A 71398-nucleotide genomic window follows, 5' to 3' on the forward strand; every position below is an offset into this window, starting at 1 on the left:
TTCTAATTTTTAAAAGACCTGTGCCACCTGATGAAACTGAAAATTGCAGTGGAACATCCTTTGCAGAGGAGATACGGGAGCAACGTGCCTATGAATTACGGAAGGCAAAATTTTTTAGATTTGCGCGACAATTTTTGGCTTTTCTGGCCTTCTATCTCTTTTCGATGGTTGTAGCTTATGGAGAAAAGGAGGTACCTGATGACTAAAGCCACGTGTGACGGTTTAGCATATTTCTACAAGTTTTGTGCAAAAATATGTCTTGATGATAGGGAATTTTCGGAAAACTACTATACATTCATCTTTCACTTTGCCACAACAAAAAATTATGCAGTGATGCCTCAACCCATTGGCAGTGCCGATGGTAGTCCGAACTGAATTGATCTACAGACACTAGGTTTACAATTTTGCGGCATGTCAATCTCTGTATGAACAAACCAGGATGACAGTAAGAAAGCGCCAAAAAGAGTAGGTCAGTTTGAATGCCTGAGGGTATGATTTCATAATAACATAGTGTGGAATTTTTGGGCAACATGAATTTAAATATCGTTCCAAAGGACTTCATTTTCAATGTCAGCCATTTAATTTCAGTTTTACCCACTGTTTAACCCAATGTGAACTGAATTTAAAATCTACGGACTCTCTCACTTTTCCTCCTTCTTAAGCCACAATTTAATTATACATGCTGTCAATACAGGTGAAGTTTAAATGAGGATGTCTCAAAATGATGAAAGTCAACAACTTTATTCTATTCCTGGTTTACCAAACATCATTGCATTTTTTTGTCTTTTGTAGGTAAACACCGGTGAAAAAATGTGGGATTACATGTTGGGAAAGTTCATCCATGACTCTTTTGCCGGTGAGTGGTGCAATAGACAGTTTGAGCCGACGATAGAGTACATTGGTAACAAAGCTTCCATGCTTATTGGAATGCCTCGTCTTCGACAATTGAGGATAAATGAAGGTATTTGTCGTTTTCACGCTTTTCATCATGTTTGTAACGAGAGAAGTCGAATGATTTCTCACTGACACTTAAAGTGACAAATTTGCGTATGTCGAAAGTACAAAGTGGTTGTGTAATAAAATGACGATAAATTTTGGAAGTACCTCGTTAATCTCTTAAGGTTTGAGTTCTCTGCTCGATTTGTTTCAAAAATAGAATCATGCACCGTTGTGAAGGAGCTTAAGGATATGATTGACAAATGCTACGACTTTAACTCGATGTGAGAGGAAGACCCACAGCTTAGTTGGAACAATCTATCACGACTTTGTCCTAGGCCTTGGCGTTATTCAACAGCAGAGGAGCTCAATAACTTTCCATCGTGGGCACATCACATATATGGCGGTGGAGGGTACGTTCTCGATTTGGGATACGATAAACCGACTGCTATCCGTATGATGGAGGCCGTTAAAGACAAAGAATGGATTGACAGAAGAACAAAGGCAATTCTGCTTGAATTTCAAGTCCTAAACCTGAGCACTGACTTAATGAGCATTATCACTTACCATTACGAGGTTCTTCCTTTGGGATTTGGGCTCACTTACGAAAGGATTGACACCATAAAACTGTTTAATTTTCAAACTATGGCCTACAGCTTTTACCTAGCGAATTTACCTAGCGAATATGGAACTGGATAAATATTGGTCAAATTGTGAGTGCCTCGCTTGCAGTTGTGTTTTACGTTATGAAAGTGAAGTTTTTGCATGACAGTATCCAAGAAGTGCGAAGGAACCATTTGTAACAATAAGCTTTCAGTTCGCAATTTTTTGGACTGAAATGGAACATGCTGCTCTTTCATTTGCTTTATTCTTTGCCACGTTTAAAAATCTCCACTCCATTCGACTTAATCCACAGTTACAAATACTAGCGTGGTCGTTAGCCATTGCGAAAAATGACATTTTTTCAATAAGTGTTCTCTTCGGATTACTATTTATTGCACATGGGCATTTTGCTTACATGGTTTTTGGTGGCTCTGTGTTTTCATTTTCATCGTTCATCCGCTTGTTCGCTTTTGAATTTTAATTAGCACTTGGAAACACCTTTCACGTTGTCCAACTCGATGATGTCAATAGAATCTTTGGTAATCTTTTCACTGCCAGTTTTATGGTCACACTTGCAATTCTTCTGATCAACATTTTTGTCTCTATTCTTGATATCAATTTACACGATATAAAGGACGACGAAGAGAAACTTGAGGAAGCATATAGTATGGAAGAATTTATCACAACACTTCTATTTGGACTAGATCGCCAGAAAGAGGAAGATACTAAACTGTAAAATTCCACCAGAATTCAGGGAAGGACGCTTTTTTGAGGAGACAAGAAGGGTAAATTTTTCAAGAAAAACCTGCAAACTATTCTTACCCAGCGGCATCTTTCTGTAAAAATCTCACTAGAGGATCTTTAATTTGACTTCTCTTAAAAACACTAGGATCTGCTTTTTCCGAGTATGCCTGTGTAAAAAACTAAAATAAATGATAGAAAGTTCCTTTATGCGTGTACAAAGGAATTATTTAGGCTTTTATGCTGTAGCAAACAGTGTTTTTTTAATGTTTTATCATTCCCTATCTTTTAGAATTATCTCCCAGCATTTAAGGACCAACGCTAACACTATATGTAAAAAACTAAAATAAATGATAGAAAGTTCCTTTATGCATGTACAAAGGAATTTATTTAGGCTTTTATGCTGTAGCAAGCAGTGTTTTTTTAATGCTTTATCATTTCCTATCTTTTAGAATTATCTCCCAGCATTGAAGGACCAACGCTAACACTATATTTAGTGATTTTAGAGTCTTCTGTTACATTATCAAGATGACCTTAAGACGTCATGTACCAGTCGATTTTGCCATTTACGGCCAATGCGGTTCCGTCTTTTTTCAAACTATGTTGGATTTGACAGTCAATTGACCGAAAAAAATGTTAGAACGCTCTTGATGGATTTCATGAGGAAAGTGTCGAGGTAAAATGATCTGCTTAGCGTCTTTTGTTTACTGATATTGACAATAATATTAAGACACAGTGCCATTTCAACGTTATCATTTCACCAGAAATCGCTTCTAATTCTTAATCGGTTACATTGTAACCTAGGAGTTGATTTATTGTAATAAAACATAGTCATGTTGTACAAAAGCAATATTTAAATCCATGTTTTTCAATTGGGCACAGAGGTGCCATATTTCTTGGAAATTATATCGATGAAAGCAAAACTCGACATCAAATAAGCTCCCACCGGAAGCAAGACGATGGCAATTGTCATTAGTCTCATAACTGTCTATATTTCTAGCCTCATTTTTCCTCGCGATGCCCTCTCTCGAGATATTTACTTCAAGTGAACTATATTTCATCTACAAGTAGCCCTATTGACAGCAGAGAAACATTACAGATTCTTAAGATTTTTCGATCAATGTAAAATCAGTTTTCAAAGTAAGTTGGACTCGTGAATTTCTAACTTCACAACTGCTGACGATTGCATGTAGCAGGAAAGAAATCATTTCGGTCACAGTACCTATTAGAGAGCCCAACGGGCCTAGGTTATGGAGAAACTATCGCCAGATTTTAGATCCGCAATAAAACTGAATACGTTTGAAAACAAGATTCGTAAGTGCGTTATAGTTTATAGCTCATCACAATTAACAGAATTGTATCTTTATAAGAATAAGGAGGAGGACTTTTTATTTCAGGGATCAACCTCTGATTGTCTGTCTTAAACGTGTTCAAAAGAATTTACTATTGTGTGCAGGAGATTCATAAAGTCGTTTTCCTCCTGTAAGAGATCAACTTCCATGCTTTCTGTTCGTTTAGTGAGAGCAGACAGTCTTTTCTCCACGTTTTCCATTCGTAGCTCTGTGCTCTGGATAATAGTTTCAGAATTCAAACAGAAGGGCTCTACTTCAGAAAGGCACATATTAACAAAAGTTGTCTCATCACAAAATAACCTAAATTCCGTCCGACTGCTCCCTTCATGAAACATTTCCTTTACTCGTTCTTCAATGAAGCGCGCCATTTCAAGCTCTTCTGCGCTTTCCTCGGCGTTTTCTTTGGCGTCACCATAGGACTCATTGAGTACAGAAACTAACATATTCATTAGAAAAATAGTAGTGGACAGACAGAACAAAAATGCAAAGGCAGGACCAATAAAGGGTTTGTCGCTACGCAGAGCTTGTAACGGAACCGCTTTTCCTAACAGGAATTCGAATTGTGACATTACGGCATTAAGATAACTAGAATACTCAAGGACTATACCACCAAATAACTGCATACCTGCTATGACAAATGCATTAAACACGATCAGAAAGAAGAACACATACGAGAGTTGATAGCCTACAGACTGCCGAAAAGATGAAAACAAGTATATTACGTGTGGGTTAAAACGAATTAGATTCAGAAGCTTGACTGTTACCAAGAAAACAGCAACAGCAATAGACGCATTTTCAAGGTTAAGCCAATCTAAGGCTGCGTGGAAATGCATGACTTCATATGGATTGGCTTGAATAGATTTGATAGTGTTCAAAACGCTTTTGGCTCTGATCATGTAGAATGCTACAGATGCTACAGAGAAAATTATCAATAAGAAATCCACTATGTTCCAAACAGACTTGAAGAACCCGACGCGTTGTCGATAAAGGTGAACTAACATAACCACGAGGTAAAAGAGGACCATTGCCATGAACAGAAACTGGCCAATTAAGAAAAACATCAGAGCTCCTGACTCAGTGCTGTACAACTCGACTGTTTCAATTCTCTTTGTAGTGTAGGCTGCACCAGTAGCTATGGCCTCGTAAAAGTATGTGGCGACGCTAATCAAGTTTGTATTGACATTGAAAACAGCAAACTCTAGAATAACAACTCGAGTCTGGCGATCAAGCCAACCGTAGCCAATAGTTTCGTCGAGGACGCCTTGGGCAGTGGCTTCGTCATATCCCATGACAGCTGCATAACCACCCCCTTCATATGAATTGTATGCCGCCTGGATAGGATGGTTGCGGAGTTCTGCTGCTGATTGGTATCGCCAAGGTTTCGGGCACATTTCTAAAGCATTTGGCCACGATGTGTTGAAGGGAAGAGGCTTCCAGCCGGGAAGACTTAAGGGAGTAGTGTCCTCACTGTCTGAGGAATAGTCGTAGTAGCAAGTTGAGATGATTTTAGGAGGGGACTCGCAAAAACCTTGAAGGAAAATACAGTGAAAGAAATTTAAAACCTTAAGCTTCTAGTAATGACGATACGAAGAGAGAAAATAAACAACTGATTCTTTACGATTTATATCTCAAAATCAATGTCCTGTCTAAAAATCCAGTATTTTCTAAGGTGCGGTGTACTGTTACACACCAGGAAGTGAGCAACATTGTGATCATCAAAGGTGAAAACTGACTTTAATAAGAAGCAAATACGCTTAGTAGAAGTGAATATGCCACATCATTTCAAAATAGGGCTCTCTATATATTTCCTATGATTTATGAGTTTCACTGTTCTATGCACTTTGCAACAAGAGCCTTCTTGAAAATATATTTTGTGCATTAAAAAAAGTAAATAGATCAATCTCATTTGTGTATACCTTTTTTAATTCTGAGCTGCCGCAACCAAGGCATTCCTACCAGTATTGACATTTTGTTCTCGATGTACACGTCGTTTTTCTCTTCAAGTCCGTTATACCACACCTGATTATAAATGTTTGATAGGAATTCGTTCCTTAACCACGCTTCAAATCTTTGTGCATCAGATACCTACAATAAAAAATATGACTCTGACTGCTGTTGACATTGTAATTTTAAATCTGAAGTGTTCAGATTCCTCACCGGGAGTGAAAAACTAACTATATTTGGCCTTTTTCCAACATATGGCTTCGTAGATCAGTTGGGATGTAGAAGGCACAGATTTGAATCCTGTCGAAGCCTGAGCATTTACAGGCCTCTTTTCTGCGATTTTTCTTACTGTAGCTCACCAGCAGGGATCAATGCTTTAACCCTTTAACTCCCATGAGTGACCAACACAGAATTTCTCCTTACAATATCAACGCAATACCAACCAGATAAGTGATGAGAATAAGGAAAAATATCAATTTGGGGATAATTAGTTGATCCAAAACTAAATTCTCTGAACTAACATTACAAAAATAGTATGGTTGATAGTAAGGAGAATTACAAATTTGATCTGGGAGTTAAAGGGTTCACCTTGGTTCTAATTTTTCTTTTAAAGGTCGTTTCAATTCTTTAACGGTTTTCAGAGTGTCTTGCAAAGGGCAATAACTACAGAAATGCCTTCTAACTATAGACTTGAAAGTGTGTTTTGGCTAAAACGATCATCTTACCACATCGAATTTAGTGAACCGATTTCTCATCTCATTTGTCATCAGGAAACGATTTCCATTCTTGTTGCCATAAGAAACGATAGCCAGAAGAAACATAAATATCAGATGAAGGATAATGTCTCTTGTCATGCTTGTTAACTGAGCTTCTTTTTTTGATCTCTCTCTCATCTTTTCCCGCTGATATTTCTTAAATCGCTGTTTGGGATCATCACCTACAAAGTCTACTTCAATTGCGAGTGGATCGATTGCGATTTCCTCTTTTTCTTCTTCACATTGGTTTTTATTCTTTCTGATCAGGAGAAAGGAGATAACGATGACTGCTATCATAACTTTCGTGGGCTGCATAACGAAAATATCTTGTCCATTGGAAATCAAGATGGAAGCAAGCCACTGCTCAGAGGTTTCCTTTCCCCACATTAGACTGTAAAACAGCGTAAACGTTGCTGCTGCAATAGTCGTACAGAAGCAGAGTAACCAGCCTACGTAGACAAAGAAGTGAGGAAGCATACAACCAGTGTCCGTTATTTCATCCAAAAATCGTTGGGCCTCGTCTGTCACTTTGTGTTTTTCACTCCTTTTCTTCCTCGGTCTACTAGACTTAAAGAGGAAGGCAATTATTACGTTTATAGGTGCAATGATAATGCCACTTTGTATTCCGATGACTATCTGTCTCCAAGAAAACTTAAATGGCCCAACCTGTATAGCACCATCGGATTCACCACCAATGTTATAGAACATGGCATTAGCTATCATTGCACTAAACAAAACTGAAAGACAACATGAAGCTCTTTGCACACGTGTGAAGGTGCTGCTACATGCTTTTCCAAACACTGACATCCACAGGTGACTGTCGGCAATTTTTCGAGCAAAGCGCGAACGAACCTGCGCCGAGAAGGCAGAGTAAGTAGCGCTGTCCACGGTAACCTCTATTTGACCGTCGTCTTTCTCCAACGCAAGCCATCTATTAATGGGGAACACCCACCTTTCTTCCGTCTGCCGGTCTTTGATAACCACAGTCTCCACAAACCAAGACGGGTTATCACCCAAATTATCGTGTTCCAAAGTAATTTCTTTTAATGTGCCAATGGTTTCAGCCATCACCAGAACAAAGCCATTGATACTCCCTCGTCCGAAAAACTGGCTCGTGTCCCCTTTCTCTCGCAAAGGAATTTGACTCTGCTCGTTATTGTCGCCCTTGATACTGATGGTTATGTTGGCTGTTGTTGCTGAATGTTTCCAAACACCAGTGCTTATAACCATATCGTAGTAATATGTTCCTCCCTCATCAACTGATATCAATTTAGGAGGGCAAATCTGAAAAGGAGGATACATTCTAGTGTTAAAAATAATCCAAAATACTCACCTGAAGGTTGGCATCTACCGGTAAGAACGCAGCAGGTTTTATTCATATTTCAATAGTACCTTAAAAAAGAAAGAAAAATCAATCTATTTAGGAATAAAAATATTGAATTAGATGTAGTAGGAGCCATAACCATACTTTGTCTTCATCTCCCTTGTCGGCCCTCCTTGCAAAGATCAACACGACGAAGTACAGAAGGAAACAACAAGCAATTGTCACAAGTACTGAAATATTGCCACTTTCAGCAAGGTTTAAAAACTCAGTAAAAACTTTGTCGAAGTCAATTGGATTCGGTGCTTGGATGAAGTTTCCACCAAAAGATGTCAAATGATTGCACAGGCATACCAGATGCGTGGTGTTTGAATCATGGCTGACCTGTGGATATAAATGTCCTGAAATATATCATCTAAATTCAACGAAAAGATTTTTGGTAATCTGATGTCGGATATGGCTAAGTTTTGACATAATCTCTAAAAGCCGTACCTTTAGAGGAGTATCTTCTCCTCGACTACAGAATCCCGAAATTTTGGAATCAAAAACTTGTTTCCAGTTGATATACTTTTAATACTGAGCTAATAGGTTTCCTCATTGTGGACAAAAATGAGACACGAAGGACTTCACCCAATAGGTTTATCAGAAGTTGAAAAATTTGCATTATTTACTTTACCTTGCAACCTTCCGCAGTCCACTTTTCTTTTTCCTCTGACCAATACAAACAGCTTGACTGGCTGATGATTAAAGTGTAGTTAACGTCTGTATTTGGATCATATTGCGGAACCATAGTTTTAAGGACTCCTTTTGGTGGCGGATCTTTAACGCCGACACATGACCGTCTTTCGCGACGATGATTGAAACATGATCTTCTTTGCCTAAAATGTTGACTTTCATTCTTAGAACCTTTGACCAACAAGCCCACGTAGAGAAAACCTGGCTTAGAAGGCGTCACTTTAACAGACCCATCCTTGGTAAAGCAGGTTGTATTAAAAACTGTTCGGTTGTCACATTTAGACTTAAACGCAAAACTAAAATTGTGGTCAAAGTCCACCATCGTTGGTCGTTGTCCAAATTTAATCCGCATTTCAATTTGCACTCCTGTTATGGCCAAACCCAATCTTAAAGAGACAGGGACGTCGGCCAGGTTTGCGTAATAACTTCGGAATGATATGCGGTCAGGCTTGAGGAAATAATGTTGTGTTGTGTTGCTGGAGTTCTTTGGTGGATTAGAAATCGGAATTACGATCTCGATGTCATTATCAAGATTTGACACATTAAGCTTTTCTGCACTGTTACTCTTAAGCTCGAGACTCGTGACGCTTGATTTAATTTTCTTGCTGCTATTGTCCCATGTAAAAGGATTAAAATCAATAGCTTGCATCTGAAATAGAGCAGAGTCTATTAGAGTCTAACTCTCTAACTCTGAAAACTGACTCTTGTGATGACTTCAACTATGGTCGTTGAGACGTCGGTTGCTATTACTGGGAATCTATACATTCAAACATTCAGACTACACGATGATAAGTTTTACGACAGGTTACGCTGTTTGGTAGTATGGCAAATGAAACCATCGCATTACTGGATTCATTTTTCGGTCAATTGAATAAGACACAGTAAAAGAATCATGCATATTCATTTTGTTGACAAAATTGTCTTCAGATTTCACAGAATATCAGTGCAGATTGCTTTAACATTTTATCACGCGAATAAAGTGCAAGCAGTTGAATTTCTTAAACGACAACCAAACGTCATTATCAGCGATTATTAATGTCCTTTGTCATATTCGTTAAAAGATGAAAATTAAGATAAGAATGGCGTCATACCTTTGCATTTATCTCCCCATCACCTATATTTCCAAGGTTACTCGGGAGCTTGAATTTACTTGGTCCATCTCCCATGGTGAGTCCTTTTGCATCATTAGCCGTGACCTTTTTCAGCGATATTACCAAGTTCTGAGTTTTTAGGACCAGATCTTCTGATAGCACCAAACGGCCAAAAAATGCATCACTTATGCTGCTCAGTTTTTCGGAGGCCTTCTTTACAAACTGGAAGGAGAGAAAGATGTAAGTCATAACGTGTTTGTATAGTGACTGTTAAATTTCCTGAGACTCTTAATTTTCCTTCGTAGCCCCATAAAACGAGTTATCAAAAATTGTTGTCAAAAAACTAATTCCAGCAAGGCAATACGTAGGAGAGTACATTTTTATTTTGGACGCTGTGTTTGCGATGCGTACCTCTCGAGATGGCGTGGTAGCGGCCAAATCTGCTCTATCTTGACTCGAGCCTGCAGCAGACTTCAGAACATTTGCAAGACAGCCTGTAACACTTGTAGCTACAAGTTCCAACGTTGGTGTAAAAGGCTCCTCTGGATCGTTAACGGTAGAGATCATCATATTTGAAGTACTGTCTGTCAATCGTATCGTCAAATCCTGATAAAAGAAAAAAAAAAGTATAATATCAACAAATCACCTTACTCTTCGGAATATCAATTGGAAAAAAACAGACCACAATGCTCGAAAAAAAAACGCAAACTCAAACGCAAGTCCCTTCATTACGTTTACCAGTGAGTTTAACTTCGTTACTTGTTTTGTTATTACTTTCAAGTCAAAATTATTCATTTATTTGTAATCAGAATCCTTTAGGGGCAAGAAAGAGCCTCTTTTTGTCAATGGCACCGAGCATTGCTCAGTTAGCAGTCGAATTAGGGGGGCACCAGCTTAAACTCCGTCATTCCTTGAAATTTTAAAGCTGTAACCTTCCAATATTCGTTCAATATCATTTTAATGGACTTGCAAAAGAGATCAGTTCGTTTCCCATTACTATGTATGAACCAAAATTGATTTATCGTATATGTTTACATCAAAAAGTATAGAAAAAGGAAAAATTCAATATATTTATAGGGCGCACCAGGTTGTCATTGTTGCTGTTATCGCTGACGTCAACCTCAGCTTCCATAGCTAAGCTCACCACCGACATAACCAGGCGAGACATTTCAAGATTCTCTGGTGTTATTGCTGTAAACTTCGTAATTAATGCGTTGAAGATCTACAAACAAAAAGAAGTGCGTCAAACATATTCAACGCTTACCTACCACTCAAGATAAATAGAAATCGCCATAAATTTGTGTAGTAATACAAATAATGAAAACGAAATTACTAGAGAAATGTTTAAGTCTCGCTGATTACATTTAAACAGTTCTTTTTACGTACCAAAGCTTTGTCTTGAGGGTCCAGTTCTATTCCACATTCGCTTTTTTCATTTGTAGACTTGATGACAGATAAACCGAGTTGAACAGCTTGGCTAATTTTACCTCTGTTGAGAAATCCATCAAGCTTATTACCTTCCATGACTACAAAACTTTTTAACTTGTTTGCAACTTGCTCGGGTGACGAAACACATGGATCGAGGCTCGATGATGGCTTTACCTGCGGAGAAAAAGTTTTATTTTAGGCTTTTGTGAGGAAATCGAAAATTTAGTCCGGGGGGTAAGAGGTCTTGGGCGTTTTAGTCAATATTACAGATTTTAAATGGATCCTAGCAAGAATGCCGTAATATTGGAGGATTTTAAGCTGGAAAAACTCCAGCGGTTAGTAAGTACAGAAAAAACATAAAACATAATGTTTCTATAAATCAGAATTTTAAAACATGAAAATCTTTCTTGCTTTGTAATATCAATCACTGCACCTTGACAAATAATTTCTGTTCAACAGCTACCCCAACTGCATTTCTGATAACAATAGTGACTTCTAGCAAGAAATCTTTGTCTGGTAATCCAGCCGGTAACACTGTCGATACAGACGAGGTCGATGTGCCATAAGATATAGGCTCCTCTCCATGGGCGAATTCATAGGTGAGCGGTAAGCTCGCATCCTGCCAATCGAAGCACTTGAAAGTAAACTCAGTCTCCAGTGAAACGCCTTCAGAGATTGACGGCGCGCAGTAACCACTGTGCGGCTCCCCTGCAGTTTCGAAGAGGAGCATAGAAAACCCGTATGTCCCATCCAAAGATTTTACAAATAATGTTAGATTGTATTTTGATTTAGATTGCAATGAATTCTTCTTGATGATCATATTAGTAGCATTAACAGCAGTTGAAGTCATATTGGGTAAAATAGATATGTTTACCCATTTTGAACCATTTAATTTGGACAAGCGCCATTCATAAGTGGATCCATTACAAGGAGAGTTAAGACACTCTGATGTCAGCCGGAGCTTGTTTGACGCAGACACTATTGCGCCGCAATCCACAAAGCATCTAAGAAAAAAAGAAAATAAACTGTAAACAAGCCAAAACAAAAACAAAAACAAAAAAGAACATACACAAACATAAAAAAAGCAAAAATCAATGAGGAGAACTATCAAAACAGTTGCAGCCTCAATGGCACTTTACTGACTTTACGTAAATGGTTCAATTCAAATATGCCCACGCACTAGAAAAATGTGTTTCAGTTGCATGGCGATATGACTCTTTGAAATCAGTACCTGCCCGTCACTAGTGGAGTAGGTCTTCAATAGCTCCGCAGCACGTTGGCCAAACCTTAAAATACCCAATGAAGCTCTTAATTTTTTCCCAAGTTATTTAGAATCGGCCTGTGAACACTGGTCTGTCATAATTCGAAATTATTACCTGAGAGTAACCTGAGGTACCTCTCCAGCAGCTATGGCAAAGGACATTTCAGCAAACGAACTTCTCATATCCTTGGAAACCGTAAGTCGAAGGGAGTACGTTTTATTGATTTCAAGTCCACTAGGATCAATTGTAATGTCTCTAGAGCTTACGTTTCCTTCACCATGGAAGGAACCGAAACAAGTGTCGCTCACATTAGTGTCATTCCGGCAGGTCCACGTGAAATTGAGCCCAGTATGTTCTCCAGGACCAATATCAGCATCGTAACTCAAGGAACCATCCACAGTCACAATGTTTTTGGATCCCCATCGAATACTGCTCCCCCCATCAATGATTGCTCGCACTGGAGCTACAATAACCTCAATGAAGCCATAATCAAAAGCATTCAGCATCCGTGGGGATTCTTGATCTCTAACTGTAATTGTAGCATTGAATTTGACTTGATAAATACCTGCTGGTATGGATCGTCTGTTTATTGTCCACTCCGTTGTTCCTTGACTAACTATAGTTCCTAATGCTGACTCGGAAGCAGCTAGTTCCATTTCACTAACAACGCTCCATTCGAAAGTGCTTTTCAGTATAGTCAAATCTTCATTTAGACCCTGTATCACGGCTTCCTGGACGCTTTTGACAGAACGATTTACAAGTGTGGCATGGTACTTGTCTTTTGAAATATTTCTGATGGTCACCGAGAAATCTCCTGAGAATATATCGGAAAAACATCTGCATGAAGCTTTCAACCTCAAAGAAACAAGCTTTCTGTAACATGCTTTTAACAACAAACTGAATTATCTTCTGGTGTTTCACACCGGGGTTCTGTTATAAAGTATTCTAAGGTTTGGTTCACTTTTTATCTAACCTTGAAATAAATATGATAGTTTTTCTCACACTACCTTGCTCGATTATAGAAATGTATAGAACTTAACGAACTGATTAATTTTCAGCCCGGTTCTCTTTCACTGCAATATGAATTGAATCTTACCGTTCGGCTCACATGCTATTCCATCTCCAATGTAGTCTTTGTGGCACTCACAGCTAAAGGATCCCGGATTGTTAAAGCAGTGAGCAACTCCATGACAGTTATGAGTTGAGGTTGCACATTCATCGACATCTACATAATTCCATAAATGTGTTTTAAGTCTTGTGACAAGGATAAGTGTCTCAGTAAACAACAAAGAAAGAATTGATCTTGCAAATATTTCCTACCAACACAGCTTGTACCATTTCCTTCATATCCTTTGAAGCATGTGCAATTAAAAGATCCGATTGTGTTATTACAGACTGCCCATGGGTCGCAGTTGTGCGCATTTGTGGTGCATTCGTTAATATCTATACAGAAAAAAATACGTATTTAAGACTATAAAGCTGTCAAACCTAACCCCTCCCCCCCAAAAACAAACAAAAAAACAAACAACCAAACAAAGAAAAAAAGCTTCATTATTTCTGATGGCCTATATCCGAAAAAAATGGGACATGGATGATATTTGGTTACTAATGTCGAGGTGTTAGACTGACAGTGATGGTTATGAAATGATTCTTAAATTTGCCTAGAGAATGTCATAAAGTAGATCTGGTTCACAGATATAAAAAGCTGAAAGATCACATTTTGGAAATGTCCATATTGTAAGCACAGGTATTCTGTCAATAGTATTGTTATCATTGTCACCATTATCATTGTTGTCTTTTAACCATTGCTATTCTTTTAATTCTTATCAACATTTCCATTCACATGAGTATCTAAGGTCTGTTTTTAACAGTTTCATTGACGTAATGTCGAAGTTTACAAGAACGTTTAGCGAACAATTCATTCAGAATGTCAGCAGTAGAGGTCGCAAAGATTTGAGCCTGTTATACGTACCATTGCAAAATCGTCCATCTCCGGAGTATCCAGGTAAACATCTACATTCGAATGAGCCATGTCTATTCGAGCACTTTGCCTCAGCAGCGCAGTCATCCAGTCTTTCATTACACTCGTTTATATCTATGGGAGGTCATTATGAAGTAAATAATAGCTTGCATTAGATGAAGTGAAACAAGTGGTTTTTGTGGTCCAATTTGGAAAAATGGCCTTCTTTGTAACCTTAAAGAAAATATTGAGTTTATTTTGAAACGAGGAGGCAAGAATCATATAGAAAACATTACCAGACATCCAAATCTTTAATGCGCGTACTTGTTGAGGCATATATACCCTTTTTTTTAATGACACGCATTATCTTTCTGCACGAGAAGAAATAATTATTGACAGAACGATCTCGTCGGAGTTGGTAAAAATTGTTTAGCATACCCTATTCAAATCCAGAGTTAAACGTTGTTCTGCAAGTTGTAAAAGGTTATCGTGACTCAAAGTGATCGATAATTCACTTTATTTGAGAAAATGTGTACGATACCAAGGTATGCATTGATGTCACAGGAAATATGGGCGCACAAGTAGGGATAAGATCGGGCTGAGCTGCATTGCATCTGTTAAGACTTATACATATCAAAAATTACCAAATATTTGACTGTGGACATCGTCTATTCAGAGAAGGGTACCAGTTTTCGAGAGCGAGCACGATGAAAACTGAAAATATCTGCCAGCATATTTCCGAGCCTATTAGGAGATATTGACTTGATGATCTTTCAAATAGTGTTCTTTTCTTTTATTTTGGGACAAAATTTCCTCGTCCACAGCTCTTTGGCAAGTAGGAAAAAGACGTTTACGCATCCTAAACAATCCTGACTTAAATTTTTAAATTTTTACACTCCGTTTGAAGATTGTAGAAAATCAATTGTTTATATAACCGGGTATTCCCAGTTTCAGCTGAGACATATTTGAGCAGGTGGACTCATTCATACATCATACCAAAACAAATGATACCATCTCCTGTAAATCCTTGAAGACAAGTGCAATTGAATGAGCCCACAGTATTGCTACAATGCGCCATGCCGTCGCAATTGTGATTCTGCTCTTGACATTCATCCAAATCTGCAAAAATCATATTAGATGATGTAAGTACCTGTGTGCGTCTGCTCTGCTTATCCCATCTTATTTTATTACTTTTATTATCAGTCTGCCGAGTCGTACATCCTACTATATTTCCGTCCAAGAGAGTATAGAGACCGTATTTCTTCCTACGTTTCAGTGTGTGTATGTGTGTGTTTCCTAACAGGACTAGTAAGCTTTTCGACAAATTCGCGCATTGATTGTATCACATATGTTTTTCTACTCGGTATAAGGCTCCTTTTGTTTCGAGCAAAATTTTCTGTAAAGGTAGAAAAGCGTACGCGATGTGACCTTTCACCAAGTGGCTAGCACAATCCGAGCTATTTCGCTTTCCCCAGCATGTTGTTGGATGATAGTTGTTACTTAGTCGGAGCTGATGATGCTTTGGCCCGCGGGAAGGAGAACCCATGAATCTATTTCTTGAACTTATCATCCTGCCTAAGAATGTGCAAAGACAGTTTCCATCGGGGAATGGGAGATTACAACTGCACCTGGGGCTTTTACGTCATTTTTGGGTGTGTTTCATACGAGATGTGGCTTAGTGACGACTTGACATGAATGCGTATGTCCAACTGTTAAAATTACCTGAACAACCGAACAGCTCCACCCTCATGCCAATGCCCCCGTTCCAGTCAACTGGACGAAATCGGACGTAGCGTCCCACGACGTGGGGATTTAAGTCGTGGGAAACTGTTGAATACCTGTTATTATTTCCATCAAAAGCCTTGATGTATATTTAAAAAAGAGGAAAAGAATTTGCTGATTTCTTCGATTGAGAGAGTTATAATAATTAAATCTCACTGACTTTTTGAAAATTGTAAGTTAATTTAAAGTAAAAAGCAACTAAGGAGGATATAGCAGTTCTAGGTCAGCGCGGGACGGCAGATTCAAAATTAAAGTCGTGGAGGTGGTAAAAGTATAAAATTTTCATGCAAGATGTTCGTCTGGAGAGGTGGAGATTTTGTACCAAAAAGAAAATAATTTTCCTTCTTTCGATGACATTTCCAATTGGCCGCGCCCCCCGGCCACTTCAAAGGTTTTTTAAGAATACTTCAGAATGTTTTGTACAGATTTTCTATAACTATGCATAAATTGAAACAATAAAAGGAAAAAAAATAATGAAATTCATGGTATGTATCATGCAATTTACAAGTTTGTTTTACAATACTAGTTTCTTTTATGGAAAAAAATATAAGGAAACTGTGGTGCTGAGTCGGTGGGAAGGTATAACAGGGTCATTTCGTCACAGCGAAGCGAGTGGTAGTCCTTTGCTCTGACGAAGGGCTAACGCTCGAAACGTCGGGTTTGAAACTCTTTACGGCGGCCAATTTACGTTGTCAACTCAGTTGGTTATACTAACTTACCCTGTAGTACTCTAATATACCTTTTTTACTGTCTTCCCCTGTTCTATGTAATAATGGAAGTTAATTTCATCGTTACTATATTGTAGATTGTAGCTAGTAACCCATTTGGTCATGTCAGGGTTATTCAGTCCTTGTGTGGCAATTCTCGTTACGATGATATCGTTTTCAAGCAAATCAATCTGAAGCCATTGTTCGGCATTATTCGTGAGAGGCAACCAAGTTCCCTCTGTAGCTTTTAGTCTGGCCTTATTCGCCGCATAAGCTGCTTTCAGTTCTGAAGAGGCAGTGATTTGTCCGTCAGAAATGGCACCGTTTTCCATACCAAAAGCGTCTTGACATTCTTTAAATTTTCAGATAATAAACACAAAGTTTTTATTGAGAGTATATATTCAACTGCCTTCCTTGCCAAAACTGAGTTATAAGGGGACAAAAAGAAGTAAGTCTTAATGGTAGAGCATATTCCAGCAGGGTATGTTAATCAACTTTTAAACGTAAGGGAAAAATTATATTATTGGAGTCATTATTAAAGAAATTTAGAAAAAATCGATAAAATGAAATTAAGACTAACTGAGGCATATGTATTGGGCGTAAAATGGAAAACGAGGTTTGGTGCTCTTACGCCTCAATGTTTAAGGAATGGAATGATTAAACACAACAACTTTCACAATTAAGAAGAACGTAAGATAAGTGAATTGCGAATTACACGTCAATCAACGCAAGTCAAATTCATCTTTACCTAAACAGCCGTACAGCTCTACTCGCATTGTTATCCACCCATACCAAGCTGTCGGCCGAAAACGGATATATCTTGCTCTAATTGGTGGAAAGAGGTCATGGTACACCACAGTGTCTCTGTCTGTGTTTCCAGAGAAATTCTAGAATGAAAAACAGTAAGTAGGCAGTAAACTTACTGCCTATGTTGCATACAGCGTACTCGTCGACCTTGAGTTGTCTCAACTATCTAAGCCAAATTCAAATCTACCGTTCTAAAAAAGTCCGCAAAAAGCCGTTAGTGACGCTATCCGTGCGGCATGAAATTTGACAGTTGTTTGATGTTAGCCTTTATCAAAGAACATGACTTATTTCTTAAATTTAACGACACGTTTTTTGTCATCATTACTTTTAAGTGATGAAGTGAAGGAGTTTAAAAACTCCTTTCCGTCTTTGAAAAACGAAAATATCCATAGAACATTAAAGACTTAAAAATAAAAGCTAAGTTTTTCGTTTGTCTCACGATGTAGTCACGTGTGATGTAGATCACGACGTTTCGACTGCATCCTGCTAGTCTTCCTCGCCTGAAGAAGATTAGCAGTATGCAGTCGAAACGTTGCGATCTACATTACACGTGACTACGTCGTGAGACAAACGAAAACTTAGCTTTTATTGCTAACCACAACCTTTTCTACGAAATTATAGACTTAATCCTCCAATGAAATTAAGAGTTAACACTTTTTGGAGATTCTTTAGACTCTATTCCGAACGACAGTTAAGATAAAAGTGTGCTAAGAGCGAGATTCCGAATCAAGTCACGTCATTTCTTTCGTGATACGATGAAAAATAGGTATAAAACAAGCCCTAAACGTCTCTTTTAATGTTAGACTATCCACGGATTTAAATCTTGGAGATTCAAGCCAGTTAAAATTCTCTACTCTGATTCTTGATATAATTATCTTATTCATGAGTGTAATTTTTCTGCTGTAATTTTAAGTAAACTCCTTTAACTATTTTATTCCCCACAGTCGGAGGCTGTGAGAAATGAACTGCACAGACATTGGTGATTATTCCCTGGAGCAACGCACTCGTTCCTCTTAATTTACGCTGAATTTTATACTTTCGAATTGATCGCTTAGAAAAGTGCATGGTTTATACAGATGGACTACTGATCAAGATTACTTAAGATAATTATCAAACCTTCGCCACCATATGTCCATGTTTTCTATAAGTGTGGAACTTTATTCTATCGCTGCTGTAAGTTAGCTCGTAGCTGGTTACCCAGTTCAACGAAGATTGGCTGTTTCGTCCTTGCGTTGCAACCCTTGTTATTTTAACGTGTGGATTAAGCAGCTCTATCTGGAGCCACTGGTTTTCATCACTTGTGTCAGCCACCCAAGCCCCTGCTTTGTCATGTGATTTTTTAAAGTGAAGTCTACCATTATGAGCAGCTTTATTGTGATCCCATTGAGAAGAGGCTCTAATTTGATTGTCGGCGATGGCCCTGCTCTCCATCCCTAGAGCTTCTGCACACCCTGAGTAGCATTAATGTTTTGTATTAAACACAAATATCATGTTTTTATTTCAATAGCTACTTCAAGTCAATCAAAGCGTGCTCTAATTTTTTCGTTTGTCAAGCATTCTTACACTCCACAATTTTATTCCATGTCATTTTATCATACTGACATCATGCACACTAAGTTTTTACCAAATCAATCAAAAATAATGTGAAAAGCATTGAATACGGAAAGCTCTTTCTAGTTGGTGTGATTGTGCATTCGGTTTATATAAGAAAAATGAGTCATACAATTAATGAATAAAGTAGCGATGAACTTACCGAGAAGTCAGGAAAGTTTCTAAATTATTTGCAAGCAAAATCGAAAAATTTCCTCGACGACCTCAGTTATGAGTTCAATTTCCACTTCAAGAGCAACCCCACATCAAAAGTCGTTTTAATTGAATTTGACTTTTTACCATCATCTCTCACTCAGTTTCTTCGGAAATAACAACTGAGTTTTCAAAACACTTCTTGAAGCATTTATCAAAAGAAATATAAATCGTAGCCTTTTGACACAAACCCTAGTGGCACCACACGATATGAATTATATCTGAATCGTTTACGCTTCAACTCTGGGTGTAAATGTAAGCTGCTTTAAAGTTTCCGTACATTCTACGTGTAATTAATTGTTACCGTGACTAGGCCGAAAAAAGGTTCTATCATCCTCTTCGTTATTGTAAGCTCATTTATAAATAGCAAACTTACTAACGAATCCGTAAACCTCAACTCTGAGACAGATATGACCTTTCCAAGTAACTGGAAGAAAACGAATGTATCTTGCATAAACTGGAACTTCCAGTGGATGTTCATTGATTGTGTTGGATCCACCTTCCCTGCGAAATTTCTAACAAAATGAGAAAATTTGATGAAGTAACATACTTTGGAGATCCTTTATACTTCAAAAAAGATCTTGATGGCGACTAAAAATTTCAGACAGTGACAGGGGACAACTATGGACCCACCGTTTTCCCATGTTGATGTCGAAATTGAGAAGCAGTACATTGAGGAACGCACCTTTACTACCCACTGACAAACGATGCAGTTTTCATTATGCTATGTTGGCAATACATTTATCGCCCTAACTAGAAAAGGGACCGACATCTCACAAAGTTCCCACTATCAGAATTCTACAGTGTGATAGTAAGCAACACACCAGACAGTTCATCAGAAGGAAAGAAAAACCGTCTCACTCCAAGAAAAACTACAAAAACGACCTCCTTCGACGAAACACCCCTCCCCTTATCTGCTTGTGTAACGACGAACGGTAACGTAATTCCTATGACTTCAGTACACAAACCGGACAATAAAGTAGGTCTGCAACGTTCGTGAATCCTACAACGAAACAGTATCCGTCACCTACAGACCGATGATAGAAGACGTAATTTACTGTCTAAATTGGAGACAAAGACGAACTTAAACGTGGACAAGGAGCAGGTTGAAAGATCAAATGCTCTGTCTGTGGAGCCATCTAGATCACAGAGACGTAACAACCTTAACACAAGACGGTATGACAACAAGCCGGTAGCGCACTGCATCGATATCGTAGAGGTCATCCCGTACAGTTATTCTTTCGGGCCTTATTTTGACTACTGCTAAGAAAGCATACATTACTGCGAAGATCGCTTTCACATTTCACAACATTTTGGCGCAAATCGTACCACTTCTGAGTCGTTAGCATCCTTATAAGTTGGCCATACTTTCTCATAGGATTTAGAGTACGCTAATTTAAAGTCTATCACCCATTCATTGCCATTGATGTCTCCTTGGGTTGCAACAGCGCACACTTCAATAATTTTCCCGAGATCGACTTGAAGCCACTGATCTTTATCATTTATTTCGGCGCACCATCCATCGCCTCTGGTACCGTTCAGACGTCCATATGATGGTAGGGCTATGTAACCGTGGCTTTGGTAATGACTTGATGCCCTCAGGAAGCTGTCAAGGATGATACTTGAATCGGAAACTCCAACAGCATTACTGAGACAGTTATCAAAGGCCTCTGCATTCCAAAAATTTGCATATTTCATTAAATATTTGCCTTCCTTATCACTGTTTATTCTTAACATAATATGCACGACATGTCTAAGCACAGAATTCACTAGCTTATAAAAATTAAGAAATTACAATACAAAACTGTGAGAAATCTATTTTAGAACCATTAATTCATTTCTCGCTTGAAGACGTTATTTTTATGCTTGCCAGTGGGTTAATAGGGTGCGGAATAATTAAGAGGCCAATGATGTTTTCTCGGAAAAGTAACCTATTTTGGCGCTCATGTTTTCTTTGCAATTGATCCGCTTAAACCTATTGGGAAAAAAATCGCGACAAAACAAAAACAACTTTATGTTGTTAACACCAATTTAGGTTTAGGCTGAACATCTTAAAAAGAATTCTTCGGCCGAAGGATATTCTGTTTTGTGAGAATTTCTAATGATACCCTCAACCGTTCGATAGGGTGGAAAAAAGAAGAAATGGCTGAATAAGAGAAAAACAGCAGTAAAGGATAGAGAAATTAAATTTGTTTGTTTGAAAAATATTCGATATCGCTTCGCGCTCACATTGGTCGATAAACATGCCTATACCGTCATACGTTCTGTGTTTCTCGGCAAAAATCATAACCATTTCAAAGTTATTGCAAGATTCATAATGAGAATTTAGAACCATTTTAAAGTTATTACAAGATTCATAATGTGAATTTAGAATCATTTTAAAGTTATTGCAAGATTCATAATGTGATTTCTAGAACAATTTAAAGGAAAAGGGAAAGATTTCGAGTCCAACGCTCTAGTCATTTCTAACTCCAGTGCCTGAGACTCGACGATATATGGATTAATTGGCAGACAAAATACTTGCGTTTAAGTAAAAAAGAGTGGCACGGCTAAATAAAATTATATTTGTTGTTCGTTATCAAGATGAAACGGCAAACGCTTACGATTCTACAGTTTCACTATATAAAATATCTCCTGAAAAGCTGTTTGATACCAGACAAGTTATGGCCTTATGAGCTTGCGTTACAAGCTCTGCGCGAGATTTATACATATTTTAGCCAGGTATCTTAACCTCGATAACACCCTGTAAACTTCTTTCTTCATTGAGACATCAAAGGTTCCTTGGGCACAAAATCCCACGAGAAAAACATACCTCCACTCGCTGAGCCTCTACTAATAACCATGATCAAGACTTGAACCTACAGGGCGGAAGGATAGATATTTTTTAAAGGTTAAAAAATAGTTTTATCTCTCAGTATAGCAGAAGTACAAAGAAGACATATGTAAAGGCCGGCAGGCTCACCTGTAGCAAAATTAAAGGCCTTTGAAAGTTCATTTTGTCGCTATTTCATCCGAACCGAGCAAAGGTATTTTTGTTATGTTGACGTTGTTTACATAACTATCCTAATCTTAATTTTTTATCGACATGTTTCGTTCCCCGCTGAGATTGCATTTTAGAAAAAAATCAATTAACCAGTGTTAAAATCAATTTCGCAATGGCCACGAAAAAGCATGTTCTAGAAATATTAATAACGTAATTGAAGTTAGGAAACTGCGTAAATTTTATATCACGCCTAAGTTCGAATAATGAATCATTCCTGAAGAATAAAAAGAGTATTAGGTATTTTTCGGGAAAATTAGAGAAATGTGTGTTAAGATTGCGAAATTTTAGCTGTAAACAGGAGCTTCTCGGCTAAACAATTGTTGTTGCTGCTAAGCTCAAGCACTATAAATATATACTCCTTCTTAGATACGCAGTTAATTTGGATCTACCGACAATAGCGATAACAGGGGTTCAATAGCAGCTTGTATTGGTAGTTTTCAATTAACACAGTCTCCCGAAAACAGTTATTTTCTTAAAGGAGTTATTTAAATATAGCTTTTAATTCTTGAAATAAAATGCTGTCTCGGTGTATTCTTGCTTATGTTCTTTTATTTTTAACCTTTTTTTCCTCGTACATGGTTATTATAGTTTTCGCCGTTACACATCTTCACATTTCGATTGTTGTGCACAAATGAATATTTTGTCGGACCTCTGCCTCAATAACCTCTAAAGAAGGGACTATATCACACTGTGTTTTTGTGCACTGTGGCTCCAGTTTGACTGTTGTTCCCAAAAGTAAATTTACGAGAAGCAGAGTACGAATCGGCAAAGGTCGACGGACACAGAGTGTGATACAAGAATGAGGAAGCGGGGACACGAGACCAATCAAAAGACTTTGTTTATTTGATGACCGAGTCTCACCCTTACTTTCTTTGCAATTTAACACACAGAAACGTTGATAATTTCTGTTTATTTTTTATGGATGTTGTAAAATGTTTCCATGCAAAAATTTATTTCCTGGATTTATTATGAATTTTATTGTGCGAGTTGTAATTTCGTTACCGTTAAAGCAAAGAGTCAACGTTGTAATTAGAAGTAACATGTAATTGGGAGCGGCATAGGAAAATCAAATTAGTTCAGCCAGCAGTGATGTATGAAATTAGATATTTGCAGGGTGTTTAAACGCGTAGGAACTTAGCAGCATGATTTTCAAGTAAAGCCACGTTTAATAGGAAATTAGTGCCTACGGATCGTTGTAGAACGTGAGTGAATCTTGAATCCCACACGGAACTACGCATCTGGGTGTAGATTTCCTCAGCTATTAGAAGTAACATTTTTATAACCCTAAGATTAGATTGTAATAGAGTAGATAGATCGCAGAACGGAACGTGTAATGCTGAATTGTCGCCAATAAAGCCTGAATCAAGAGAAACTATACAGTCCAAGATTACCGAACCAGTGTGTGCGTAATTCTAAGCAACGCAAGTGGGAAATTCTGCGAAAATGGAGAGCACTTATCGAAAAACTCCACTATTAATATGAAATAAGTTAGGTATTCCATCAAGCCGATTTAAAGTCATCATAACTACTTGTTCGTAAAAACCTTGCTCTTGAAGTGCAGCACGGTGACTATATTATTATTGCATCATCTCAGTGTACAAATCATCCCTTTAAAAGTAGAGAAATTTTAAAAAAAATTCATCGGAGGGAAATAAAGATAAAGCTAAAGGCGTTTACTAAGCCTGATTACTCGAGGAACGTTTTGAGCTGATCTTAATAAGAATCGCGCGATTTGTCAAAAAAAATTACAATTCAAATTGTTCAATTTAGAGAGAATTTAAGAAAAGTTTTGAAAAAATGTTTGATAATTTTTCTGTCAAGAAACCATCTTAAAATACGGCGAACGTTTGAATTTGTTTGGTGGTGGGATATGTTTGACGTTGGTACCTGTATAGTTTTGAGTTAAGCCCCGATAAACGCTCATGATAGTTGATGATAGTCGACCATTGTTTAAAGTTTCATCCATTGTCATAGATAATCACGTTTTCGTTTAAACGGTGCATGATAATTGACGATAATATAGAAATCACGATATAAGATTGAGTAACTGTTAACAAATATGGCGCGCGCTGAGGTCAGCAATTTCGGCGGCATTTGAAATTTTAGTAAAAAAAATTTAGATCAGAAGATAACTAAGCCTTCCAGGAGATAACGAGAATGAACCATGAGACATTCTGTGAAATTTTAACGGTTAGTTAAGTCATTTTACACTTTTCCATTTCAGTTTGAGCCCATTTTTGGCAAAACTGCTGACCGAAAAACGATCATTGAATATCATCCGCTCGATCAAACAGCAAAAAGCTATCATCAACTATCATGTCAAATTGGAACATGTCCGAACTACATGGTGTTTGAAGATAGACTATGACAGCCGATGACACTGCATGATATTTCATGATAAAACGCGCAGGATAGTTGAAACTATCATCGACTATAATAACCATTTGAGCGGGGCTTTAACAGCCACGAGTCTGTCATTTTGCAAGGTTTAAGGTAATGCCTCGCAAAATGCCTTTGAATACAAAAAAGTCTCACAACTATGACAAAGCAGACAGGATAATCTTATCAGATTAAACTTAGTAAATCTATTTCTTATCTCATTCGTCATCAAAAAACGATTGTCATTCTTATTTCCTTATGATACAATAGCCAGAAGCAACAAATATTAAATGAAGATTATTATCTCTCGTCGTGTTTGTTAACTTAGCTTCTCTTTTGGATCTCTCCCTCATCTTTTCTAGCTGATATCGCTTAAAGTGCTATTTGGGATCATCACCTAAAGTATCTATTTCGATTGCGCCTAGATTGATAGAAAATTCTTCCTCTTTTTCTTCTTCTTTTTCACATGTGGCTTTATTCTTTCGGGTCAGGAGAAAGGAAATTACGATAACTGCTATCATAACCTTCGTAGGCTGTACAAGGAAAATATCTTGTCCGCCGGAAATTATGAAGGAAGCAAGTCATTGCACATTAAACTATTGAACAGCGTAAAGTTATTGGATCCTCTCCAAGTGCAAATTCATAAGTCAGTGGTAAGTTCGTATCCTGCCAATTAAAGCGCTTAACAGCAAATTCAGTCTCTATTAAAATGCCTTTGGAGACTGAAGGCGCGCAGTTACTCACTGTGCGGCTCCTCGGCGCCCCTTCTGCAGAGTTAAATGATTGGATGATAATATATATTGACGATTAAAATAAAAGTTATTTTGGATAATTATCAAACCTTGGCCTCGTTATGTTCACGCTCTTTATAAAAGAGGAACTTTATTCCGCCCTTGCTGTAAGTCAGATTGTAGTTGGTTACCCTGAACCTCCAACGACGGCTGTTTCGTCCTTGTGATGCAACGTTTGTAATTTCTATGTATCAATTATTTAGATCGATCTGAAGCCACTGGTTTTCATCATTTGTGCGAGCCACCCGACCCCCTGCGTTGTGCTGTGTTTCTTTTACGTGAAGTCTACCATAATGAGCTCTTTCTAATTTACTCCATTGGGAAGAGGCACTCATTTGACTGTTGGAGATGACGCCGCTTTCCATTCCTTGAGCCTCTGCACTGTTTAAATAGTATAAATGCTTTGTATTAACCACAACGTGCATGTATGTTTTTTTTAAATTGCCAATTCATACCAACCTGGCACATGCAGTAATATGGGCTTGGGTGGTCACGTCTTTTTTCGTTCACTGCATCACACCAAATTGTTACCAAATGATTAAAAAATGCTTTATTATTATTATATTACAAATTGCTGTGTTTTATAAGAAATTTCAGACGAGAGGAAGCTGTAACTATACACGTACAGAACTACGATATATTTTTACATATGTTTCATATCGGCAATCAGCTGTTGACAGGTCACTTGCCTTTGGCAACACTTTTTCACTTTTGACGAAAGAATAGCAAAGCCTTCTGGTCCACGTTTCCTGTCAATTAAGGGCAATCTTGTTTATATGATAATGGTAATAATAATCATAATAATGTTCGTAATAATAATTATAATTAAAACGTGGTTGCTCGTAGATATGGAATTTTGCTCTTTGAATATACGAGGAGAAAATTCACATCTATGATTGCGTACATATTATTCACGATGTAAAGAGTTGCAAATGCCGCAAACTCTTTGGTAGAGATATAAGGTATATGAAAGGCAGAAGAGCCTAAAATTAAGAGGTACGAAAGGAAAAGAAAAACTGAGATCTGAGGAGAGTTCTGGAATTCCTTTGCGTGCAAATGCAGGTTTAGTTCACGCCAGAAGAACTCCACCTCAGAGATGTAAAACTCTCCAAAAGGGTACAGTTTAATTTTGTAGGCAACTACTTCAAAAATCGTTGTAGAAAATCAGGTTTCGACATCGAAAAAGCCTGAAGAATTTTCTGATAACCTAGAGAGAGGGGAGGGTCAAATTTCCTATTTAATTGAAGCAAACTCACTGATGGTTACGTAAACCTCAACTCTAAGGCAGATAGATCGTTCCCAAGTAACTGGTAGAAAACGAATGTATCTTGTATAAATCATAACTTTCAGTACATGCTGGTCAATTGTGTAGGATCCACCTTCCATGTGAAATATCTATAAAATAATGAGAAAATATAACGCAGTCACAACTTTTTGAAATAAATTTTCTCAAAAAGGAGATTCAATAGCGATAAAAATTGTAAACAGCTAAAAGGAACCATTATGGGGTTGCTAATTTCCAATGATTCCGCAGATACTGAGATGCAGAATGTAGATTGACGAACGCTGCCAACAAGCGATACCGTTCGATTATGATGCGTTGGCAAGAAGTTACTAGAAATGATGTCGTCAACAATTGAAAATCTGAAGATCATCAACTTGCGAATCACACTGTCTAATTGGACTCTATGCGATGCATCTGACCTACAGCAATAAGTGAGTTACTCTAGAAAGCTGAATCTAACCATACAACACCGTGAAATGTTAGATGCTCCGGGTTTAAAAGGACATTTTGGCCCAAATCTTACCGCTTCCGAGCCGTTAGCATCCATATAAGTTGGCCAACCTCCTCATAGGATTTAGAGTGCGCTAGCTATAGTTTAAAGTCTATCATCCATTTATTGCCATTGATGTCTCCTTGAGTTGCAACAGCGCGCACTTCAGTAACTTTCCCGAGATCGACTTGAAGCTACTCTTCGTCATCGTTTAATTTGACATACCATCCATCTCCTCTGTTACCGTTTGGACGTCCATATGATGGTAGGGTGTTGAGTTGGTAATGACTTTTTGCCCTCATCAAGCTGTCAAGAATGATATTCGAATTGGAAACTGCAACAGCATTACTGTAGCAGTTATAATGGGTTTCTACGTTCAACAAATTTGAATACTCAATTAATCACAACTTTAACCTACCTTATCGCCGTTCACTGTCCACTAAAAGTAACAGGATCATTCCTTTTACAAAAGGAAAAGTTTTGGACTTTTTTGTTACCTATAAGCGGGACGTAGGACGCGTGAAAAGGTACGGGGGCGGATGCCGTGGGATAGAATCCACCAGCAAACAAAAAAAAAGGCTATGAAATAAAAAATTGCAACATTTTTTCCGCACTATAATAGATTAATTTTGATAATTCGTTTATCTAAGGTTAGAAAATACTTAGAAAATTCGGCAAATTCACCTCGTCCAAACCGTCCTACTTGGGACTTTAGACATACACTTCGCGTAAGCTGGAATGCAATACTTTCAACTTCTTTTAAATTATAACTTATCGTGCTCCACGAGGATGTCTTTGAATTATTTTGCCTTGACAAGTTAAGTTTGAAAGCTCTTTTATCTTTAATAAACTTTTGTCAGCAGCGTTTTAGTAATGCCTTATGAAGCGTGGAAGCCCTGTATGCAATTCTACGATGACTGTTCCAGTAAAACACATTTATCCTACTTACGATATAATTTCGTTGTAACATAACGATAAAATTTCGTTGTAACATAAAACATCCCTTGAATAAAGGCGATAGATACCAAGCAAGAAAAATTCGTTCATTAAATGTCCTACTCTCGAATAAAAACCAAATTTTCAGATATGAGAGTGTCCTTTAGTATAAAATTACACGAGATAAAACATACCTCAACTCCCTAAACCTCTACTAGTTACCACGATCAAGATTTGAACCTATAACAGTCATGAAAGGAAAACATTCAAAAGTCAGCCTGCTCACCTTTGATAAATGTAAGAAAGAGCCTTTGAGCATTCATCTTGTCTCTTCTTTATTCCAAACCGAGCAAAAGCATGTTACGTAATCATATTTCCAATACATAATCCTCCAAATTATAATTTTCTTACTAACAGGAAACTTTTTCCCGCTGAGATTCTAGTGAAGGAAAAAAAAACATCAATTTTTTAATCAGGTTTTTGCAATGGTTGAAGAAGGTAAATTGGTGGTGATATAGACAAATAGGTACGAATAATTTTTTAGATTGAATGTAACAGGAAATTTATCTTTTATTTTTGTACCACTTGTTGTTATGAGACAGAATAATTTCCCAATACATCTCTTTCTTCACCTCCTCGTGGAGTTTTGTTTTTTTTAATCGGTTGAAGTAGCCTTTTTCAGGCCATTGGTCTTGGAAAAAAAGTGAAATAGCAGGTGAGCGACGCTTAGTGATTTCCTAGACAAGCCAAATTAACCTTGGTACACACACTTTTTGATTGTTTTGGCTGACTGAGAGCCCGGTACAAGATGTTGATGAACATGATCGCACATCTTAGAGTCCTAAGGTATACTACGTCGGCGTCACTGAAAAACACAACCTGCGTTGTTTTCTAAAACTTCTCACAATAGTACACGCACTCACAATTAGTTCACGCACTCGCATTTAAAATGACATCCGACTATGAAAAAACGTCGTTTATTGCATTTGCCAATTTATTTGCTGAAATATTCCATCAAGCCTTACTTATAAGATAAATTACCTAAAAAACATTCAATAATATCTACGCTTCCAAGAAAAGCCAAAACAATTTCAATTAAAGAAAACTTGGCTAAATAATACAGTAAGACATCTCTGCATTCAGAGATGATCTTTTAATTTCTTTTCCGAGTCACGCTCCGATGGATCAATTTTTCTTTTTCAGAGAGAAACAGCGCTGCTATCACACCATAGACCTGTGGGAGCTGTCAGATGCTATCAGCAGCAATGAAATGAGCTGTGGGGTTTCGTCCCAAGTTCTTCAAAAGATTTTTTTTATTCTCATCTTCACTGCCATATTGATATATACGACTCAATAAGATTCTAACCACAGATGGTATCAGACGATTTTCGAATTTGCTCACCTAGGAAAAAGAAATCGTCCTGAAATCAATCAGCGTTGGGTCCAACTGCGAATGTAAAACCCAACGAGAACAGCTTACGCAAATACGATGTGACCATAACAACCGGAGTTTAGAGACATTGGCAAGCATATTTGCTAAAATCTACGGAACTGAGAGTTATACTAAGGATGTCAACGTGACTGGCAACGCTCCACCTGGTGGATTATCATACGTACCTGATGACTAAAGCCACGCGTGCCAACAACGTTCGGTTTTGCGTGTTTCTACAAGGTTTGTGCAAAAATATGTCTTGACGATTAAGAATTTTCGGAAAACTTCTTTGCATTCATCTTTCCCTTTGCCACAACAAAAAATTTCTTTCTTCTTTAGTTATACCTCAACCAATTGGATTGAATATAAATTCGCGGTGAAGTTTTACCCACTGAAAATTTAATTTGAAGTCTGCGGACTCCCTCACGTTTACTCCTTTTTAAGCTACAATTTAATTATATATGCTATCAGTACAGGTGAAGTTCAAATCCAGATTTCCCGAAATGATGAACGTCTACAAAGTTATTCTATTCCTGATTTACCAACAGCTTACACAGCTTCCATGCTTATTGGAATGCCTCGTCTTCGACAGTTGAGGACAAATGAAGGTATTTGTCGTTTTCACCCTTTTTATAATGTTCGTAACGAGAGAAATGGAATGATTTTCCACAGAGACTTAAAGTGATAGATTTGCGTACTTTGCGTATGTCGAAAGTAGAAAGTGGTTGTGTAATAAAAATGACGATCATTTTCAGAAGTACTTCGTTAATCTCTTAAGGTTTGAGTTTTAATGTGTAGTCTCTGCTCAACTTGTTTCAAAAATGCTACGACTTTTGCTCGATGTCAGAGGAGGATACAACAGGCCTTTTTCTTCCTCAATGGGTTCACTTGTCAGACTCACAGCTTAGCTGGAACAATCTATCACGATTTTGTCCGGCCTTGGCATTATTCCACTGCAGAGGAACTCAATAACTCTCCTTCCTGGGCACAAAATCACATATATGGCGGTGGAGGAAGCGTTCTCGATTTGGAATACGATAAACCAACTGCTATCCGTATGATGGAGGCTGTTAACGACAAGGACTGGATTGATAGAAGAACAAGGGCAATTCTGCTTAAAATTTCAAGTCCTAAACATGACTATTAACTTAATGAGCATCATCAAATACCATTACGAAGTTCTTCCTTTCGAATTTGGGCTTACTTACGAAAGGATTGACACCATACAATTGTTTAATTTTCAAACTATGGCATGCAGCTTTTAACTATTGTGTCATTGGTATTTATTTTTAAGGTATCAGTATATATCACGATGCTTCTCTGTGAGTGCCTCGCTAGCAATTGTGTTTTACATTATAAAAGCTAAGTTTATGCGTGACAGTATCCACGAAGTGCGAAGGAATCCATTTGTAACAGTACGCTTTCAGTTCGCAATCTTTTGGACTGAAATGGAACATGCTGCTCTTTCATTTACTATATTCTTTGCCACGTTCAAAATTCTCCATTTCATTCGACTTAATCTGCAGGTAAAAATACTAGCGTGGTCTTTAGCCATTGCGAAAAAAGACATTTTCTTAATCAGTGATTTTTATGTCTATTCTTGATATCAATTCACACGATGTAAAAGGTGACGAAGAGGAAGATACTAAGCTGTAAAATTCCACCAGAATTCAGGGACGGACGCTTTTTTGAGGAGACGGGAAGGGTAAATTTTTCAAGAACAACATGAAAACTATTCTTCCCCAGTGGCATCTTTCTGTAGAAATCTCACTAGAGGATCTTTATTTTGACTTTTGTTAAAACAACTCCGCTTTTTCCGAGTATGATTGTGTAAAAAACTAAAATAAATGATAGAAAATGCCTTTGCGCGTGTATAAAGGAATTTATTTAGGCCCTTATGCTGTAGTAAGCAGTGTTTTTTAATAGTTTATCATTTCTCGTCTTTCAAAATTTTCTTTGGAGGACAAACGCTAACACTGTATTTAGTGACTTTCGTGTCCTCTGCCACATTATCAAGATGACCTTAAGACGTCATGTACCAGTTGATGTTGTCATTTACGGCCAATGTGGTTCCGTCTATATTCAAATTATGTTGGATTTGACAGTCAATTAACTGAGAAAAAATGTTAAAACGCCCTTGATGAATTTCATGAGAACAGTGTCGAGGTAAAATGATCTGGTAAGCGTCTTTAGCTTATTGATATTGACATTAATTTTAAGACACAGTGTCATTTCAACGTTATCATTTTCCAGAAATCGCTTATTAATTCTAAAAAAGCTATATTGTAACCTAAGAGTTGATTTATTGTAATAAAAAACAGAATCATGATGTACAAAAACTATCCTTAAATCCATGTTTTTCATTTGGGCACAAAGGTGTCATATTTCTTAGAGATGATATCGGTGAAAGCAAAACTCGCCAACAAAAAAGCTCCCACCGGAAGTGAAACGATGGTAATTTTTCCATTTAATTAGTCTCATCGCTGTCTATATTTCTATCCTCATTTTCCCTCGCGATGCCCTTTGTCGGGATATCTACCTCAAGTGAACTATATTTCATCTACGAGTAGCCCTATTGACAACAGAGAAACATTACAGATTCTTAAGATTTGTCGATCAAAACAAAATCAGTAAGTTGGACTCGTGAATTTTTCACTTCACAACTTCTGACGATTGCATGTAGCAGAAAATAAATCATCTCAGTCGCAAAACCTATTAACCTTTAACTCCCATGGGTGACCAACATAGAATTTCTCCTAACAATGTCGATACAATATCAACCAGAAAAGTGATGAGAATAAAGAAAAATATCAAGTGGAGGATAACTAGTTGATCCAATACTAAATTCTCTAAACTAATATTATAAGAATTGTATGGTCGACAGTAAGGAGAATAACAAATTTGATCTGGGAGTTAAAGGGTTAAAGAACCCAATGGGCCTAGGTTATGGAGAAACTATCGCCAGATTTTAGATCCGCAATAAGATTGGATACCTTTGAAAACAACATTCGTAAGTGCGATATAGTTTACTGCTCGTCATAATTAATGTAATTGTATCATCATAAGAATAAGCAGGAGGACTTTCTATTTCAGGGATCAAGCTCCGCCTCCGATTGTCTGTATGAAACGTGTTCAAATGAATTTGATATTGTGTACAGGAGATTCATGAAGTCATTTTCCTCCTGTAAGAGATCATCTTTCATGCTTTCTGTTCGTTTAGTGATCGCAAACAATCTTTTTTCCACGTTTTCCATTCGTAGCTCTGTGCTCCGGATAATAGCTTCAGAATTCAAACAGAAGGGCTCTGCTTCAAAAAGGCACATGTTAACAAAAGTTGTCTCATCACAAAATAACCTAAATTCCGTCCGACTGCTCCCTTCATGAAACATTTCCTTTGCACGTTCTTCAATGAAGCGCGCCATTTCAAGCTCCTCTGCGCTTTCCTCGGCGTTTGCTTTGGCGTCACCATAGGACTCATTGAGTATAGAAACTAACATATTCATTAGGAAAATAGTAGTGGATAGACAGAACAAAAATACAAACGTAGGACCCATAAAGGGTTTGTCACTCTGCAGAGCTTGTAACGGAACCGCTTTTCCTAACAAGAATTCGAATTGTGACATTACAGCATTTAGGTAACTAGAGTACTCAAGGACTATACCACCAAATAACTGCATACCTGTTACGACAAATGCATTAAACACGATCAGAAAGAAGAACACATACGAGAGCTGATAGCCCACAGACTGCCGAAAAGATGAAAACAGGTATATCACATGTGGATTAAAACGAATTAGATTCAGAAGCTTGACTGTCACCATGAAAACAGCAACAGCAATAGATGCATTTTCCAGGTTAAGCCAATCCAAGGCTGTATGGAATTGCATGACTTCATATGGATTTGATTGAATAGATTTGATAGTGTTCAAAACGCTTTTAGCTCTGATCATGTAGAATGCTACAGATGCTACAGAGAAAATTATCAAGGAGAAATCCACCATGTTCCAAACAGACTTGAAGAACCCGAAGCGTTGTCGATAAAGGTGAACTAACATAACTATGAAGTAAAAGAGAACCATTGCCATGAACAGAAACTGGCCAGTTAAGAAAAACATCAGAGCTCCTGACTCAGTGCTGTACAACTCGAGTGTTTCAATTCTACTTGTAGTGTAGGCTGCACCAGTAGCTATGGCCTCGTAAAAGTATGTGGCGACGCTAATCAAGTTTGTATTGACGTTGAAAACAGCAAACTCTAGAATTACAGCTCGAGTCTGGCGATCAAGCCAACCGTGGCCGATAGTTTCGTCGAGGACACCTTGTGCAGTGGTTTCGTCATATCCCATGACAGCTGCATAACCACCCCCTTCATATGAATTATATGCGGCCTGGATAGGATGGTTGCCAAGTTCTGCTGCTGATTGGTATCGCCAAGGTTTCGGGCACATTTCTAAAGCATTTGGCCACGATGTGTTGAAGGGAAGAGGCTTCCAGCCGGGAAGGCTTAGGAGAGTAGTGTCCTCACTGTCTGAGGAATATTCGTAGTAGCAAGTTGAAATGATTTTAGGAGGGGATTCGCAGGAACCTTGAAGGAAAAATACAAAGTCAGAACTTAAAACCTTAAGCTTCTATTAATGACGTTACGGTGAAAAGAAAATACACAAACTAATTCTTTAAGATTTATAACTCAAAATCAATGTCCTATTGAAAAATCCAGCGATTTCCAAGGTGTTTAAATAGGAAGATTTTGTTCGATTAATTTTCAGCACACCTGGAAGTGAGCAACAGTATGATCATCAAAGGTGAAAACTGACTTTAATAAGAAGAAAATACGCTTAGTAGAAGTGGGTATGTCGCATTAGTTCAAAATAGGGCGTTCTATACATTTCCTATAATTTGAGTTTCATTGGTCTATGCACTTTGCAACAAGAGCCTTCGAAACTTATTCTGTGCATTAAAAAAAGAGAAAAAAAGAAAATAGATCAATCTCAATTGAGTACCTCTTTTAACTCTGAGCTGTCGCAACCAGGGCATTCCAACCAGTATGGACATTTTGTTTTCGATGTACACGTCGTTTTTCTCTTTAAGTCCGTTATACCAAACCTGATTATAAATGTTCGATAGAAATTCGTTCCTTAACCATGCTTCAAATCTTTGTGCATCAGATACCTAAAATAAAAAAAATTACTCTGAAAGCTGTTGACATTGTTATCTGATGAGGATGATATATTTAAATTGAAAAAAAAAACAATAGTTTAAGAAAAAAAAAAGGTACTGTCTGAGTGGGTAGGAAAGTAAACCTAGTGTATCATTCTTTTCGAAGTCTGTTTCATCAGCGTGAAAAGGGCAGTATAATGAATATAAGCCAGTTTCGCTACATACAGAGTCGGCTATGGTCGAAGTTTGCCACACGTTCGCTGCACATCAGTTAAGCAAGTTCGCTACTACACAAAATAAAACAAATTATAAGAAATACTATATTTATTATGATACTATCGAACAAACGAGAATAGCGAGAGCGAGAAAAAGACAGCTCGTGAAAACGGTACTCAGGGAGGGTGCAAAGCTTACTTTTTTTAACGCGTTGCGATGTGTTATTGCATCCCCATGGAAACCAATCTGTATTTGCATATAATGTACCTGCGGGACACTACCGTTGACAGTCAGTTTTAGCGTAACCTAACCCTAACCCTAACCATAAGCGATGGTTACTTTATCTACGAGAAAAAGAATTGCTTGTCTCCATAAGGACGTATTTTATCCCGTACAAATATTAAAAGCCTTGAGAAGCGAAAATCTACAAGGGAGCCTAGCAAGTGTCACCGGGATCATCAACAAAATACAGAAAACTGGATCCACTGAAAACCGCCCTCGATCAGGAAGGCCGACAAAGCTTCCAGCAGATGCTAAAGCTCTTATTAAAAAGCAAATGCGTACAAAAGACGAGGCAACAAGCATTCAGATTCAAAAACAACTGGCCAAGCGTGCAATCGTTGTGATCTCCTTAACTGTGCAAAGATCGCGAACCAAACAGGGAAAGACACTGCAGCGCACCCATTACTGTCAACTGATAAGAGTAGCTAATAAGGTAAAAAGACTAGAGTATGCACAACAAATCCTGGATTCCGGTGATAAATTCCATAATGTTGTATTCTCTGATGAATGCTCAGTCTCCCTGGAACAATACAGACGTACATGTTACCGAAAGGTCGACGAGCCATTGAAAAGAACATCGAAACCTAAACATCCACTTAAATTACACGTATGGGCAGAAATCAGCGGAAAGGGAGCTACTAAAGTGTGCATATTCGATGGTAAAATGGATTTAGAACTGCACTGCCGTATTCTGGAGACAACCCTTCTACCATTCATCAATCAGACGCTGCCAGACCACAGATTTACGCAGGATAATGATCCCAAACATACGTCAAGACGAGCGAGGGCCTTCTTCGAAGAGAATGATATAAACTGGTGGCATACTCCCCTAGAGAATCCGGATTTAAATCCCATCGAGAACTTATGGCACGAACTGAAATTTTACTTAGAATCGAAAGTGAAGCCGCAAAACAAACAAGACCTGGTTGACGAAATAAAGGCGTTTTGGGCTGAGAGGATGACGGAAGAGAAATGCACTAAGTACATCGACCACGTGCTCAAGAAAGTCGTCCCAGCGGCAGTGGAGGCAAAAGGAGCAGCAATGCAATTTTAAAGATCGATTTCACAACTCAAAACAAAACTGTTCCTTTAGGAGCCACAAATTTCGCAAAAGTCATTGACCAATAAAAAATTAACAGTGGTTATTAAAACGACTAAAACTGTAACTACATGCCTTTTTTACACTTAAAAAAAAACAATAATCTTGATATCTTATGAGTGAAACAGTCTTTGCACGACTTACACCGTGAAAGTTGCCTTCTATGTACCCGATTATTTTATGCTTACAAAAACTTATGATTGTTGATCAATTTAACAAACAGACAAACAAGAATATTGGCACTTTTATGAACCGCTCTCTTAAACATTAAAGAATAGGCTACTCATGTACAGGTCATATCATCAATACGTTTACCTTTTTTGCGCGCACGAGACCAAAACTGAGACAAAAACTTTGTTTTAGTTGAACCTCGCTCTTCCAAAAAATACAATATGGTTAATTAAGAGCTAACAGAATCGGGCATTGATATTCCTTGTTTCCTTACTTATTCTCTGCACGTGCTACAAAAACAAAAGCTTGTGTGCATATTTCATTAAACTCAAAAACAAGAATTTTAGCACTTTCAAATTACCCGCCGACTCACATAACAATCCAAGGACCGAAATTAGCCCGTGGTTCCATTAACTCTATCAAAAAATTAAGTCGCTTTATCACACCTTTTTCACATCCTTTCGCGTGTAGTTAATTTAAATATGAAAAGCTCTCATGAAGCCTACGCCTCTATTGTTATGGAGAACAAAACACCAAGTAGGAACCAGTCATCTGATAAAAATCTCGATCCATCTACGGGCTTCGATTTCTAGAAGAGGGGAAAACCTAATTCATTTAACATAAACAGTTCCCACCATTGCACAAAGAACCAAAATGAAAAAAAAAACATTGAAGAAAAACTCGTTCAAGTAAAGTGGAGCCGAAGTCAGTATTCTGAAGTGTCTCGATCGGACATAGCTGATCCGTCTCCTATCAGACCCGGACAAAAAGTAACCCTCACACAGAGTTACTTAGATGAAATGTATTATGTTCTATAACCAAATTATTTTTATGTTGTTTTGTTAAATCGCTGTAAAAATAAATCGCTGAAACGATATTTCGCTGAAGCGATATATCGTGATGATGTTCCTCACGCTCTACGATATATCGTTTTAGCGATATATCCCCGGAACGATGTATCGTTGGAACGATGTATCGTTGGAACGAGATCTCGCAGGAAAGTTCCGATATCTCGTCGATTTATCGTTCTAAAGGTGTCAAGAAAATCAACAATATATCGGAAGAATAAAGCGCGATAAACGCGATAATCGTTTGCATTACTTTTTCACAGTACTGTATTCGTTCTTGCATTTGATTGAAATACTTTATTTTTTAAATTGAAATGTATTTTTAATCAAAAGTGTTCAGATTCCCTACCGGGAGTGAAAAACTAACTACAATTAGCCATTTTCCAACATATGGCTTTGTAGATCAGTTGGGATGTGGAAGGCACAGATTGACATCCTGTCGAAGCCTTAGAGCCTTCTTTCTCTAATTGCAGCTCACCTACAGGGATCAATGCTTTAACCCTTTAACTCCCATGAGTGACCAACACAGAATTTCTCCTTACAATGTCAGCCAGATAAGTAAAGAGAATAAAGAAAAATATCAATTTGGGGATACTAAGTTGATCTAATACTAAATTCTCCGAACTAACTTTATAAGAATAGTATGGTTGACAGTAAGGAGAATTACAGATTTGATCTGAGAGTTAAAGGGTTCACCTTGGTTCTAATTTTTCTTTTAAAGGTCGTTTCAATTCTTCAACGGTTTTAGGATTGTCTTGCAAGAGGGCAATAATGACAAAAATGCCTTCTAACTATAAACTTGATATTGTGTTTTGGCTAAAACGATAATCTTACCACATTGAACTTAGTGAACCGATTTCTCATCTCATTTGTCATCAGGAAACGATTTCCATTCTTGTTGCCATAAGAAACGATAGCCAGAAGAAACATAAATATCAGATGAAGGATAATGTCTCTTGTCATGCTTGTTAACTGAGCTTCTTTTTTTGATCTCTCCCTCATCTTTTCCCGCTGATATTTCTTAAATCGCTGTTTGGGATCATCACCTACAAAGTCTATTCTAATTGAAATTGGATCGATTGCGATTTCCTCTTTTTTTTCTACACGTTGGTCCTTATTCTTTCTGATCAGGAGAAAGGAAATAGCGATGACTGCTATCATAACCTTCGTGGGCTGCATAACGAAAATATCTTGTCCATTGGAAATCAAGATGGAAGCAAGCCATTGCTCAGAGGTTTCCTTTCCCCACATCAGACTGTAAAACAGCGTAAACGTTGCTGCTGCCATTGTCGTACAGAAGCAGAGAAACCAAGCCACATAGACAAAGAAATGAGGAAGCATACAGCCAGTGTCCGTTATTTCATCCAAAAGTCGTTGGGCCTCGTCTGTCACTTGGTGTGTGTCACTCCTTTTCTTCCTCGGTCTGCTAGACTTAAAGAGGAAGGCAATTATTATGTTTATAGGTGCAATGATAATGCCACTTTGTACCCCGATGACTATCTGTCTCCAAGAAAACTTAAAAGGCCCAACCTGTATAGTACCATCGGATTCACCACCAATGTTATAGAACATGGCATTAGCTATCATTGCACTAAACAGAACTGAAAGGCAACATGAAGCCCTTTGCACACGTGTGAAGGTGCTGCTACATGCTTTTCCAAACACTGACATCCACAGGTGACTGTCGGCAATTTTTCGAGCAAAGCGCGAACGAACCTGAGCCGAGAAGGCAGAGTAAGTAGCGCTGTCCACAGTAACCTCTATTTGACCGTCGCCTTTCTCCAACGCAAGCCATCTATTAATGGGGAACACCCAGCTTTCTTCCGTCTGCCGGTCTTTAATGACCACAGTCTCCACAAACCAAGACGGGTTATCACCCAAATTGTCGTGTTCCAAAGTAATTTCTTTTAATGTGCCAATGGTTTCAGCCACCACCAGAACAAAGCTATTGATACTCCCTCGTCCGAAAAACTGGCTCGTGTCCCCTTTCTCTCGCAATGGAATTTGACTCTGCTCGTTCTTGTCGCCCTTGATACTAATGCTTATGTTAGCTGTTGTTGCTGAATGTTTCCAAACTCCGGTGCTTATAACCATATCGTAGTAATATGTTCCTCCCTTAACAACTGATATCAATCTAGGAGGGCAAATCTGAAAAGAAGGATATATTCTGGTGTTAAAAATAATCTCTAATACTCACCTGAGGGTTGACATCTACCGGTAAGAACGTAGCACGTTTGATTTATATTTCAATAGTAGCTTAAAAAGAAAAAATCAGTCTATTTAGGAATAAAAATATTGAATTAGATGTACTAGCAGCCATGACCATACTTTTTCTTCATCTCCCTTGTCGGCTCTTCTTGCAACGATCAATACGACGAAGTACAGAAGGAAACAACAAGTAATTGTCACAAGTACTGAAATATTGCCACTTTCAGCAAGGTTTAAAAACTCAGTAAAAACTTTGTCGAAGTCAATTGGATTCGGTGCTTGGATGAAGTTTCCACCAAAAGATGCCAAATGATTGCACAGGCATACCAGATGCGTGGTGTTTGAATCTTGGCTGACCTGTGGATATAAATGTCCTCAAAGATATCATCTAAATTCAACATAAAGAGTTTTGGTAAATCGATTTCCCCTTAAGTTACCAACCTTAACTCAGTCCGCAAGAAAAGGAACCGATATCGGACATGGCTAGGTTTTGGCATAAGCTCTAAAAGACGCACCTTTCAAGGAGTATCAAAAACTTGTTTCCAGTTGATATACTTTTAATACAGAGCGAGTAGGTTTCCTCGTTGTGGACAAAAATGAGACACGAAGGACTTCACCTACCTAATGTATAGGTTTATCAGGAGTTGAAAATTTTTGCTTTATTTACTTTACCCTGCAATCTTCCGTAGTCCACGTTTCTGTTTTCTCTGACCAATATAAACAGCTTGACTGGCTGATGGTTAAAGTGTAGTTAACGTCTGTATTTGGATCATATTGTGGAACCATAGTTTTAAGGACTCCTTTCGGTGGTGGATCTTTAACGCCGACACATGACCGTCTTTCGCGATGATGATCGAAACATGATCTTCTTTGCCTTAAATGTTGACTTTCATTCTTAGAGCCTTTGACCAACAAGCCCACGTAGAGAAAACCCGGCTTAGAAGGCGTTACTTTAACAGACCCACCTTTGGTAAAGCAGGTTGTATCAAAAACTGTTTGGTTGTCACATTTAGACTTAAACGCAAAGGTAAAGTTGTGGTCGAAGTCCACCATCGTTGGTCGCTGTCCAAATTTAATCCGCATTTCAATTTGCACTCCTGTTATGGCCAAACCCAAGCTTAAAGAGACAGGGACGTCGGCCAGGTCTGCGTAATAACTTCGGAATGATGTGCGGTCAGGCTTGAGGAAATAATGTTGTGTTGTGTTGCTGGCGTTCTTTGGTGGATTAGAAATCGGAATGACGATCTCGATGTCACTATCAAGATTTGACACATTTAGCTTTTCTGCACTGTTACTTTTAAGCTCGAGGCTCGTGACGCTTGATTTGATTTTCTTGCTGCTATTGTCCCATGTAAAAGGATTAAAATCAACAGCTTGCATCTGAAATAGGACACAGTCTGTTAGAGTCTGACTCTCCAACTCTGGCAACTGACTCTTGTGATGATAAGCTATACGATAGGTTATGTTGTTTGAAAGTATGTCAAATGAAACCACAGTATTACTGGATTCATTTTTCGGTCAATTGAATTGACAAAATTATGTCTTCTGAATTCAGAGAAGATCAATGCAGATTGCTTTCATATTTTATCACGCGAATAAACTACATGCAGTTGAATTTCTTAAAGAACAACCTAACGTCATTATCAGCGATTACTAATGACCTTTGTCTTTTCTCATATTCGTTAAAAGATGAAGATAAGAATGGCATCATACCTTTACATTTATCTCTCCACTACCTATATTTCCAAGGCTGCTGGGGAGTTTGAATTTACTTGGTCCATCTCCCATGCTGAGTCCTTTGGCATCATTGGCCGTGACCTTTTTCAGAGATATTGCTAAGTTCGGAGTTTTTAGGACCAGATCTTCTGATGGCACCAAACGGCCAAGAAATGCATCACTCACGCTGCTCAGTATTTCGGAGGCCTTTTTTACAAACTGGAAGGAGAGAGAGAGATTGTAAGCCACATCGTGTTTGAAAAATGACTGTTAGATTTCCTTAGACTCTTAATTTTCCTTCATAGCCCCATAAAACGAGTCATCAAAAATTGTCGTCAAAAAACTTATTCCAGCAAGGGAATACGTGGGGGGAATACATTTTTATTGTCGAAGCTGCGTTTGCAAACCGTACCTCTTGAGATGGTGTGGTAGCTGCCGACTCGGCTTTATCTTGACTCGAGCCTGCGGCAGACTTCAGAACATTTGCAAGACAGCCTGTAACACTTGTGGCTGTTAGTTCCAACGCCGGTGTAAAAGGCTCCTCTGGATCGTTAAGGGTAGAGATCATCATATTTGAAGTACTCTCGGTCAATTGCATTGTCGAATCCTGTTAAAAAATAAATAAATAAAAATTTAAAAAAAAAATATATATATATATACATATATGAAATATCAACGAATTATCTTGCTCTTCGGAATATTAATAGCAAGAAAACGGATCACAATGTTCGGAAAAAAACAACAAAAACAAAGACATTTTCTGAGATTCTAACGTAAGTCAAACGCAAGTTCTTTAATTAAGTTTACCTGTAGGTTTGACATCGTTACTTTTCTCGTTGTTATCTTCAGGTCAAAATTTCTCATTTATTTGTAATCAGAGTGCTTTAGGGGCAAGTAAGAGACTCTTTTGCTCAAACACAGTGAGCATTGCTCAGTTAGTAGTCGAGTTTATCTATTATTAGGGAGGCATTAGCTTAAACTTAATATCACTTTAATGGACTTGCAACAGAGATCAGTTCGTTTCCCATTACCATGCACAAGCCAAAATTGATTTATCGAATATGTTTCAATCAAAAAGTATAGAAAAAGAGGAAAAATTCAATATATTTATATGGCGCACCAGGTTTTCATTGTTGCTGTTATCGTTGACATTAACCTCAGCACCCATAGCTAAGCTCACCACTGACATAACCAGGCGAGACATTTCAACATTCTCTGGTGTTATGGCTGTAAACTTCGTAATTAATGTGCTGAAGATCTACAAAAAGAATTGTGTCAAAGATATTCAACGCTCACCTACCACTCAAGATAAATAGAAATCGCAATAAAATTTTGTAGTAATACAGATAATGAAAACGAAATTACTGTAAACATGTTTAAGTCTTGCATATTACAATTAAGCAGTTCTTTTTCACGTACCAAAGCTTTGTCTTGAGGGTCCAGTTCTTTTCCACATTCGCTTTTTTGATTCGCAGACTTTACGACAGATATACCGAGTTGAACAGCTTGGCTAAGTTCACCTTTGTTGAGAAATCCATCAAGCTTATTACCCTCCATGACTACAAAACTTTGTAACTTGTTTGCAACTTGCTCGGGTGATGAAACACACGGATCAAGGCTATATGATGGCTTTACCTGCGGAGGAAAAGTTTTATTGTAGTCTTTTGTGAGGAGAATCGAAAATTTGTGTCCAGGGGTAAGAATTCTTAGGGGTAAGAATTCTTAGGCGTTGTAGTCAATATTACAGATTTTAAATGGATCCTAGCAACGATGCCACGATAATGGAGGATCTTGGAAGAAAAACTCCAGGGGTTAGTAGGTACAGAAAAAACCTCGAACATACTGTTTATATAGATCAAAATTTTAAAACATGGAAATCTTTGGTTGAGTTCCGAATTTTTCTTACTTTGTAATATCAATCACTGCACCTTGACAAATAATTTCTGTTCAACAGCTACTCCAACTGCATTTTTGACAACAATAGTGACTTCTAGCAGAAAATCTTTGTCCGGTAATCCAGTCGGTAACACTGTCGATACAGACGAGGGTGATGTGCCATAAGATATAGGCTCCTCTCCAAGGGCGAATTCATAAGTGAGTGGTAAGTTTGCATCCTGCCAATCGAAGCACTTGAAAGTAAACTCAGTCTCTAGGGAAACGCCCTCAGAGACTGAAGGTGTGCAGTAACCGCTATGCGGCTCTCCTGCAGTTTCAAAGAGGAGCATAGAAAACCCGTAGCTCCCCTCCAATGATTTTACGAATAATGTTAGATTATATTTTGATTTGGATTGTAATGAATTCTTCCTGATGATCATATTAGTAGCATTTACAGCAGTGGAAGTCATATTGGGTAAAATAGATAGGATTACCCATTTTGAACCATTCAATTTGGACAAGCGCCATTCATAAGTGGATCCATTACAAGGAGTGTTAAGACACTCTGATGTCACCCGGAGCTTGTTTGATGTAGACACTATTGCGCCGCAATCCACAAAGCATCTAAGAAAAAAAAACTATAAAAGCAAAAAGAAAAACAACAACAACAACAAAAAAGAACTTACACAAACATAAACAAAAGCAAGGAGCAGTGAGGAGAACTATCAAAACAGTTGCAGCTTCAATAGAAATTATTGATTTATAGTTGAATTCAAATATGCCCACGCGCTTGAAAAAAGTGTTTCAGTTGCATGGCGATTTGACTCCTAGAAATCAGTACCTACCCGTCACTAGTGGAGCAGGTCTTTAATAGCTGCACTGCACGTTGGCAAAACACTGAGATACCTATTGAAGTTCTTACCTCCAATTTGTTGAAATTATTCTTAAGATTCTAATCTTATCTTTTAATAACGATGTATATACCACTGTCTGCTTCCTCGAATCTCTCGAAGATCAAAATATTTTCCCAAGTACTTTAGAATCGGCCTGTGAACATTGGTTTGTCATAATTCGAAAAAAAAAATACCTGAGAGTCACCTGAGGTACCTCTCCAGCAGCTACGGCAAAGGACATTTCAGCAAATGAACTTCTTACATCCTTGGAAACGGTAAGTCGTAGGAAGTAAGTCTTATCGGTTTCAAGTCGACTAGGATCAATTCTAATTATTGTGGAGCTTAAGTGTCCTTCACCATGAAAGGAACCGAAACAAGTGTTGCTCACACCAGTTTGATTCCGACAGGTCCACGTGAAGTTGAGCCCAGTATGTATTCCAGGACCAACATCAGCATCGTAACTCAGGGAACCATCCACAGTCACAATGTTTTTGGATCCCCATCGAACACTGCTTCCCCCATCAATGATTGCTCGCACTGGAGCTGCAATAACCTCGATGAAACCATAATCAAAAGCACTGAGCATCCGTGGGGATTCTTGACCTCCAACTGTAATTGTAGCATTGAATTTGACCTGGTAGATACCTGCTGGTATGGATCGTCTGTTTATTGTCCACTCCGTTGTTCCCTGACTAACTAAAGTACCTAGTGCTGACTCGGAAGCAGCAAGCTCCATTTCACTAACCACGCTCCATTCGAAAGTGCTTTTCAGTACAGTCAAGTCTTCATTTAGACCCTGTATCACGGCTTCCTGAACCTTTTTGACTGAACGACTTACAGGTGTGGCATGGTACTTGTCTTTTGAAATATTTCTGATGGTCACCGAGAAGTCTCCTAAGAATATATTGGAAAAACATCTGCATGTAGCTTTCAACCTCAAAGAAACAAGCTTTCTGTAACATGCTTTTAACAACAAACTCAATTATCTTCTGGTGTTTCACACCAGGGCTTCTGTTATGAAGTATTCTAAGGCTTGGCTCACTTTTATCAAACCTTGAACTAAATAAATAATTGGACTCAGACTACCTTGCTCGATTATAGAAATTTATAGAACTTAACGTGCTGATTAATTTTTGCCCGGTTTTGTTTGGCTGAAATTTGAATTTAATCTTACCCTTTGGCTCACATGCTATTCCATCTCCAATATAGTCTTTGCGGCACTCACAACTGAAGGATCCCGGATTGTTAAAGCAGTGAGCAACTCCATGACAGTTATGAGTTGAGGTTGCACATTCATCGACATCTACATAATTTAATAAATGTGTTTAAGTCTTATTACAAGGATGAGTGCCCCAGTAAATAAAAGACAACAAGAAAGAGTTTATCTTGCAAATATTTCCTACCAACACAACTTGTACCATTTCCTTCATATCCTTTCAAGCATGTGCAATTAAAAGATCCAATTGTGTTATTACAAACTGCCCATGGGTTGCAGTTGTGCACATTTGTGTTGCATTCGTTAATGTCTACGAAAAAAGAAATACGTATTTAAGACTATATAGCTCTAAAACCTAATCTCAAGAAACAAACAAACAAAGAAAAAAGACCTCATAATTTTTCTCATGGCTCATATCCAGAAGAATGGGACATGAATGATGTTTTGTCATTGACAGTGATGATTATCAAGTGACTCTTAAATTCTTCTAAAGAATGTTATGAAACAGATCTTATTCATAGATATCAAAAGCTGTAAGATTACATTTTGAAAATGTCCATATTGTAAGGACAGGTATTCTGTCAATAGTATTGATATTATCATCACCATTATCATTGTTGTCTTTTAATCAAGGTTATTATTTTAATTCTTATCAACATTTCCAGTCGCATGAGTGTCTTATGTCTTTTTTTAACAGTTTCATCGACGTAATGTCAAAGTTCACCAGAACGTTTAGCTAACAATTCCTTCAGAATGTCAGCGGCAGAGTTCGTAAAGGTGAGCCAAAGAATTGAGCTTGTTATACGTACCATTGCAATATCGTCCATTTCCAGAGTATCCAGGTAAACATGTACATACAAATGATCCATTTCCATTAGAGCACTTTGCCTCAGGAGCGCAGTCATCCAGTTTTTCCTTACACTCGTTTATATCTATGGATTTAGAGGTCATTATAAAAGTAAATAACAGCTTGCATTAGATGAAGTGAAACAAGAAGTTGTTTTGATCCAATTTGGAAAATGGCCCTCGTTTCTAACCTCAAAGAAAACATTGACTTTATTTTGAAACGAGGAGGCAAAAATGATACAGGAAACATGACCAGACATCCAAATCTTCAACGCGCTTACTTGTTGAGGTATACGTTTCTCAGTGATGATTAGTGAAATTTTCCATTTCCTAAATAAATTTCAAAACTAAGAAACATCAGCAAAACTCGCAAAATACCGAGTCTTTTGAGAATCCAACAAGGAATTCTTGGTACTCATTTTCTGTACTGGTACGCATTATCTTTCTGCATGAGAACAAATCATAATTGATGGAACGATCTCGTCGGAGTTTGAAAATATTGTATAGCATACCCTATCCAAATCTGGAGTTAAACGTTGCTCGACAAGTTGTAAAGGGTTATCGTGGTTCAAAGTGATCTATAATTCACTTTATTTGAGAAAATGGGTACGATACCAAGGTACGCATTAATATCACAGGAAATGTGAGCGTACATGTAGGGATAAGATTGGGCTGAGCTGCATATGAATCTTTGAAGAGTTATTCATATCTAAAATTGTCAAATATTTGACTGTGAACATCGTCTGTTCAGAGAAGGGTACCAGTTTTCGAGAGCGAGCACGGTAAAAACTGGGAGCTTGGGAACACACATACTGTTCAAGAAAATATCTGCGAGCATATTTTCGAGCCTATTAGGAAATATTGACTTGATGATCTTTCAAATAGCTTTTTTTTTCTTGGGACAAAATTTTATCGTCCAAAGCTCTTTGGCAAGTAGGAAAAAGACGTTTATGCATCCTAAACAACAAAATGAGACAATCCTATCTTAAATTGTGCATTCCGTTTGAAGGTTACGGAAAATCTCTTGTCTTTATAACCGGGTATTCCCGGTTTCAGTCGAGACATATTTGAGCAGGTGGAGTCAGTCAAATATCATACCGACACAAATAAAACCGTCTCCAGTAAATCCTTGAAGACAAGTGCAATTGAATGAGCCCACAGTATTGTTACAATGTGCCATGTCGTGACAATAGTGTTTCTGCTCTTGACATTCATCCACATCTGCAAAAATCATATCAGATGATGTAAGTACCTGTGTGCGTCTGTCCTGCGTATCCTATCTTATTTAATTTTTTTGTCAGTCTGTCGAATCGTACTTCCTACCACATGTCCGTCCTAGAGAGTACAGAGAGCGTAATTCTTGGTACATTTCAGTATGCGTATGCGTGTGTTTCCTAACAGGACTAATACGCTGTTAGACAAATTCGCGCATAGATTGTATTGCATATGTTTTTCTACTTGGTATAAGGCTCCTTTTTTTTCGGGAAAATTTTTCTATAAAAGCAGAAAAGAGTACGCGATGTGACCAAAAGGTTCATGAGCCAAGTGGCTAGCTTGAGCTGTCTCGGTTTTCCCAGCATGTTGTTGGATGATAGTGGTTCCTTAGTCGGAGCTAATGGTGCCTTGGTCCGCGGGAATGAGAACCCATGAATCTATGTCTTGAACTTATCATCCTGCCTCAGGATGTTGCAGGTACAATTTCCATCGGGGAATGGGAGATTACAACTACATATGGGGCTTTCACGTCACTTTTGGGTGTGTTTCATACGAGATACGGCTTTGTGACGACTTAACATGAAACTTTTTGTCCAACTGTTAGAATTACCTGAACAACCGAACAGCTCCACCCTCATGGCAATTCCCTCGTTCCAGTTAATTGGACGAAATCGGACGTAACGTCCCACGATGGAGGGATTTAAGTCGTTGTAAACTATTGCATACCTGTCATTATTTCCATCAAAAGCCTTGATATGTAAAAAAAAAGAAATGGAAAAGAATTTGCTGATATCTTCAATCGAGAAAGTTACGATAATTAAATCTCACTAAATTTTTGAAATTGTAAGTTAAAATTTAAAGTAAAAAGCAACTAAAGAGGATATGGCAGTTCTTGGTCAGCGTGGGACGGCAGTTTCAAAAGTAAAGTCGTCGAGGTGGTAAAAGTATAAAATGTTCATGCAAGATGTTCGTCTGGAGAGGTAGAGATTTGGTACCAAAATAAAAAGATTTTTCCTTCTTCCGATGACATATCTAACTGACCGCGCACCCCGGCCACTTCAGAAGTTTTGAATGATACTTCAGAATGTTTTATACAGATTTTCCAGAACTATGCATGAGTTGAAACAATAAAAGGAAAAAAAATCAAATTCATGATATATATGATGCAATCTATGGATTTTTATCACAATACTAGCTTCTTTTAAGGCAAAAATATAAGGGAACTGTGATGCTGCGTCGGTGGGAGGGTATAAGAGGGTAATTTCGTCATAGCGAAGCGAGCGGTGGTCCTTTGCTCTGCCGAAGGGCCAACGCTCGAAACTTCGGGTTTGAAACTCTTTACGGCGGCCGATTTACGTTTTCAACTCAGTTGATAATACTAATTCAGCCCGTAGTACTCTAATATACCTTTTTTACTGTCTCCCCCTGTTCTATGTAATAATGGAAATTAATTTCGTCGTTACTATATTGTAGATTGTAGCTAGTAACCCATTTAGCCATGTTAGGGTTGTTCAGTCCTTGTGTGGCAATTCTCGTTACGATGATATTGTTTTCTAGCAAATCAATCTGAAGCCATTGGTCGACATTGTTCGTGAGAGGCAGCCAAGTTCCCTCTAAAGCTTTTAGTCTGGCCTTATTCGCCGCATGAGCTGCTTTCAGTTCTGAAGAGGCAGTAATTTGTCCGTCAGAAATGGCACCGTTTTCCATACCAAAAGGGTCTTGACATTCTTTAAATTTACAGATAAAAAACACAAAGTTTTAATTGAGAGAATATATTCAATTGCCTTCCTTGCCAAAACTGAGTTATAAAAGGACAAAGAGAAGTAGATATTCATGGTAGAGCATATTCCAACTGGGTATGTTAATCAACTTTGAAACGTAAGGGAAAAATGATATTGTTGGAGTCATTACTAAAGAAATTTTAAAAAAAAACCGATAAAATAAAATTAAGACTAACCGAGGCATTTGTATTGGGCGTAAAATGGAAAAGGAATGGAATGATGAAACACAAATAGAAGATAAGTGAATTGCGAATTACACGTCAATCAACGTGTTACTCGTTATCAACAAATCAATTTCATCTTTACCTAAACAGCCGTACAGCTCTACTCGCATTGTTATCCGATTATACCAAGCTGTCGGCCGAAAACGGATATATCTTGCTTTAATTGGTGGAAAGAGGTCATGGTACACCACAGTGTCTTTGTCTGTGTTTCCAACGAAATTCTAGAATGAAATCAACACTCTGAGAAACGTAAACTTACTGCCTATGTTGCATGCATTGCATTCGTCGACCTTGGGTTGTCTCAACTATCTAAGCCAAATTTAAATCCACCATTTTGAAATAGTCTGCAAGAATGCGTTAGTGCCATAATCCGCAGGACATGAATGTCAGTCTTTATCAGAGAACATGACTTATTTCTTAAAGTGAACAGCACATTTTTGGTATCATCACTTAAACTACTTTCCGTCTTTGAAAAACAAAAATATCCACAGAACATTAAAGACATAATTCTCATATAAAATTGAGAGCTAACACTTTTTGGAGGTTCTTTAGACTCTATTCCGAACGACTGTTAAGATAAAAGTGTGCTAAGAGCGAGATTCCGAATCAAGTCACGTGATTTGTTACATGATACGATGAAAAAAGGTACAAATCGCATGAAAAATCCTATTTTTAACGCTGTTGTTCCCAGGACGTGGTACTCAATAAAGGATTGTCAAACCAGTCTCACCGCCTGTAGACGTTCGAGCGGACATGTTTGCTTTTACATCGTATACTGACTAATGTCACCTTCTTAAAGACCAAAACAAGCCTTAAACAACTCTTGTAATGTCAGATTATCCACGGATTTAAATCATGGATATCCAAGCCAGCTAAAATTCTCTGCTCTGCTTTTTGATATAATTATCTTATTCGTGATTTTAATTTTTCCGCTGTAACTTTGATTAGACTCCTTTAATTATTTTATTCACCACAGAAGGAGGCTGTGGGAAATGAACAGCGCAGACTTAGGTGTTTATTCCTTTAAGCAACGCAGTGGTTCATCTTAATTCACACTGAATTTTGTACTTTCGAATTGATCGCTTAGAGAAGTGCATGGTTTGCCTGTTGTAGTGTATTTATTTGTTATAAAATCGCAGTTGATACAGATGGACTACTGATGAATATTATTTAAGATAATTATCAAACCTTCGCCTCCATATGTCCACGTTCTCTATAAATGTGGAACTTTACTCCATCGTTGCTGTAAGTTAACTTGTAGTTGATTACCCAGCTCACCACAGTTGGACCGTTTCGTCCTTGCGTTGCTACCTTAGTTATTTTAACGTTTGGATTAATCAGCGCTATCTGGAGCCACTGGTTTTCATCATTTATGCGAGCCACCCAAGCCCCTGCTTTGTAACCTGATTGTTTAAAGTGAAGTCTTCCATTATGAGCAGCTTGATTGTGATCCCATTGAGAAGAGGCACTAATTTGCTTGTCGGCGATGGCCTTGCTCTCCATCCCTAGAGCTTCTGCACACCCTGAGTAGCATTAATGTTTTTGTATTAAACACAAATATCATGTTTTTATTGCAATAGCTACTTCAAGTCAATTTACAGCGTGCCCTAATTTTTCGTTTGTCAAGTATTCTTACACTCCACGGTTTTATTCTGTTTCATTACATCATATTGACAAAATCCACACCAAGTTTTTACCGAATCAATGAAAACTTATGTAACAAGCATTGAATACGGAAAGCTCTTTACAGTAGGTGTGATAGTGCGTTCGGTTTATGAGAGAAAAAGGAGTCATAGGGTTAATGAATAGAACAGCAATGAACTTACCGAGAAGTCAGGAAAGTTTCTAAATTATTTGCCAGCAAAATCGAAAAATCTCGACGACCTCAGTTATAAGTTCAATTTCCACTTCAAGAACAACCCCACCTCAAAAGTCATTTGATTAAATTTGAATTTTTACCCTCAACTCTCACTCAGTTTCTCCGGAAATAACAACTGAGTTTTCAAAATACTTCTTGATGCAGTTACCAAAAGAAGCGTATAAATCATAGCCTTTTGGCACAAACCCCAGTGGCACCACACGATATGAATTACATCTGATTCGTTTACGTTTTAACGTTTAAAGTTTCCACACATTTTAAGCGTAATTAATTGCCACCATGATTAGGCCGGAAAAAAAAGTTCTACCATCCTTTTCTTTATTGTAAGCTCATTTATAGATAGCAAACTTACTAACGGATCCATAAACCTCAACTCTGAGACAGATAAGAGCTTCCCAAGTAACTGGAAGAAAACGAATGTATCTTGCATAAACTGGAACTTCCAATGGATGTCGGTTAATTGTGTTGGATCCACCTTCCCTGCGAAATTTCTAACAAAACGAGAAAGTTTGATGAAGTAACATATTTTGGAAAATCCTTTTTACTTAAAAAAAAACGATTTTGATGACGATAAAAATTTCAGACAGCTATATGGAACATCTATGGACCCCCATTTTTCCCACGTTCTTGTCGAAATTGAGAAGCAGTACATTGATGATCGTATCCTTTCGACCTACTAACAGACGATGCAGTTTTGATTATGTTACGTTGGCAGTACATTTATCGCTCTAACTGAACAAGGGACCGACATCTCACAAAGTTACCACTATCAGGATTCTAACATGTGATAATAAGTAACACACCAGACAGTTTATCAGAAGAAAACAAAACCGTCTCACTCCAAGAAAAATTACGAAACGACTTCTTTCGACGAAACACCCCTCTCTCAATCTGCTTGTATAACGACGAACGGCAAAACAATTCCTATAAGTTCAGTACATAAACCGAACAATAAAGTAGGTCTGCGACTCTCGTGAATCCTACAGCCAAACAACTTCCGTCACCTACACACCGATGATAGTCGACGTAGTTTGTTGTCTAAATTGAAGACAAAGACGAACTTAGTCGTAGACAAGGAGCGGGTTAAAATATCAAATGCTCTCACCGTTATTAATGTAACTAACGTAACTAACCCGGTTGTTTGCTCAGTTGGTAGCGCATTGCATCGGTATCGCAAAGGTCATCCCGTAACTTCCTGAATTTTATTTTTTCGGGCTTTATCTTGACAACTGCTAAAGTAGCATTCATTACTGCGAATATCGCTTTCATATTCATTCAGAGTTAATCCTGGATTCAAACTGTGTACTTTAAGATCTTATTGGACACCATCATAAAATGATCAATTTTCCGGGGTAAAATAATATTTTGGCGCAAATCGTACCACTTCTAAGTCGTTAGCATCCTTATAAGTTGGCCATACTTCCCCATAGGATTTAGACAGCGCTAGTTTAAAGTCTATCACCCTTTGATTGCCACTGATGTCTCCTTGGGTTGCAACAGCGCAAACTTCAATAATTTTCCCGAGATCGACTTGAAGCCACTGATTATCATTATTTATTTCGGCGCACCATCCATCGCCTCTGGTACCATTCAGACGTCCATACGATGGTAGGGCTATGTAACCGTTTCTTTGATAATGACTTGATGCCCTCAGGAAGCCGTCAAGGATGATACTTGAATCGGAAACTCCAACAGCATTACTGAAGCAGTTATCAAAGGCTTCTGCGTTCCAAAAATTTGCATATTTCAGTCAATCTTTGCCTTTATTCTTAACATAATATGCACGACATGTCTAAGCACAGAATTCTCTAGCTTATGAAAATTAAGGAATTACAATACCAAAACTTTGAGAAATCTATTTTAGAACCATTAATTCATTTCTCGCTTGAAGACATTATTTTCAGGCTTGCCAATGGGTTAATATGATGCGCGGAATAATTAAGAGGCCAAGTGGGCTGCTATCTCCATTCCCCATTACACATCTTGATGTTTTCTCGGAAAAGTAACTCATTTTGGCGCTCATGTTTTCTTTGCAATTGATTCACTCAAACCAATTGGGAAAAATATCGCCACAAAAACAAATACAACTGTCTGTTGTTAACACCAAGTTAGGTTTAGGCTGAGCATCTTAAAAAGAATTCTTTAGCCGAGGGATATTCTGTTTTGTCAAAAATTTTTTACTGATACCCTTAACCGTTCAATAGGGTGAAAAAGAGAAGAAATTGGTGAATAAGAGAAAAACAGCGGTAAAGGATAGAGAAATTAAATTCATTTGTTTGAAAAATATTCGATATCGCTTTCGCACTCTCACTGGTCGATAAACATGTCTTTACGTCACACGTTTTGTGTTTCTCGGCAAAATTCATAACCATTTCAAAGTTATTGCATGATTCAGAGTGTGATTTCTAGAACAATTTATAGAAAATGGGGAAGATTTTCGAGTCTTTAAATCTCAGTGCCTGAGACTCGACGATGTATGGATTAAATGGCAGATGAAATACTTGCGTTTAATTACCTTTCCATGGCCTTAAGAGCTTGCGTAACAAGCTCTGCGCGAGGTCTATACGTATTTTAGCCAGGTATCTTAACCTCGATAACACCCTGTAAACTACTTTATTCACTGAGACATCAAAGTTTCCTTAGGTACAAAATCCCACAAGTAAAATATACCTCCACTCGCCAAGCCTCTGCTAATTACCACGATCAAGACTTGAACCTATATGCGGAAGGATATAGTTTTTGAAGGTTAAAAGATAGTTTTATCCCTCAATATGGCAGAAGTACAAAGAAAACATATTTAAAGGCCGGCAGGCTCACCTGTAGCAAAATTAAAGGCCTTTGAAGTTTCATTTTGTCGCTATTTCATCCGGAACAGAGCAAAGGCAGTTTTGTTATGTTGATATTGATTACATAACTCTCCTAATTTTAATTTTTACCGACAGGTTTCATTTCCCCGCTGAGATTGCATTTTAGAAAAAAACGATTAACCAGTTTTATAATCAATTTCGCAATGGCCACGAAGAAGCATGTTTTAGAAATATTAGTTACGTAATTGAAGTAGGAAGACTGCGTAAATTTTTTATTACGCTTAAATTCGAATAAAGAACTGATTCCTGAAGAACATTTCGGGGAATATTAGACATATTACGTATTAAGATTGCGAAATTTTAGCTTTAAACAGGAGCCTCCAGGTTGAACAAAATATTGCATTGTGGTTTCTGCTAAGCTTAATACACTATAAATATATACTTCTTCTTAGAGACAGTTACTTTGCATCTACCGACAATAGCGATAGCGGGGGTTCATAAACGGCTTGTAATAACAGTTTTTAATCAACACAGTCTCCCGCCAACAGTTCTTTTCTTAAAGGAATTATTTAAATGTAGCTTTGAATTCTTGAAATAAAATGCTGTCTCGGTGTGTTCTTACTTGCGTTCTATTCTTAACCTTTTTTCCTCGTACAAGGTTATTATAGTTTCCGCCGTTACACATCTTCACATTTCGATTGTTGTACAAAAACAAATATTTTGGCGGGCCTCTGCCTGAATAGCCTCTGATGAAGGGACTATGTCACACTGTGTTTTCTTCACTGTGGCTCCAGTTTGACACTTAAAAGGCGTCAAACTGCTTTTGTTCCCCAAAGTAAATTAACGAGAAGCAGAGTATGAATCAGTAAAGGTCGACGAGCTCAGAGTGTGCAGACCGACTGATACAGGAGTGAGGAAGTGGGGGCTCGAGATCAATCGAAAGACCACTTTGTTTATTTGAGGACCAAGTCTAACCTTTACTATCTTTGCAATTTAACACACAGAAACGTTGATAACCTCTGTTTACTAAGTTTTTCAGGGAGAACACTTATGGCAAAACTCCACTATTAATATAAAATAAGTAAGTTATTCCATCAAGCCGATTTAAAGTCATCATAACCACCTGTCCGTACAAAACCTTGCTCTTAAAATGCTTTTATACGTATATATTTGTTACTGAGTTATTCATACATGCTGGCCCAGTTTGGCTCAAAGTTAATTTTAATGGGGGGCTGTATAAACAATGATAAGGCTAAGCCACAACACCGGTAGCTACGTTCCCTACCCTTCCAAAGGGAGTTCTTTAACGTTCCTGATAGCCAGTACAGAGGAAATGCTAGAGATGGAGCCTACGGTTTATCATACTCATCCGAGAAGACTAGAATGTCTAACTATTTTCCGATGTCATAGCAAAAGTGGCGCATTCTCCCCAGTTGTATTTACGATCCTGAGTGTTTGTCTGATCTAGAGCTTGAACGCTCGACCATCCTACGAGGATTGTTATGTTTCGAGAAGTTAATTGTAAAAGCTCTTTTCTCCATATCGACAGATTGCAATAATGAAATTTTGTCAGTAGCGTATTAGTAATGCTTTATAAAGCGTGGAAACCCTGTATGTAATTCTACGACGATTGTTCCAGTAAAAAACAATTGTAATGGCAAATGCTTACGATATAATTTCGTTGTAACATAAAACTTCCTTTGAATAAAGGCGATTGATACCAGGCAAGAAAAATACGTCTACATAGGCTTTAGGAGCATAAGTAACTTATTTCGCGCAAAGTTCATTGAATATCCTAATCTCGAAAAGAAAAACCCTGTTTCTAATTTTAGAGTATCCTAAACCTCTTCTAGTTACCGCAATCAAGATTTGAGGAATTTTTCTTTCTGTAGGTTAAAACATACTTTTATCTCCCAAGGTAACAGTCTAAACAGGAAAACATTCAAACGTCAGCTTTCTCACCTTAAATAAAAGTAGGAGCCTTTGAGCATTCATCTTGTCTCTTCTTTATTCCAAACCGAGCAAAAGCATGTTACGTAATTATAGTTTAAGTACATAATCGGCCTCATTATAATTTTTCTTGCTGACAGGAAATATTTCCCCGCTGAGATTCCAGTGAAGGTAAAACAAAACATCAATTTTTAATCAGGTTTTCGCAATGGCCATGAAAGTGCATATTCGAGAAATATTAATCAAGTAATTGAAGAAGGGAAATTGGTGGTAATATGGACAAATAAAAGTACGAATAATTTTTTAGATTGAATGTAACAGGAAATTTATTTTTTACGTTTGTACCATTTCTTGTTATGAATAATACATCTCTTTCTTTACCTCCTCGTGGAGTTTTTATCTTTCTAATCGGTTAAAGTAGACTTTTTTAAGCCATTGTTCATGGAAAACAAGAGAAATAGCGGGTAAGCGAGGCTCACCGACTTCCTTGACAAGCCAAGTTAACCTTGGTACACCCACTTTTTGATTGTCTAGTCTGACTGAGAACCTGGTACAGGATGTTGGTGAATACGATCGCACATATTAGAGTGCTTTTCGTTATTTATTCTTTTGATGGATTTCTTGTTTTGGAACTGTTGGCTTGACTACTGATTTATTCACAGTGTACGTATTGTACTCATTTTTTGCGTTTTTGAATATGAACGAGAACCCCCAACTGCAATATTATTCTCCCAGACTACCTAGGCTATGGTTACATGGTTACTACAAAGATAATTAAATTATGCATAGGTAGACTTACCGAGACACAGTTGTTTTGAATATTCCAAAAATAGTAAAGGCGGGGGCTCATTAAGACAGTTTTCAATCAATACAGTCTTCTGCAAGCAATTCGTTTCCTGTATGTCGCTAAAGGTTCATGAAATCATGATAAACATTGTTTTGTTTTGTTCTGTTTTGTTCCCCTATTGTGTTTTTGTTTTTGTTTTTTTGAAGGGCTGGGGGTTGTGGGACGAAAACGTTCACTTAAATACAAAATTGAAGTAATAGGAAGTTGAAAAAGTCAATCTGTCAACAATTTTGTCGCCGATTGTAGCTTCGGTGAAAGCAAAACACTTCTCATTTCATGCTTTAATCCACAATCGAGAAGGAATTAGTGAGAACGATATTTATTAGCCAACGCACGACCTTTAAGTTTTTCGTAATGGGCAAACTTTTTAGAAATAGGATTACCACTTTTTTGTATCAAGTGGAGTGGACACATTTCTTAATGAAGTGATCTTTAGCTGGAATTTTTCTCTGAGGCTGGTAGGGGCTTGTCTTGAGCACCGTGGTTGATATCCTGCATTGCAGGATTGGTAGTCAGGCTTGTGCCTTGTCACACCTCAGCCCATGGCTGAAGGGTGGTTTCGTGTCACAAACATGCCTTTGAAGCGGAGAGGCTTATTTTACATTGCAAATACTTGGTGGCTGTGTGATCTCATATATCGAGCAGTATATCGGCTACCCTCACGAGCATCTATTTCAACACAATATGGAGCCAATGAAACTCAAACACCATTTTTCCATCATAAAGAAATGCAGGAGCAATCTTGACTGCCTGACATATGAAAGTCATATATCAGATATCTTAAGCCATTAGTCAATACTCAATTATAGCAAAACTGATGAACATATTTTCTTAGTAATCACATGTTCTGTCACGTTAAGTATTTTCCCACCTTATATGCTTAACTGTAGATTCTTTTATGATACAAAACCTAAGCTACAATGGCATCCGAAGATGACAAAACGTCGTATATTTCGTTTGATAATTTTTGTGTTGGATATCTTCTCTCAAGCCTTACTTTCAAGATTCAATTACCTAAAAAAATAATCTAATAATATCTACGCTTCCAAGAAAAGCCAAAAACAATTTCAGCAAAAGAAAACTAAGCTAACTTAGGGATAATCGTTTGATTTATTTTCCGAATCAAGCACCGAAGGATTTATCATTAATAACAAGAGTTCAGTAAAGTCATTTTCCTCTCTGAAATAATCAGCCTCCATGTATTCTGTTCGTCGAGTGAGAACAATAAGTCTTTCAAATTTTTCCACTTTTAGCATTCGTTCCTCTGTACATCGGGTAATACATTCAGAATTCAAATAGAATGGCTCTGTTTCAGAAAGACACATGTTGAAAAATATTATCTCATCGCAAAACAAATTAAACTCAGTCCGATTACTTCCCTCGTGGAAATTTTCCATTGAACGCTCCTCATAAAACTTGCCATTTCAAGCTCTTTTGCATTTTCTTCTGCGTTTGATTTTGCGTCACCGCATGATTCGTTGAGGATAGAAATTAGAATATTCATAAGAAATATATTTGTGAATATACAAAACAAAAACGAAAACGTCGAACAACGAAGGGTTTGTCCCTTCGAAGAGCGTCCATTGGGACTGCTTTTCCTAACAGGAATTCGAATTGAGACATGAATGCATTGAGGTAACTAGAATGCTCTAATACCACACCACCGAGAAATATCATACCTGTTACAACAAATGCATTAAACAGGATTATAAAAAAAGAGCACATACGAGAGTTGATAGCCTATAGATTACCGAAAAGACGAAAACAAGTATATCACGTGTGGGTTAAAACGAATTAGATTCAGAAGCTTGACTGTCACCATGAAAACAGCAACAGCAATAAACATATTTTCTAGGTTAAGCCAATCCAAGGCCGTGTGGAGATGCACGATTTCATATGGATTGGCTTGAATAGATTTGATAGTGTTCAAAACGCTTTTAGCTCTGATCATGTAAAATGCTACAGAGGCTACAGAGAAAATTATCATGAAGAAATCCACCATGTTCCAAAGAGACTTGAAGAAACCTACGCGTTGTTGATAAAGGTGAACTAACATAACTATGAAGTACAAGAGGACCATTTCCATAAACAGAAACTGGCAAATTAAGAAAAACATCAGAGCTCCAGACTCAGTGCTGTACAACTCGAGTGTTTCAGTTCTCCTTACAGTGTAGGCTGCACTAGTAGCTATGGCCTCGTAAAATTATGTGGCAACGCTAATCAAGTTTTTTTTGACATTGAAAACAGCAACCTCTAGAATTACAGCTCGAGTTTGGCGATCAAGCCATCCATTAGTAATAGTCTCGTCAAGGACGCCTTGTGCAGTGCTTTCATCGTATACCATGACTGCTGCATAACCACCCCCTTCATAGGAGTTGTACAACGCTAGAATGGGATCGTTGCGAAGTTCTGCTGCTGATTGATATCGCCAAAGCTTAGGGCAAATTTGGAGAGCATCAGGCCACGAAGTATTGAGGGAGAGAGGTATCCAACCTGGAAGGCTTAACAAAGTCGTGTCCTCATTTTCTGGAGAATAGTCGTAATAACATTCTGCTATAATTCTCGAGGGTGAACTGCAGGAACCTTCAAGTAGAAATAAATAATAAAGAGAGGAATAAGTTACTCTAAGATTAAAAGTTTTCTCAAATGCGGATAAAGTGAAACAGAGAAAGAGAAAAATGCTGAGCAAAAAAGAGCGCGCTGGTAAAGTTTCTTGATATCGGGTTGAAGGTTTGATAAGAATACATGAAAGTCATATATTTGTACTGCGGAAAATACATTTAAAGGAAGGGAAAAGCAGTATATACTCAACTTAAGCAGTTGAGAAATAAGGCCTGAAAAAAATTCAGGCTTGAACGGGAATCGAACCCATGACCTCTGCGATACCGGTGCAGCGCTCTAACCAACTGAGCTATCAAGCCAACTGGGAGCTGGTCAATTGTGAGTTCTTTATATACCCGTAGATGGAGAAGGTGTGATAAGAATACATGAAAGTCATATATTTGTACTGCGGAAAATACATTTTAAGCAAATGAAGATCATCGCAGTATATACTCAACTTAAGCAGTTGAGAAATAAGGCCTGAAAAAAATTCAGGCCTCAGGAAGCTTGATGTGCATCATTCCTCAGGAAAGTCAACGTAGATTTTTTAAAGTGCAGCAAAGACATGTAAACCTCTGATTACTTAGACGTGCTATTTTTCTTAGACACTTACAACTAAAGCAACCAGAGTGACAGATCACGCCTTCTCTGTTACTGATCACACACACACACAAATAAGCCTGAAAAGGTTGTTAAATTAGGTTTTAACTGGTCGTCATTTCGAACCTCTTTCTGGTGTTGTTTTGTTTTTTGTTTTTTTTGTTGGCTTGGCTTGTATAAGAGCTACTAACGTAGACATCATTGAGATTTTACCCATTTCACCTAACAAGCTCTCCTACAAGATTCACCTGTTGAGGTATGATTAAGGAATACTACACTCCTATAATTTGAAACTATTTTATTAAACAACTTGTACTAATTCTTTCTCAGGAGAAACTCATATAGGCAGTACAATAATTGTCCTTTAAAACTCACTTAAGCCCACCACAGACTATAACTTAGTAACTCTACTGACAGCAAAGACTCACCACGGCCTCCAATCTCTTCAAAATATACAATCGTTGAAGTATATCACAGTACTGAGCTATCTTTTGGTAGAGCTTCCCAGATAGTTTGTCTTTTCCGACTAAAGAAACTACTACTCCCAACTGATCGAATCCTTGTATACTTTCACAACGTATTTCAAAAAATTCCGGAATTCGAAGCTTACAACACAACTATTGTGGTAGAAATACATCATAATTACATAAACTAATAAATGTTCTTTTTTTCCATGCTATGTCATCAGAAAGTTTGAGTATCGATTTCACAGTGGCTAAGAATTGTAGAAATTATTTACAGTCTTCATGACAGGACGGATAATGCATGCACTGTAAGTACCTCCCGTTGTTCCATACAAAGCCTTAGAAAAGTTTTCTAAGGCTTTGTATGGGACAACGGGAGGTACTTACAGTCCACGCGTTTTTCCGTCCTGTCATGTCAACAACACACCTAAGCTGCTTTAGTTTCTAACGACCTGAGTAAACATCAAGAGTTCAAAACGTTTATTGATGAGCAAAATACCATGCTAAAAGTTGTACTTAAAAATTACTTTGTGAAGCAAATCGATTGGAATAGATAGAGATGATATTAAGATTATTTGGAAGCTCACTAATGCCCATAGTTGTTGACATTAATTAGCTGGGAGAGGGGGTGGGGGGAGTCTGTTCCAATGCTCGGATAAACAACACTTGTTCAGTCAACTCTCATGATGATTCAACCGAGGTTATAGAATTTCAGTCACTATTACTGACTACCTTAAGTCATAACTTCTCATGTGAAATTATTTAAGTCCCTGTTATCCTGTACATTGATGTACACGTGCGTGCCAATAAATCGATTTGTGAATCCTTTCGCTGCGCAGAATGACTTGCTTATAGCATTCAGTCTGTGCTGCAGTAGCGCAAATAACAAGAAGGTGGCTTTTGTAGTTTGTATATAAAGTAGGATCCGCAGTCTTTCACATTAATGTTTATTGATATCTTGCAACAATCTCCAACTCGGTTGAAGCAGACCTGGGAGGAAACCTCACCATCTGCCAATGTGGGGTGACCACTTTTTAGCCAGCCTGAGGAGGCTGCACCACATTTCCACCGCGGCACGCACCAGGTTGGCATTTTTGTTCCGGCATCTCCCACGAAACGATACCATTTCCCGAATATTATGGATGAGGAATCGTCGTCACATTTTTCTTCACCGTAGGGTGTGTTGTAAGTGCTCTTTCTGTCAGCATCGCTCAGGTTTCTGTAATTATTGCACGGATCGGCTAAAAAATTGAATTGAGTTAATTCGATGTTTTATATATTTTTCTTTATAAGAAAGATTAAGGAAAAAATTACTTTATTAAACTGCAGTGTTTTAAAATGATATCCCGCCCTGAGAAAATTCGTAACAGCACGCGTATAATATTACGAAAGTTTTTACATGTGTTTGATATCGCCAATCATCTGTGCCAGTTTAATAAATGACCGTTGGCGATAAGGTCATAAGCGTTGACCGTTCTCAATCCAGGGTCGCTTGTCAAGATTTTCTCAAATTATGGCTGCTTAAAGCATAGAGAAAATTCGTATTTCTAAAAGACAGGGTCGTTCAAAATTTTCCTGGAAGCGGAAGTAAGACGAAATACGAAAAGAAAAACCGAAAGATACGTACTTGACCTGGGTGATGGTATTTCTCAATTTCAGCTTTGAATTATCGTACATTTTTCAGAAAATATCGAAAGCGTTTGAAATATACGACACCTTAAGGAAAGAACTTCAAGAGGAGGAGTTTGATAAAGTTAAAAATGAGTGTCACTGTAATCTACCGTTTATTAAATTGACGAAACCTTGCCCGATTTAACAGCCCAAAAACATGATTGAGAAGTTGAATCGCTCATCGTGACTTGTAAAGTTTCGCTGGTTAGTACAGCTTTGCTCGAGCCTTTTCCAGTGACTGACAACATTTCTTTTTTCCTTCTGTTCAAGTCACTCGTAGTCTTTCATTAAGCCTACGTTGTTGGATTTTTTCCCGCAAAGTCTTCAATTTCGACTTCATACTCTGCTCATAGCTTCGTCGGCTAGACTCAAATTTGCCTAGGTTTTCCTTATTCTCTTTGTCTGCTTCTTGATTTTGGGCAAATATTCTTCCATTAAATAGTATTGAAATAAACAAAACGGAATGAATCTTGCTATCAGTCTAAAGGTGATTACCAATATTGTACTGAGCATTCTGCGCTGCGCACAGAAATCGCGTAATCAGGCGAATAAGCGCGCTTGCATTCCGAGAACACGATATTGTTTTTCAATAGATGTACCAAGCAAAGAGTTACGATAACCGTAGTTTTTTAAAGAGCACGTTGACCTCTATTTTTTATGGCTAAATTTCAGTGTACAAATTTCCCCTTTTATATTGGGGAAATTAAAACAAATCATGGACGGGATACAAAGGTATAGCTAAAAGCGTGCGTAAAGCGTGCATTACTTGATGATGCAAATTATGACTTTAAAAAACAACGACTCGAGGAACGTGGCGAGTCGATGTCGATAAAAATTACGTGATTTTTCCACATATTATAAAACAAATTGATTACTACGTTAGAGACTTTCCACCTTTTAAGTTTCTTTTTTAAAGTTGATTTTTACTTTGAAAACCCTTGTTGTACCGTGAAATGAGGCGCGTGAAAAAGTGCTAATAGAGGCATAAGTGGGGCAAGTTTGACCCGTCATTTTGCTCAAACAAGCACCGTGACTTGCCTCTTATTGTATCTTTCGAAACAGACATTGGCAGGAAACATTTAAGGAAATATTAAAAACAACTTGTCATATAACTTTATTTAGGATTACAGGCGCAACTGTAGGAGCCCTGGATATTACTGCAAGAGGCGTGTTCATCACAGATGTTAATTTTTGAACACTCGTCGATGTCTGATGGGGATCAAGCGCACCACGTCATAACCCAGAGTTCGATGATAGGATGAAAAATGTTTTGGTAAATCAATAATTAATGAACACCTGTAGAAAATACTGCAAACCTAATCTCTAAAGATGTAGGATAAAATAAAATAGCCCATCATTTCTAATGAGGGTGAATTATGGAGTAGAACTACATTTTAGGATAAATGTTTCACTACTTCCGGCACCATAATTTGAGTTTAAAGGACGTTTTAGAGTACTCCCCGCTTTTAATAGCTGGGATTGAAGGAAACTTATTAATATCACCTGAGCAAGTTTGTCCATCTCCAGTGTATCCAGTGTGGCATGTACATACATGTGATCCAATGGTGTTGGTACAGTTAGCATTCACATGACAAGAAAGATTTCTTGCACATTCGTCAATATCTGAGAAATGACAGGCTTTCAATCACGATTCTTGAAGTATGATACATGTGTAAACTTCCTTATTTTGCACATTGAGTGCGATAGTTGTCGTTAGAGAGTTGTTGGTCGCTATGTTTTATTAAATAGAAAGCTGGTCAGCGAGGATATTCAGCATTTTGTTCTCTCGCGTTTAAGTGGAATTGGTCAAGAATGTCAGGCAAAGATAATCAACCAAGAAGGAACGTACAGATTAAGCAACAAACGCAAGCAAGCTAACATTTCTCAAAGTCATAACGAGGCAATTACAATCTAAAGGCTTTTACCTGTGCAGTTCCGTCCATCTCCGTTAAATCCAAATGAACAGGTGCACACAAAGGATCCATTTGTGTTTTGACAAGTAGCGTTCAAGTGACAATCGTGAGTATTTTTTTGGCATTCATCAATATCTAAGAAAGTCGAAAGAAAAGAAAAATTCTACAACGGTAGTGGTTACACGAGTTGGATATCACATTCGTTTTTTAACTCTTATGAGGTGAAAAAGCCTTAGTTAGTAATCATTGTGACAAATTAATTTTTAATTTCGTCTAAACCAAAACTTCCATTACAGCGGAATCTCTCTCTCTGGACACCATTCCAAACTGTAGCCGAATATCAGTCGTCAAAGATCAGCCTTGGAAGCCTTCCTTTAAGATACGCACTCGACGACCAAACGTGATATATATATTGGGGTGGTTTAACTACCCTATGAAATATTTTGTTCTTAAGGGCACATTCTGTAATTAACCTTTTTCGCAATGTTCTCCTTCGAATCCAGGAGGGCACAAGCATTGATATCCCTTGATTGTGAAACCGGACTGACAAGTTGCATTATTTTGACACGGAAGGTTTTTACCGCAGACGTTCTGAAAAGAAAAAAGAAAAAAATAATACAAGAAGAGAGATGGATATCTTGAAAGATTGATAGAGGAATGAAACAACAGAAGTTTTGGCACATTTCGGTTGTTTTTCACAATTCATTGAAAAGCGTCAAGTTGGTGAATTTGACTCATAGTTTATAGTTTACCTTTGAACCCCGATAGAGAAAAACGGCATTAGTCGACAGGTCAGTATCATATTCAAGATGAGTTGCGTTATTTAATTCACAAACATAAGCCGTTCCTCCAGTCTCTGGCTCTTTTTTGAAGTTAGCACTGACACAGTTGTCGTTCACGTAGCAGAAAAGCTCACAGTGATCCAAGTCTTTGACGTATTTAGTTTCGATTATATGGTTTACCAAACGTTTGTCAGCAAAGACGAAGTAATCTGGAAACAGCGTTGAACGATTTCGCTCTAAAATAAAGCAATCAAAATATATTTAGAAAACTTTAAATTGTTTTCATTTTAGGCAGAAATAAAATAATGATCACAAACATTTAGCGTTGAGACCAAACTCCTTGGCGAAAATTTTCGATCTCAAGCACACCACGACGGTAAAAGGAATAAGAACGTGTTAAAAAAAAGAAACCATTAAAAGGGGAACTTTATTAATGGGCAGAGGGATGACTTTGAGGAGAAAACAAAGACAACATGAAATTATCTAAATGCAGGAAATTGTTTGCTTCTGAGATCGTTGGCCGTGAGAAAAGTTCGCTTCCAAGATGTCCTATAATCTGAAGATAGTTAAAAGTTTGTTTTTATTTGCCTTTCTCGATTTTGCGGTCACTGCAACTGTAGTTAATTTAGCAGGTTTTTTTCATGTTGACGTATGACCCATTGTTGTCTAGCATCACGCTACTGCACGCGTTCACAATGGAGATTGGCATGGTTTGTTGATGGTTGAGAGCTGCCACTTGTGTCAAGCTGCAGCTCCCTCAGATTAGCAGCTCTAAAAAAACACCGTCAGTTCGTTTTATTATTAACCGCTGAAAAAAATTTTGATCAGAGCATCAATGATTAGGGAAGAAAAAGGATAATTACTCAGACAACTTAATATTTTTCATGAACAGCAGAAGAAGAGGCTTGAGTTTTGAAAGCGAAGAAATTTTTCAAGCTGCACGAGACGTCTGTGCAAATTTTAATGAGAGCATTTCCACTTAAGGTCACTCATTATTTTTTTAAATTGTTGAAGTCTATCTTCAAACCTAATCCTTAAACGTGTTTGTATTGCGAGCTTCCCTTTGCCAACAAAAAAAGCCTTTTTTTTAGTTTTCGGTAGATATATGGAAGCTATGTCTCTAAACAAATAGACAACGATGAAAATGTAAATCGTTGATTCCATATGCTAGCATTATTTTATTTTAAAAATGATTCCTCGTGTTGGTTAAGGGTGGTGAAGATCAACTTCTCTACAATGTAAGAACTTCAAATTCTCCTCTTCCAAACTTTGATGAATTATATTGAATGTTATTGATAGGAGAGCATAAGCATAACTAGAAGCTATCGGCGTTGCGAGTTACCTTGTGACTAATTTTTAATTTTCTTGGGAATGGGATACCGCAAAAATTTTCCCAAAATATATATTTTTTGTAATGCCTATTTTGATAAATCATCGATGGGAGGTGAACACATGTACAAGGTTTGGATTTAGGTTGACGACAAAGCGTTAACTTATATCTTACCGACATGCTAATTATTAAGCCGAGTGCGGCGACAGCTTTAGACTAGTGAAATCGATTTAATAGACAAATGAAAGAAGATACAACCATAAATGAATCTCAGAATATATGAATCCCAGTTTGCAACTCACCTTTACCAAACGTTAAGTAAGTCATAAATGGAATGTAGGATACAATCATGAAAAGCGCAGAAAAGTCCATGCTTACTCCAAGACAACGGTCTTTTATTAGGCGGTTTAATTAAACCTGTTTTAATGAAAAGTGGCATTTTATGAAGCTAAAGTCAACACAGTTGGCAGTTGTCATTTCTCGCCTGATAAGGATAAATAAAATAACGAATACAATCATAAATTTTGCGACTTAGGACCTCTTTGACGATTTTGTTTCGCTTGATAGAAAGATTCAGGACTGAGGGAATGCCATTTGATTTTAGCAGATATATATGATGTCGCAATTTTTACTGCGAGTTACGCTGTAAACACATCCTCTGGAAAGTCAAATAAATGACAGGTGAAAATATTCTACCCCCAGCAGGGTAAGCAGACACCTGGCCTTTAGCTCATTTAGATATTTTTTCATCACATTCAAAATTCATAGGATCAATAAATATATTCAGAGTATTTTTCTTTTTTTCTCTTACAGAAAGATAAAATATCTTTCTTGAACGGTCGTTTTATTAATATAAAACGCCCGGCAACTTTGCTCATGCAATAAACATATCTTCTAATTACGAGTCTATTTTAGTAGACGTGTAATTGACAGATGATTCCATGTTCCTGTTGGAAGTCCTTAGTTTTGATTAAGGCAGTTTAGGATTTATCAAATCTCCCTCCTCTAGACGTTTCTGAGAATTGATCATCAGCTCCAATTGGCTTTATAGACAGAACTTACTGAGACTCTCCTCGAAACAGGCCGTGTCCCTAAAAAACTGAAAATTCCCTAAATCCACTAGGCAACGAATGACTGCCTTTGCATGTTGTGTCAATAATACGAGATGGATTAAAAAAGGGAAAGCTTTGAAAAGTGTCATTTGTATCATAGCATCTACAGCTGTATGCTGATTTTTTGCACCGCTTTATCAGAATAGCATTTCTCCTAAATCCTTTGCATTATTTTTGTAATACTGGTCACGAGAATTTGATGCACATCAAGCTTCTGTTTTTTCAAAGTTTTTAGCAATGTCCAACACATAAATCGTTATCCTATCACGTTTCAGTATTTGGACGGCAGGGGAAATCATTTGGCCACTCGTGGGAAAGAAAGAGTTAAAACATCTGTTTTGTACCTGATAATGTACACCCACTTTAAAAAAAATAGACCTTGTATTGAGGCAGGAGTTCCAATAAAAGCCGATTACTGGTGATCCTCCGCTGGCTATGAGACCGCTAGGGAAAAAGTTCTTGTAATCCTTGTCAAGGTGATTTATGTACTGGTGTTGTATGTGGGTTGACAAATGCTACTGAAGACGTCTCTCAAGAACCAAGCATTAACTTAAGAAGTATCATTGGTTCGCGATGCAGACGAACTAGAGTCAGCACCCGTTCCAGACAGTGTAGAAGGGAACGAAATAAAAGAAGAAATCAGCGAGGATTGACTGGAGGCTCTACATGGGCTGGATCAAGTTAAAAACGAAGTATCCGAGGCGATCACTTCTTAGGGATTGGAGGCTGAACGTCAGGTGCTAGCCGCCAAAGAACAGTTTTTCCTTTTCACGAGTGGGCGAAGGGCTGTTTCTCATACTAGCGTTATAAGGAAGAAACGAGTTTTTATGTCTTCTAGACATACTAAAGCAAACACAAAGATACAATGGGCCTATATAATGTCTCTTCTACAAAAGACATTCGGTAATGGTGGTTTATTCGAAGTGATTTGAGTGAAACCAAGAAAAAAATGCACCCCTCTGATGATTTCAGGCCATTTTCGCTATTGATAAGTCAGAACAAGTCACCGATGTATTGCGGCATTCTCGAAGGATTGTCGAATCTTATTTTTTGGTAACCTGTCAAAAAAGAGTGACTGAAGCCTTTAACTTTTGATAGATTTAACATAAAAGGAACATGCTCACCTTTCGGAAAGAACAACACTTTTAAAAAACAGTCACTGCAAAAACAGAAAATGGTAGACATGTTTTCCATGAATAATTGCTTGTTTCTGTGTAGCCCTCGAAATTAAAAGCACCAGGCTTTTATTTTGCATGATTGGAAATAATTAATACGAGTCGTAGGTTTTGCAGTGGATTGAGTTTCTTATAGAGAGAGGCAGTTTTTTTTAGTTATTATCAGCAGCAATTATGAAAGACAAGAGGCCTTTTTAATGAGAGGAAAAGTGCTCAACCTGTGAGAAAGAAGAAAAAAATGATATCAACACAATTATTCCTTGAGACCCTGACATCTATCAAGGAGTACTGATAATATTCTAAAATCTGTTTAGACATATCTAATCTATTTTGGAAGCAGATGTTCTTACACCAGTGAAACTTCCTTAATTCGCAGAGAAAATGACGACCACCTTTGCATGATGTTTCTATTCCGAGGCGAGCAATGATAATTTGACTTCCTGGATACCACAGCTACATTTTGCGTGGGACTCTTCGTATACTTCATAATGATGAGGAACTTTCCATGGGAGGTAGCTTCTTTATTTACTGCATACCAGTTAAAATAATAATTTGTTCGTCGCAAAGTTTGGCAAACACACGTACATAACTTAAATGAAATTTGTGAGCAATGAAATTGTGATAGAAACGTTTTCCTCCTAAGTTTAAGCAGAGGTGAACTGATTTTATCCAATTTTTGATAAAAGTAAATACTTAGAGTCGCATAACTTCAGAAGTAAAATTTCCATTGTGGAAAAAGAACCAACATTCTTTAAAAAAAAAAAAGATTTATTACTCCCGAATTGGAAGAAACTCTGCTTTCTAAATTGGACGTTATCAATGTCTGTAGAGATTCTTTAGCCAATAAAATTTGCCAAAAATTTTCCCAAAGAGAAACCTATCAGTGGCACAATAGCACAGTTACTTACACAGTACTTACAAACTACATAAGTTACGAGGCTAACATAAATTACTTAATAAGCATAACTTAGTAAACCATTCTAATCCACTTTGCTTACACAGATACCTAACATGCACGTACAAGCAGTCTACGTGCACACACTGGCAGCTTTCTATCGCTTGTGCAAACTACATTGCTAATGAGAACACTTTACAAGTTCTCATAACGAAATAGTTATTTTTATTAGAATAATAGCAACGCTAATTTAAATGTATTGAAAGTAGCAATTATTGTGTTTATAATAGTAATAATGATAAGACTAACCAGGTGAATAAAATAGCGATAGCAAGCGAGATCTAAGATGTCATTTAAATAACATTTATGTCTTGTAGACACTACGTAGGGTACTTAGCGATATCAAGCGTTTGGAAACTTTTTTATTTTAAACTTAATCCAAGTTTGCGCAATATCTTTTTTTTGCTCAGAGATTTGTTTGCCATAGCGATTTATTTCCATGTTTCAATTTTTCTTTCAAGATACATAATAAAGCCTTGGAAATATATTTCCGGTCTTCTCCATCCATGATGTTGCTAAGCTTTTCCATTTTTAAGGACGACCTCTCTTTTTCTTCCATCCGTAATCCATGGAGAGTAACATCGATATCAACAGGAAAAGAGTTTCCTGATATTTAACTACACTTGTTATACATTAGACTTACAATGAAAAATCTGATCGGTCGGGAGCATTCGATCAGATATCTGCAGCAAACATTTGCAGCAGATATTTCATTCATCATGTCGCGTTCAAAGACTGCCTAGTTACCCAATCCTCCGTCCGCGCTGTGTTAACATCCTTCTGCATACTCTTAAAGAAGTGTTTTCTTTTGCTGTTTACTTAAGCACATGAGTAATAAAACTATTGTTGAATTCGGTTTTCGTATAATATCATGAGGTATCAAGCTTCACGTCTGTGTTATCTACCTCAGCATTAGGCTTCAGCAGATCACTCAGACTTCACTTCTGATGATTCATGATATCATGCTAAACCTCATCTAATATTTGCTTAATATCTACGCAGTTAACCCATAGAAAAAATAACAGAACATAATACAGTCAACATTCGCCCTGATCAAGACAGAGAGAGGAGACAGGCAGTTACAATCAGGGCATAGGTTGAGATATTCCGCTGAAGTTATTTTTAATCTTTAAAGGAAACGGAAGCATTTGTCTTCCACACGTTCTCACCGGAACCCTTCCTAAAGAAAAAGCATTGCCCGTCGTTGTCGTACAATTTTCATTTACAAAATTTTTAGTCACTATCGTTTCGACCTTTTGGTTTAACAGACTTCCTTTCAAGATAATTTTTGTTGAGTTAATAGTTTTAGTGACTTTGACCATTCCGAAGGTTTAATCAAAGGCCTCCCTCTCCAATGAACTGTGGATTTAATTCACTCAGGAAAAAGTTGCCATTCGAAATATACAGTGGTGCAAAAAAACCCAATAATTAGGGAATTTTGATCCTTCCCTTTCAGAATCCCAGTTGCGTTTGGTCTCTGTTTGCCTCGTACACAAGGTGAAATGTTGAGATAAGTTTATGTGACCTTACTGATTGGCGTGTTACCCACCCTGCTAAATTTCATCCCGTTTTTAGGAGTATTTCTAGTTTCCCTGCATGAGATACCAGTTCCTCTCGGGGTTACTCAAAAACAGAATTTACTGGCAGTTTGCTCATTCATACTTGGTAAAGATTGACAGGTCCGTTAAGAATTTTTTCTCCCCTGATAACAAAACACAATGCCCTGGAGGTGCTAGAATTTAGACCTTTAGACCAGCATTTGATTCACAGCATTTTGAGGTGGCCTTTATTTGTTACTATCGCTCAAGCAGTCGGGTAATGGTTCAGTTTAGAGAAGAGCAAAATTGAGTTAACCTTCAGAAATTTCTTTGGAAGGAGGGAGCTCTTTGATTGCCTTCAGTTGAAGAATTGATTATTGTTTTTAGTTTAAATGAGCTGGAATTCGTTTCTTTCTCAATAGATTATTTTCCTACTTCCTATGAAAT

At 37.7% G+C, this 71398-nt stretch overlaps 5 protein-coding genes and 1 long non-coding RNA gene across 6 annotated transcripts in view; all 6 read right to left on the bottom strand.

The window, feature by feature from the left end:
* Positions 1–2521: 2521 nt before the first annotated feature.
* LOC149052964 (polycystin family receptor for egg jelly-like) lies at positions 2522–13966 on the bottom strand. Its single transcript, XM_089212688.1, has 13 exons — positions 13489–13966; positions 13265–13393; positions 12283–12982; positions 11340–11910; positions 10865–11080; positions 10563–10700; positions 9890–10084; positions 9479–9700; positions 8329–9036; positions 7800–8036; positions 6302–7615; positions 5549–5717; positions 2522–5160 (listed from the first exon to the last, which is right to left on the bottom strand). Exons 3-13 carry the CDS (start codon positions 12822–12824, stop codon positions 3701–3703), a joined length of 5772 nt encoding a protein of 1923 aa, XP_089068814.1. The 5' UTR covers positions 12825–12982; positions 13265–13393; positions 13489–13966; the 3' UTR covers positions 2522–3700.
* Positions 13967–17151: 3185 nt separating this feature from the next.
* On the bottom strand, positions 17152–20481 carry LOC113664298 (EGF-like repeat and discoidin I-like domain-containing protein 3). Its single transcript, XM_089212791.1, has 3 exons — positions 19604–20481; positions 18541–18875; positions 17152–17504 (listed from the first exon to the last, which is right to left on the bottom strand). The coding sequence occupies exons 2-3, from the start codon at positions 18853–18855 to the stop codon at positions 17340–17342; spliced, it is 480 nt and encodes a 159-aa protein (XP_089068917.1). The 5' UTR covers positions 18856–18875; positions 19604–20481; the 3' UTR covers positions 17152–17339.
* Positions 20482–20508: 27 nt separating this feature from the next.
* On the bottom strand, positions 20509–22324 carry LOC149052965 (lactadherin-like). Its single transcript, XM_089212817.1, has 3 exons — positions 22190–22324; positions 22040–22085; positions 20509–20897 (listed from the first exon to the last, which is right to left on the bottom strand). The coding sequence occupies exons 1-3, from the start codon at positions 22220–22222 to the stop codon at positions 20524–20526; spliced, it is 453 nt and encodes a 150-aa protein (XP_089068943.1). The 5' UTR covers positions 22223–22324; the 3' UTR covers positions 20509–20523.
* A 10348-nt stretch (positions 22325–32672) lies between these two features.
* LOC113664297 (polycystin-1-like protein 2) lies at positions 32673–50845 on the bottom strand. The gene is made up of 17 exons (XM_089182104.1): positions 50516–50845; positions 49410–49548; positions 48730–49049; positions 47933–48071; positions 47206–47328; positions 45220–45348; positions 44240–44939; positions 43206–43776; positions 42697–42912; positions 42398–42535; positions 41690–41884; positions 41275–41496; positions 40234–40941; positions 39682–39918; positions 38188–39501; positions 34581–34749; positions 32673–34165 (listed from the first exon to the last, which is right to left on the bottom strand). The coding sequence occupies exons 1-17, from the start codon at positions 50828–50830 to the stop codon at positions 32673–32675; spliced, it is 7128 nt and encodes a 2375-aa protein (XP_089038230.1). The 5' UTR covers positions 50831–50845.
* A 10051-nt stretch (positions 50846–60896) lies between these two features.
* On the bottom strand, positions 60897–66569 carry LOC113669768 (uromodulin). Its single transcript, XM_027185845.2, has 6 exons — positions 66474–66569; positions 64812–65077; positions 64533–64650; positions 64072–64194; positions 63650–63769; positions 60897–61716 (listed from the first exon to the last, which is right to left on the bottom strand). Exons 1-6 carry the CDS (start codon positions 66541–66543, stop codon positions 61334–61336), a joined length of 1080 nt encoding a protein of 359 aa, XP_027041646.2. The 5' UTR covers positions 66544–66569; the 3' UTR covers positions 60897–61333.
* Positions 66570–70445: 3876 nt separating this feature from the next.
* The window catches only part of LOC149052966 (uncharacterized), a 1842-nt gene continuing 889 nt past the window's right edge, over positions 70446–71398 (bottom strand). The window contains exon 2 of the long non-coding RNA XR_016188600.1: positions 70446–71398. This exon is cut by the window's right edge and continues 571 nt beyond it. This is a non-coding gene — a long non-coding RNA (uncharacterized LOC149052966).

Source organism: Pocillopora damicornis, chromosome 1 (assembly GCF_964200805.1).
Source record: "Pocillopora damicornis chromosome 1, jaPocDami1.2, whole genome shotgun sequence".
Classification (NCBI taxonomy): domain Eukaryota; kingdom Metazoa; phylum Cnidaria; class Anthozoa; order Scleractinia; family Pocilloporidae; genus Pocillopora; species Pocillopora damicornis.

Bases quoted from the DNA above. Each gene is read 5' to 3' on its own strand.
- LOC149052964 (XM_089212688.1), bottom strand. From the start codon at position 12,824: ATGGAACTAGCTGCTTCCGAGTCAGCATTAGGAACTATAGTTAGTCAA. The intron at 8,037-8,328 runs GTAAAGTAAATA...TTATATCCACAG, and splicing joins GGACTGCGGAAGGTTGCAAG to GTCAGCCATGATTCAAACAC. The intron at 5,161-5,548 runs GTATACACAAAT...TTTTCCTTCAAG, and splicing joins GCAGCTCAGAATTAAAAAAG to GTTTTTGCGAGTCCCCTCCT.
- LOC113664298 (XM_089212791.1), bottom strand. From the start codon at position 18,855: ATGGAGAGCAGGGCCATCGCCGACAATCAAATTAGAGCCTCTTCTCAA. The intron at 17,505-18,540 runs GTTTGATAATTA...TTTTCATTCTAG, and splicing joins ATGGACATATGGTGGCGAAG to AATTTCTCTGGAAACACAGA.
- LOC149052965 (XM_089212817.1), bottom strand. From the start codon at position 22,222: ATGAACTTTCAAAGGCCTTTAATTTTGCTACAG. The intron at 22,086-22,189 runs GTGAGCCTGCCG...TCCGCCCTGTAG, and splicing joins GGCCTTTAATTTTGCTACAG to GTTCAAGTCTTGATCATGGT. The intron at 20,898-22,039 runs GTATGTTTTTCT...TTTGGAATGCAG, and splicing joins TAGAGGCTCAGCGAGTGGAG to AGGCCTTTGATAACTGTCTC.
- LOC113664297 (XM_089182104.1), bottom strand. From the start codon at position 50,830: ATGGAGAGCAAGGCCATCGCCGACAAGCAAATTAGTGCCTCTTCTCAA. The intron at 47,329-47,932 runs GTAATTCTAACA...TGATTTTTGCAG, and splicing joins GGAGCTGTTCGGTTGTTCAG to ATGTGGATGAATGTCAAGAG. The intron at 40,942-41,274 runs GTATGATGCCAT...GTCCTATTTCAG, and splicing joins GTGGAGAGATAAATGTAAAG to ATGCAAGCTGTTGATTTTAA.
- LOC113669768 (XM_027185845.2), bottom strand. From the start codon at position 66,543: ATGGACTTTTCTGCGCTTTTCATGATTGTATCCTACATTCCATTTATG. The intron at 64,195-64,532 runs GTTAATTACAGA...CGACTTTCTTAG, and splicing joins AGGAGAACATTGCGAAAAAG to ATATTGATGAATGCCAAAAA. The intron at 61,717-63,649 runs GTGATATTAATA...TCAATTTTTTAG, and splicing joins AGATGGACAAACTTGCTCAG to CCGATCCGTGCAATAATTAC.